At 32.1% G+C, this 72089-nt stretch overlaps 3 protein-coding genes and 1 non-coding gene across 4 annotated transcripts; 1 reads left to right on the top strand and 3 right to left on the bottom strand.

Annotated features, from left to right (window-relative positions):
* Window positions 1–26458: 26458 nt before the first annotated feature.
* LOC140177844 (uncharacterized) lies at window positions 26459–29883 on the bottom strand. The gene is made up of 2 exons (XM_072211175.1): window positions 29351–29883; window positions 26459–28444 (listed from the first exon to the last, which is right to left on the bottom strand). The coding sequence occupies exon 2, from the start codon at window positions 28193–28195 to the stop codon at window positions 26957–26959; it is 1239 nt and encodes a 412-aa protein (XP_072067276.1). The 5' UTR covers window positions 28196–28444; window positions 29351–29883; the 3' UTR covers window positions 26459–26956.
* Window positions 29884–47394: 17511 nt separating this feature from the next.
* LOC112740831 (cellulose synthase A catalytic subunit 4 [UDP-forming]) lies at window positions 47395–52733 on the top strand. Its single transcript, XM_025789480.3, has 10 exons — window positions 47395–47501; window positions 48144–48210; window positions 48320–48434; window positions 48713–49325; window positions 49417–49554; window positions 49885–50010; window positions 50187–50399; window positions 50663–51067; window positions 51210–51560; window positions 51824–52733. The coding sequence occupies exons 1-10, from the start codon at window positions 47409–47411 to the stop codon at window positions 52403–52405; spliced, it is 2703 nt and encodes a 900-aa protein (XP_025645265.3). The 5' UTR covers window positions 47395–47408; the 3' UTR covers window positions 52406–52733.
* Window positions 52734–53382: 649 nt separating this feature from the next.
* On the bottom strand, window positions 53383–55883 carry LOC112740823 (uncharacterized). The gene is made up of 4 exons (XM_025789469.3): window positions 55578–55883; window positions 54944–55032; window positions 53725–54847; window positions 53383–53633 (listed from the first exon to the last, which is right to left on the bottom strand). Exons 1-4 carry the CDS (start codon window positions 55644–55646, stop codon window positions 53547–53549), a joined length of 1368 nt encoding a protein of 455 aa, XP_025645254.1. The 5' UTR covers window positions 55647–55883; the 3' UTR covers window positions 53383–53546.
* A 91-nt stretch (window positions 55884–55974) lies between these two features.
* Window positions 55975–56059, bottom strand: TRNAM-CAU (transfer RNA methionine (anticodon CAU)). Its single transcript is given in 2 exon segments — window positions 55975–56010; window positions 56022–56059. It is a non-coding gene; the product is annotated as a tRNA-Met (tRNA).
* Window positions 56060–72089: the final 16030 nt, after the last annotated feature.

Genomic DNA, 72089 nt, shown 5'->3' with positions numbered 1-72089 from the left:
GATTCCTTTTATTCTTAAATAAAAGTCATGTATTTTCATGCTACAAAACCTCTTGTAGAACCAAAATTTAGAGGGTCATCGAATTTAAAATTTCATTACTAAGATTATAGAACAACTATAAAATTATTACTTGTAGTGTAACCAAATTAAAAGTTTCAAATAAAATAAAACCATAACTATCGAAATTAAAATAGGTCAAATGAAATTCACATGCAATATTTCTTCTTATCTTTGATTTTTAGTTTTCTTGAATCCAAAGGTATGGTCCCCAAGGTAACAAGTCCTTTTATCTTTAATTCTGAGTTATTTTGGCCTCAACCAAGATTAGGAAATTATTCACTTTTTCTCAACTTGTTAACATTGTTAGATTTCAAGCAAAAAATCATTATAATAAATACATACTCATCATAGCCATTGTTACTGTTTCATGATTTTATGCTAAAATCAAAGTCAAGAAAGCATTAGATGTGTGTTTGTAATAAAAACTTTTGTTTGAAGGGAGTTCTATTTAATTGTGCAGTTTAAGTGGCAATGATTCTGAAAAGTTAAGGATATCACCTCCAAGAAATTGATTCATCTGCAAGCATAAATTTAAATTACACATGATATTTTTAAATTTAATAGAATAACAAATAATTAAATACTTTTTTATCTGATAGAAAAATATCAGACTCACTTTTAAATTCTATAATACTGATTAAAAGAACCAATGCACCAACATAAAAGAAGTCAGAGAAATACTCAAGAAGTTGCTAGGTATTATAAATAAAATTCGTTACAACTGGCAGGTCATGGAGCTGCTGCTTATCAGTTTTGGCAAGAAAACTAAGTGGAACTATCTTGAATCAGAAAGATAGAAAGCAATAAGCTATAGAGAAAATTATTGATCATAAAAGAAGAAATCCGAATCATAGCTTTCTCTCTGAGTTAAACCCCATTTTGGTCCCTGAGATTCACAGTTTGCACCAATTTAGTCCCTGACTTACCAATTGCACCATTTATGTCCCTGACTTTGTGAAAATTGCACCAAGGTCGTCCCTAGCCTCATCTCCGGCCAAATTAAGTGGCTCCGGCAGTGACATGGCACTGAGAAGCCAGGCTGGGTGCCACGCTGGAGTGCAATGTTGGCGCTAAAACTCTGGATGGATGGAACGGCATCGTTTCATGTTTGTTTAGAAACAAAACCCAAATAACCCAAGTTCTATGATCACTTCATCTTCCTCTTCGTCTTCTGAAAACCGAAACAATGCACCATGAAATCCTGAGTGCTGGCCATTGTATAGGGTTTGAAGGTTGAAAACGTTTGACTCCGTGGAGTTCCTTGCCACTGTGACAGTGTTGTGCGGACGTTGTTGGTGAAGGAAGGAGAAGCAGTTCATTGCGATCACAGGAAGGTACGTTTGAATTCAAAAAAAATAATGCTTTTCAACAAAAAGAATAGCATCAATGTCTGTGTTTGTTGAAAATTTGATTTTGGTTGATGAAAGTTGAAAGTTTTTTATTATTTGTTAGGGTTTTTGTGTGTAGTGGTGAAATTTTTTCCATGCTCTGTTTTGAATGCAATCTTAGTTGGGTTGGTTGATGGGTGTTTCTGGTGTTTTATAAGTGGTTGAATGTCAATGTTTGTTTTTGCATGTGTGAATCTGATTGTTTAGTTCCTCAATTTGGTTTTTTGCATAATGCAGATGGAGACTTTGATGGATATCATGTTCCATCATGGGGGAACATTTAAAAAAAATGAAGATGAAATAGTAGTGTACTCACCAGATAACAGAACTTGCTTAGGAGATTTAGACGAGGACACGTTGGATGTGTTCTTCGTAAGGAACTATTACAAGGAGCTTGGGTATGACAACATACTTCAGTGTTGGTGGCTGCCTCCTGGGAGGAGCTTAGATGGTGGACTGAGGGCTCTTACATCTGATGGTGAATTAAGAGAGATGTGTTTTGCTGTGTGTTTTGCTGCACAGAATAATGATGTAGTTGTTGATGTGTACTTTGAGCATGGGGTGTCCACACCAGAGGTGATTGCAGGGAAGGAGGTTGTGGTATGGGTTGATGGTACTTGTGAGGGAGACTTGGTGAGCAAGAAGAACACAAGTGAGGGTCCCAAAGCTGATGGTAACACCTCGAACACAACTACAGAACCGAATCCTATCCCAAATGCAAACCCAAGCCCCATAAACAATCCTATTCCAATCCCCCCTGAAACCAACCCTGTCACTATTCCAAACCCCATTGATGATAACACAACCCCAAATCTAATGCCTGCTAAGGCTCATGAGACAGCCAATCTGAAAGCCAATTCTAATCCAAAGCCTAAGCCTAAGTCAAAGCCCAACCCAACATCCATCTTCAGGCCCAATGTGAATAAAAAGCCCAATCAGAAGCCCAATCAAAAGCCCAACCCAAGGCTGAAAACCAAGCTGAGAGAGACTACCAAGGCATGCTCCACAGCCAAAGATAAAGGCAAAGAAAAAATGAAGTCCAAACCTCAGTTTTTACCTAGGAGAATTACAAGATCTCAGGCTGTTGGAACATATAGAAGGTCTGCTAATAAAGGCAAGGGAGCTCTTCATGTTGACTTAACTATAAATGGTGATTCTAGTGATGATGATAGTTCAGAGGATAGTTCCTTTAAGCCAATACAAGAACATAGCTCTAGCAGTGAAGATAATACAAGTATGTCCAAACCAAGAAATAAGAAAGTAAAGGACATGAAGAGAGCTACATATGCTGCTGCTAAGACAAGAGAGAACATAATGCAACCAGATGATGCCTTTGTTGAAGATGTGTCAGATGGAGAGGTGGACTTAGGTTTTGTGGGAACTCCAGGGATTGTTGAAGGGTTTGAAGCACTTGACCCAGGTGCAGAATCTGATGGTGCTAATTCTTGGCACTCAGAGGAGATGAAGACTCCTCCTAATTCAGAAGATGAGCTAGAATCTGATGAGGAGTCAGATGAATTTCCAATATTTAGAAATGGGACAAGATTCGGTGAGCTACATCTACAAGTAGGTATGAAATTCAACACCAAGTATGAGTTCAGATAAGCTGTAAGAGAGTATACTATCCAAGAGGGGAGGAGAATTAAGTTCAAAAAAAATGACAATATTAGATGCAGGGCTGTGTGCAAGGTGAAAGACTGTTCCTGGGTTGTGTATGCCTCAAGGGACTGTGATGACTCATGTTGGCAAATAAAGACTTTCAACGACGACCATACTTGTGCGAGGGAGAACACCAACAGGGCTGCTAATAGGGCTTGGGTTGCTAGTAAATTAGTGAAAAAGGTAAGAAAATACCCCAATTTCAAGCAATGCGAGGCTGCTGTGTACTTTAGGACAAAGTGTGACCTTATTCTGAATAAAAATTCCATTGCAAGGGCACTAGCAGATGCAAGAAACGTAGTATATGGGGATGAGAAGGCATAATATGCAAAACTAAGGGACTATGCTGAAACTTTATTAAAGACGAATCCTGGATCTACGGTGCAGATATGTGTTGAACCTCCACCAAATGGAGACGTCATATTTGATAAGATGTACGTTTGTTTGCATGGTTGCAAAATGGGATTCAAGGCAGGATGTCGCCCCTTGATTGGGCTTGATAGGGCATTTCTGAAGACACAATTTGGAGGTCAGATCTTAGCTGCTGTGGCACAGGATACCAATCATCACATATACGTGATTGCATGGGCTGTAGTTGAAATAGAGAATACAGTCACTTGGAAATGGTTCCTGGAGCTGCTTCATGCTGATCTTGGAGACTACAAAACTAACGGATGGTGCTTTATTTCTGATATGCAGAAGGTAATGTTAACTTTCATGTGATTTTTACAATCTTTGATTCTCTGGATGTAAGTGAATTGGATGGAAATAATGGATGTAAAATTTGTATGTTTTAAATGTCCTCTGAATTCTGTATACATGATGTTGGTTGTTGATATGCACTGTTAGTTAGATCCGAATAGCACAAGGGACCAATCGTGCATTTTACACGTAAGTGAAGGGACTAAATTGTATTAAAACTCGAAAGTCAGGGACTATATTAGGTTCATTAATGTAAACTCAGGGACTGCTTTATGGCACGATAAAAGTTTTTAAGGTCATTATTTGTTTCTGAAATATAGAAGGCACAATTACCTGCAGGGTTTAATTCAAGCTGTCCAGGAGGTAATGCCAGGAGTTCACCACCGTTTTTGTGTTTGGCACCTCTGGAGGAACTTCAACAAACAATGGAAGGAGCTTGAGTTGAGGGGATTGCTTTGGGAATGTGCCAGGTCTACAACATTCCAGGATTTCATCGATAATATGAATAAGATTAAGAGGGTGAACGAGGATGCTTGGGCATATCTCAACAAATGGCCTAGAGAGTCATGGACAAAGTCCCAGTTCAGCCATAGGCCAAAACTGGACAACATTTGTAACAACGCCTGTGAGGTTTTCAACGCAAGAATCAAAGAGGCCAGAAGCAAACCCATCATCACATTACTTGAGGAGGTGAGAATATTTGTGATGAGAAATATTGCGAAGAATAAGGTAAAACTGGCAAATCATGTTGGTATACTACCTCCTGTAATTCAAAGTCGCCTAGATAAAATTAGAAAAGAATCAAAGAACTGGATGCCTATCTGGACCGGTGATGAAGACTATGAGAAATTTGAGGTTCATGGCCAGCCAACAAATATGGTGGTGGATCTTGGAAAAAGACTATGCACTTGCCAATTCTGGATGCTAACCGGTGAGCTTTATCAAACTCTCTAACTTAATCATTAACATTTGTGTACTTTGAAAACTGTGATTATATTACTATGCATTTGTGTTACTAATTGCAGGCATTCCATGTGTTCATGCATGTGCTGCCCTTGCAAGGGTAAACAAGAGGCCGGAAGACTTTTGTCACCAACTATGTACTATGGAGGCATACAACAAGACTTATGCTCATCACATTAACCCTCTTCCTGGCCAATCATTGTGGGAGAAATCCTTGTACACTCAACCACAGGCCCCTAACATTAGGAGGAGGCCTGGAGCTTTGACAAAGAAAAGGAGAAAAGATGTTGATGAGGGCAACAATGGTAATAAGAAAGCCAAACCAAGTGGAGGTTTGAAAAGGCATTTGAAGCCATTCACATGTAGGTATTGTGGGGTAAAAGGGCATACCAAGAGAGGGTGCTCAAAGAAGAGACTGGATGAAATAGCTGCTGCTATTGCAGCTGCAAAAGCTGCTGCAGATAAAGCCAAATCAAATGTTGCTGCTTCTGCTTCTAAGGCTGCCCCTCCCCCTCAAACTGATATTGCTGCTTCTGCTTCTGAGGCTGGCCCTCCCCCTCAAACTGATGCTACACCAGCTGATAACCCTCCTGCTGTGGAGATTGACATATCACAACTAAACTACGAAGGATCACAGGTAATACACTTCTCCACGTTACAACAGCACACAAGTATAATTTTTTGTTGTCTGGGCTGATGTGTTGAACTCTTTATCTGCTGTAGGACATAGCAGGACCTGCTGCACCTGCACCACTAAGGCGACAGAAGTTGCCCACCAAAAGGAGGAGCTCACCACCACCTCAATCCATCGGTGTGGATCCAATGCAAGGAGCCAGTGTGGCTACATCTTCCAGATTGCACAACTTTATGAAGTTTGTTCCAACTCCCGGTTTTAAAGTACCAAGGAAAAAGAACAATTCATGACTTTGACATCAGGATGTTTAGGACAGTTCTTTGTTGTTTTGTTAAAGGCAGTTAGTAGATAGTTACTTTGTTTAGGACAACTGTCATAACTTTTGTATTGCCAGCTTTGATAACTATGCTGTGGCCCTTCTTTTGTTTCTTTAATGTTTGCAACTCAAACAGGCTACTGTTTGCTACTCAAATATATTTATCTTTGCTACTTTTGTAATTATGCATTATGCAATTATGATGTTAGATGATCTGTAATTATTTCTCTTTATGATAACCAGTCAATCAAAAACAGGGCATATATCTCAAGATAAAAAACCACCTCTTACTTTCATTCATCCATGAATACATTACATACAACATTGTCAGAACTTCAAAGTCATAATCAATACAGCAGCTACAGTAAAAAACACCACTATGCCTAAGAATTGTATCATAGATTTTTGTGTCCTCATATCAGCTTCCAATTTTCTAATCCTCCATGCTAAATTCACTCTCACTTGCTCATTGTCAATTGCAGTTGCATCCACTCTTCCTTCATGTTCCTCTTCTTCTTCTACATTATCAGCCCAGAGAAAAAATCCACACCATGTTTTGCCCCTAGTCTGAATATGAGATATCATAAGAAGGAAAGAACAGAAAACAACTGATCAATTTTTTTTACCAAAAACTCACATTGTAATTTGGACAACCGAAGAAGGGCTTATCTGGGTTGGTAGTTGTTCCGGACCAACGAAGCACCGGCCGGCAGCCGCACCCACACCGCTCTGGTACCCGCGATGGTCTGTTCCTACTCCGCGTTCTCGTCGTTGATCGTGTAGAGCTTCCTTGACCTTGGCTCGCACACCCAATCATGGTTTTCTTTGCAGTTCAACCAGTAGGATCAACGAAGACAATGAAGAACGTTGCTGGGCAGAGAGAAGAAGATGAAGAGGGGTGACAATGCCATGGTATAAATTGGGATTAAAATTAGGTATAGGGACCACATTGGGTCAAACAGTTTCAATTGCCACCTCAGCTTGCCTTTATCTACGCCAGCCTGGTTTCTCAGTGCCATGTCACTGCCGGAGCCACTTAATTTGGCCGGAGATGAGGCTAGGGACGACCTTGGTGCAATTTTCACAAAGTCAGGGACATAAATGGTGCAATTGGTAAGTCAGGGACTAAATTGGTGCAAACCGTGAATCTCAGGGACCAAAATGGGGTTTAACTCCTTTCTCTCTACAATGAGTTACATTATATACATCAAGTGGCCTCTCTTTATTATATATATACTCTTCACAAAAATCTATGGTTCTATTATACAATGTTAAAACTCACAATATAGGCTCGGATAAAAAGAAAGAAAGAAAGCACATATAGAAACAGAGAATGATACTTAAATAATTAAGTCTAAGTCAGTTAACATCAAACGAAAAATTTTCAAGCACATGGACCCTAGTTTGTTCAAAGGAATTAGATAGGCTCAGTTTAGATAAACAGTTTAATTAAGTTTTTTTAAAAAATAGTTTAAACAATAAATGATTATATTAAAAGTAGTTTGTAAATAAGTTATTTTGTATTTGAATTTTTAATTTTAAAAATACTTATTTTATAAAAATATGATAAAAAAAAAGTAGTAGTATTATGGGTTCTTTTCTAATAAAAATTATGAAAAAGTCAATTTCTAAACTTTATTTATCGAAATGCATTTTGTTTTTTGGTATTGAGCAAGTTCGCCGCACACCCGGGCGAATTTTCGGCAAACTCTATAAATCGTCTTACTCTGCAGCGTACTTCACTTCAAATATATTAAATTGAGTTTAAAAAGTTAACAATACTAAACATTATCATCGTCTCCAGAATACACAAAAATAAATTTGTAATTTTTTGGAAAAATAGTTATTTTTTTAAATGTAATACTATTTATAATTTTTAATTATTTTTAATTATTAATTTTTAATTATTTTTAAATTATTTTTAATTAATAATTATAATTTTATTCTTCTAGCACGATTTATGCTCTATTCCAAAATGTTATCCATACATAAATTGTGATAGAATGTGATATATAATACAATATTTAATAAATATTATCCTAACACGATTTATATATAAATTAATTTAGGGGATTTGCGTTTTTGATTTTTATTGAAGGAATCAAGTAAATTTAATCCTTTTTTATTTTATTTAAATAAAAAAACCTTTATTCTTAATTAAAAAAAGAAAATTTTTGTGACAATGAAATGATTAATTGAGAGGAACAAATTATTGCATTTTCTCCTTTCTTAATAATCCCTAATTATTACATCCCACCTCAAATATATTTTATTTGAAAAATTATTTTAAAGTATGCTAGTTTTCTTTACTTTAATTTATTTATTACATCAACTTTAATCTGTACTAGCATCTAAATGGAAAAAGATCCTCTCCAATTTTTTTAACAATTGATAGAATCCAGTGTGATCTATCACCTTTGATTTTATGAGTGGGACTAGAAATAAATAAGAGAGAGAGCGCAATGAATGGTTAGATTGAACACTAGATACCATCCAGTTTTTTTGTCACTGGAGAAGATCCACTCCCGCATCTAAATAGGTCATTTTTTTTATCTTTTATATAAAACAATTAATACACAAATAATTAATTTAATAGTTTAATTTTTTTTAATATATAAGCTAAAGGTACTAAATTCAAATATTTATAATAACTATTGTTGAATTATTTATACGCAGAAAAAAGGATTAACAACAATGACGAATATTTATAAGTGGAGCAGTTATTTAATTTCCTCACGATTGCAACAGTTATTTACTTCTTTTGTGGGTTAATGACTTTTTTTAATTAAAAACAAAAATATATTATTATTATTTTATCCATAAATTTGATTTGTAAAATGAATTATTTGAAGGCAAATAATGTCTATAAAAATTGGACACAAACTCTGATATTAGCTTTATATATTGGTATAGATTTAGCCACTGAATTCTAAGATTAGTTAGTTCAAAATCATCTCCTTCAAACAAAACTCTGAATCCAAATGAATTTAAATTTAATCATCAAAGTCAACATCATTTGACCTCCCATAGAATACCATAGAAAAAGAAAATTATAATTTAACCACAATTTTGGACCTTTAGTTTTTTATATTCAATTCTGATAAAATTAGAACAAAATACTTGTCAGATATAGTTATCAATTTAAATATCATTATATGTTAATATATCTAATTTAAATAGTTATTCAAATATTTTGATAAAATTTTAGATCATATGCGTATAAATAATTTATTAGATACAAAATTTAGAGTTATTTTTGTCAACATTTTTAAAAAATAGAGTAAATTTTAATAGTTTACTCTTTTGAAAAAATATCTGGTCGTTAAAACTTAAGTTCTTAACACCATTGCTAAACATAGATAAGAGGAAATAAATTCTTTGAGGTGTAGTAATGTGTCACACATGTATCTTTATTTACGTGAAGCAAATCAGTCAAAGCAATATCTGTTTGTTTATGGATAAATGTTTTTGTCATTTACACCATATACTTTTTCTAATTTATTATTTTTGAAATTTATTTAAAATGATCAAATTTAAGTCTGAATTACAATCAATCATCTTCAGTTGTGCTGTTTTACATATAGATAAGTGTTAAGTATCAATAAGTTTTGTGATTTATAATTATTAATTAATCATTATTAATATTTTTAATGGTATGAGATTTCATCCAATGATATGAGATTGTTCACTTTTCTTTTACTGATTAAGTGTTGCCTAATTTTAATAAAAGTGATAAGGAAAAGTATGAGGAGCCAATGAAATATTTATACAATATGTACAATGGAGGTTTATGGAGTATTAGAGATATAATTATTAGTGTTACATCTTTCCATCAGCTGAATTTTTTGGGATGAGTGGTATCATGACATGGTATTAAAGCGCTAGATCTGAAAGGTCAAAATTCGATCCTTGGTAAACCCAAAAATTATTCGAGAAGATGTTAGATGGTTATTCATACAAATAGTATGAGACTTATAATTTTTATGTTAGACATGCTGTGAAACTTTAACCATTTTAATTGTTGGTGATAAAGTATTAGAAAATCTTAATAGAAGATTGCAATATGGCCGTCAAGGTCAAAGCAAAGAATCTAATAAATTTTGTCACAAAATAAAAGATAAATAAATTAATCAAACGATTATGTGTGAAGAAAAAATTCAAAAAATAATACTCTTATTATTTAATTTAGTTAGACTTAACTTACAAAAATAGTTGAATGTGTATAAAATAATTAGAGATTACAAAAGAATAAAACTAAAAACAAACTAATAAACTGAGACAACAGAATTAGACTACTTTAAATTGATTGAAATAATTAAATTTGTTACTTTTTAAATCTTTTTCTTCTTCATACTCAGTTCGTATACAAGTTTCTTGTTTCTTTCTCTTCTGAAGAACATATCTTCCATCTCCTCATCAATCATCAGTTTCTTATTTTTTAAAACATTATTCTTCTTATTGCTTCGCCAATTCTTTTTGAAAACCGAACACCAACTCATGTTTGTTTGTTTCATTATTCTTATTATTAACTTAAAACTTCTCTTTCTTGCATCATCGCTCTCCTTTAATTTTTTTCTTTTTTTTTCTACTCGTTCGATTGATGATATACTCCATTATTCATGGTTTTGAGATTGTAAATCTAAAAAATAAGTTTTTATTGACATATATACCAACAAAATTGATGCTACAATAATGGGCATCCCCTAAGAATTAATGTTAGGAAAGATTAAAAGAAAAGAAAAGAAAACAGTGGAAAATATAATAACTAACTGGGAAAATTATTTCAAGAAACAGTTGATATCCCATGCATCAGCGTCTTTACTGTTCTTCTCTAGTTCTCCCCAGAAGATTCAGAATCTTGATCCATGTCATCTTCATCAGTATTGAGTATGGTGATATAAAGGTTGACACCAATCTGCCACTCACGCAAGTTATCCATATCAAATTCAGACTCATCAATGATCTCCCTTGCGAAGTCGCATATGCCAGGAAGAATTCGATCTAATATCTCAGGTGGAATTGGAGCCGCCGAAAACATGTCTCGCAAGCTCTGTCTGTCATTCATGCTGAGCTCCATAAAACGATACAACTTATGCCAAGGAACCAAGAAGGAGGTGACGTCATCAGTGATGGATGATAAACAAGAAAAGTCGTCATCAACAAGGTGTGGCTCAGAGGTTGAGTTTCTGTAAGGTTTTGTAGGTTGCAGAAACTGATTGATAGATCGAAATTTGATGAGGAAGTTATCATCAAGAAGTGTTTGTTCATACTTCATTATAGGCGTTTTGGATGGTTCTCCAGAGTAGGTGAGTTCCGTCGAATAGGTGGCAGTCCTCATAGCGATGGAAAGAGATGAAGAAACTGAATCGATATGTTATTAAGAACTGCTTCAGGTTCTTTGCCTCATTGCCTCATTGCCTATATATATGTGATGATGACCAAGATTGATATAGGAACATTATTCTGTGTTTTAATTACATTTAATAATGTAACAGAATAATAAATTAGGAAATTAGTTTGTTAAAGATATGATTTCGTTTTGATAATTTTCTTGAAATGTATCTCTCAACTCTTAAGAGTATTATTATTCTAATTAAAAATTAAATAATTAATTTAGGGCAAATTAAATAAAGCTAATCACACTAAATCCCATAGCACTAGTAAATAATGTTTCAAAACCATATAATCACATGAAAAATAATCAAGAAATCATATCTTCAACCAGGCACACAACTTTTTTTTAAATTTAAGATTTGATTTATAAATAAATCATATTGTATTTAATTTTCAAAAATATTCACCGTGTCTGTACAAAAGATAACATATTATGCGACTAGCGAGTGAAGATGGCTTATGACTCATCACCATCATTATACTGCAAAGGGAGAGTTAATTTCTTCAAGGAATTTTAATTTTTCAATTCTTGTTAATTTGTTTTCTCCAGCATCTTGTAGCTTTTTTTTCCCCTTTATAACGTTAGTTCTTTATGGAAGTACTTGTAGCATTATTTGTGGATTTGCTTTTTAAATAAATAAAATAAGTATTTTACTTACCGAAATAAATAATTTATAACATTGTTACCAAAATATATCATATCTCTTATTTCGTTTACAGTATAAATAAAATAATAGTACACGTATCTCGTTAATATAAATGAGATAAGGCACGAAATAGATTAAGTGTATATTTTGTTTATAGTGTAAATGAAATACATGTAGTATTATTTCGTTTACACTACGTGAATAATTATGACATTTACAGTGTTATAGAAAGATAATTGATTCGGAATTTTTGTAAATATGATGTGAATGTTAATTTTGGATAAGTAAATGTCGTGTTTTTTTAAAGATTCATAAGACTAACGGAGATCACTATTTTTAAAAACCAATTCTTTTATTTATACGTATCCTTTTATGACAATTCTTAAACCTTCAACTGAGAATCTGCGAGGACAATATTCTCACCCCCTATAGACTTCTCTTTTCAGGACGGATGAAGAAGTTTACGGAATATTGTAAGTTCTTAACTATACTATTTTCGTTTGTATACATATGTTATAGATTTCCCTCATCTTTATTATTATATTCTTGTAAGAGGGATATGAGTCATGATTGTAATGATATGTATATATATAATATTTGTAAGTTACTTGTGTAAGAAGTGTTTGTATATCTGTATATGCATGTTTATTTTCAAGTAAAAAGAACTTTCAGTTTTTTCAAAGAAAACAGCGATACGGTTCTGAGTTAAATGCTCCTATTTTATTATTAACTATATAAAAGTCGTTATAATATCCTCGCTATTAGAGTGGCGCAACCGGAAGCGTGACATTCCAATAGTAAGGATGTTATATAAATTTCTCATCACCATCATCTTCAGAAGAACTGCTCTCGTTGCTATCCGCAACATACTTCTCGTCAGAGTCCTCACCGCCACGTCCATGTCTTCCATTGGACTAGTAACGTGTACGGTCTCGGTGCAAGAGGTGGGTCATCCTGCATAAAGTTTGACTGGACAGATTCACTACCACCAACATCACCAATCTTTGCAGAAAGCTCCATCAATTGTTTCGCCATGATTCTCTTATGAATGTCAAATATCAGGCGCACATACTCGTCAAATTGAAAAATTCTGTTTCTCATCATCGGTGCTAGCAACTTATACTCCACCCTTCCGATCTCTTTTTTCTTGCTACCACTAACACCACTCAATATCAGACTTTTCAGCTCAAACAAAGAACTTAATCGTTGGATACGCAACAGAATAGGATTCTCACACTCAAATATCATCACATTATCATTATTTTTCATATAGTAATTTTGATACATACTTACAACCAAATATCCACTATTATTAGACATTCTAACTTATTTTCATAAAAAAAGATAGAGAATAAGTAGTGAAATGTATGTGGAGAATGCAAAGAGTTACACATTCTTTTATAGCTGCTGAAAATTTGTTGTTACGTATCTCGTTTATACTATAAATGTCATAATTATTCACATATCTCGTTTACAGTGTAAACGAAATATACACATCATTCATTTCGTATCTTATCTCTTTTATACTGTAAACGAGATACGTGTAATATTATTTCGTTTATAGTATAAACGAAATAAGAGTTACAATAGATTTCAATAAAAATGCTACAAATTATTTATTTCGATAAATAAAATATTTATTTTATTTATTTAAAAAAATCCACAAATAATGCTACAGATACCTCCGTAAAGAACTATTGTTATAAAGGAAACAAAAAAAAGCTACATAATGCTGGAAAAAACAAATTAACAAGAATTGAAAAATTAAAATTCCTTGAAGAAATTAATAGTAAGAGCAATTCATCTCCCTTTGCAGAATAATGATGGTAATGAGTCATCAGCCATCTTCACTCGCTAGTCGCATAATATTTTTGGTGATTTAAAAAAAAAATAAACAACAACTAAAAAAATAAATAAATAAATAATTGTTTAAGAACAGTCCTACTGAATATTATTCTTAAATTTTTTTTAAAGCAACAGAAATTTCACTTGGGGAGAAAGGGTCTTCATTGCAATATTTACCATGATATCTGCTACTGTATTTGTATTTCTCAAGATTAATCGAAGATTAGCACATTATTTCCAAGACAATGATATCTCGAATTTTTAACAGGATCAACAAACCCAGAGTAATCCAATATGATTTATTTATAAATCAAATCTTAAATTTAAAAAAAAGTTGTGTGCGTGGTTGAAGATATGATTTCTTGATTATTTTCATGTGATTATATGGTTTTGAAACATTATTTACTAGTGCGATGGGATTTAGTGTGATCAGCTATATTTAATTTGCCCTAAATTAATTATTTAATTTTTAATTAGAATAATAATACTCTTAAGAGTTGAGAGATACATTTCAAGAAAATGATCAAAACGAAATCATATCTTTAACAAATCAATTTCCTAATTTAAGATTTGATTTATGAATCAAATCTTATTCTGTTACATTAACTAAATGTAATTAAAACACACAATAATGTTCCTAGGCAACGGATTCCTTGCTCCATATTTTATGTGGGAGTATCATTAACCCACTTCAAAATAATTATAAATTGAACCTTGTTTTTTTTTTGAAAAAACTAAAAATTAGAAATTGACCTCTGTATTTATTAAGTTTTACACTCTTCCCTTTTTAATTTTGATCACAAATTCAACGTTGTAAACCATTTGCTCTGATAGGGTTTTGCCCTCTTTCAATAGTAATTGACATGGTCTCTTCCTCTTCCACTGCCGTCTCTCTCATCCGCTCATCTTTGCCATGTAACCCGCTTCTGCAGCTGCCTCGCAACTTGCTTCCGCTTCTACTGCGCCGCGCAACCCACTTCCCCGCCGTCGCGCAACCCGCTTCCCCGCCGCCGCGCAACCCGCTTCCCCAGCTTTCTATCAGGTAACATTTTCACCCTATCTCTTGTATATATATATTTTCTTACTTCTTTCCAAAGTCAGATTCTATTTAGTTTATTTTGTTTTATTGCTTTTTCTATGGTAAGTTTTTGGTAAATTTGAATGAAGTTTAATTTCAATTTGTGTTTGATATATGTTAAAGGAAACTTTGTTTCAATTGTTTATCAGTGATTCTATTTTTCTGGTTCATATGTGTTGTTTCTTCTTATTTATTGGTAACAACCTTAATTTGATTTATTCTGTATGTGCATATTAAATTTGATTACTTACTAGCTAGCTAGCTTGCTATAGTGATATGACATTATTATTATGCACAGCTTCGTATTTAGGGCTTAAAGAGTTTTTACCACCATATTTGGATCCAAATCTCACAAATCAAGAACTCATCACAGGAGTCAACTTTGCCTCTGATGGTTCTGGTTATGACACACTTACACCAACTCTCAGTGTATCTATAACACTACTCTCTTTCTTTATCTACATCTTATTTATCACATGCCTGAAATGGTTATAATTTCTTTTTTTTTTCCCTCAAATATATGTTTCATGCCTAGCTTTAATTTGTCAATTTGGTTAAAAATATTTTTGTACAAAATTACTTACCTAAATCCTTTTTATGTATAGATATAGATGGATAGAAGTATTAAGTATACATAGATTGGTTAATTTTTCTGAATTTGCATTGGTCTCTCTATTAATTGCAGAATGTAATTTCAATTCGAAAACAGTTGGAACATTTAAAAGAATACAAAAATAGGTTGGAGAGGATTCTTGGTAAACAGAAGATCATATGAAGAACGCTATATTTTTCAGAAGTGCAGGGACAAATGACTTTGTTATTAATTATTTTACATTGCCAATACGAAGAAAGAAAGAGGATAAGTTATTGTTTGGAACGGTGTAGAATTGAAGGAAGTAATTGGTATCCAGAGGAAGAGAAAGAAGAGGACAGAGTGTAAGTTATTGTTTTGCAGCATGAAGCAGCAGCTACCTGGCGTTGATGCTAAATTACAGAAGATTGCAGATTCTACAAAGTTAGTTATTGTCATCAGATGATTGATGGTTATCTGATATGCAATGTAACAGTCATACGAGGTGAATTCAAGGGGCATTGAAATATTCTGTAAGAGTTGGCTTCCTGAGGCATCCAAGCCAAAAGCAATAGTGTTTTTCTGTGATGGATATGGAGACATCTGCACTTTTTTCTTTGAAGGCATGTTCCTGGTATTAGTAACATGTATCTGCAATTAACTAGAGCAGTAATGTTGTGAATTAGCAACTCAAACGTCTCATGGGATTATTTTCAGGCATAGCTAGGAAGATAGCATTAGCTGGATACGAGGTCTTTGCTATGGATTATCCTAGATTTGGCCTTTCACAAGGCCTCCATGGCTATATCCCTAGTTTTGATGGTCTTGTTGATGATGTCATTGAACATTACTCAAAAATCAAAGGTAATTAAATTCTCACCATCTGCTCTGTCTCGAAATTCAGTCTGTGTTAATTTTGCTGTCATAATAAATCTGTTGAGATGGCATTAGTTTCTTCTCAGAAAGTAGATCAAATATGATATCATTGTCTCCTGGTTGGTGGTTTTTGTACTTTAGATAGAGTAAAGTGATTAGAATGGCATAATGCTTACTTCTGTTCTATTATTATAAATTAGTCTGTATGAAGTAATGCTTAATAGTAGAAAGTTCAAAGATGATATCAAAAGGAATGAGTGTCAACTAATGGTTCATTTCATACAGCTGTCTTAGGCAATTGCATAACTAGAATTAAAGCATCAAACGTATGATGTGCATTAGGAAACTATGATGTGCAGCAACCCCAAGGGTAACATTAACATTGCAGAGTTGAGAAAGGCCGCAGAAACTCACAAGGACAACTTATCAGCACTTATGATAAAATTTGCTTCCTATATATTGATACTTGTATATTCCAGTTATATAAGCAAATTGACATTATTGTCAAACTTTGAGCCTTTTTTATACTAAGTTTGGTTATGATTTGATTGTAGGTAACGTATCCCTCAACCTATGAATGTACCTACGGGCTTAGATTATTCCTGCGAGGCTGCAACCACTTTGAGCCTTTTCTTACTTTTCATGAGATATACTTTTCTTTGAGTCTTTTCTATTATTCTTACTTTTCTTACTTTTCATGAGATATACTTCAGTTCTATGAATGTACCTACGAGCTAGATTATACTTCAGTTCTATTTTCTTTTAAAGGAAAATGGATGATTGTAGGCTCAATGTCAACAATGATGAATTCTGTCTTAAATATTACAACCAGAGTGCATATAAGCTGTTATCCAAAGACTTTGCGAATCCTTGCAGCATAGACCAATATGCTATGATATGTGCACGACAGTGATGCAATATTAGAATATTTCTAAAAAAGTCTTGCCTCTTCCTCCTTCCTCAAGTGAATAATAATTGTGTTACTTTATTTTATGATTGATGTTGTATTCTGTAGTTTTATATGATTATTTGTATGAAGTATATTGTATTATATAACTTAAGATAGATCAATTATTTGTATGATTATTTTTTATCTCTCTCATTGTGTATCACTTTTACATTATCCTATTAAAAACTTACTTATAATTCTGGATAAAACTAAAAATCATCAGTTTTATTTACCTTATTTTTTAAAATTTTTTTTATGATGAACTCATCTTTTTTAAAGTAAAAAAATAAACTGTATAATATATATTTTACAACTATAAGTACAAAATTATTTGAAATTTAAATAATAATGATCTATTCACTAATTACACTATGTCCCGTAAATGGTTAAAGATCGAAGTAAAATTTTACTCTTAAAATTTTAAATTTATCTTCTTCATTTTTAAATAAAATTTTAAATTTTAATATTTTTAAAACTAATATATTTACATTTTTGCAATCGAGAAACAATCTTTCTTGATAGGAACCGAATCAAAGAGAGAAGCAAAAATTATTGAAAACCAAAAAAGAGAGATGAGCTCGTGTTTAGCTCTTATCACGCAGTAAAATGGCTCTTGCTATACATATTTGGATTAGAAAAAGTTAAAAGAAAAGAAGCAAAAGAAAGAATATAAAAAATGCTTCCATGTCACTTCCACGTCGGATCCTCCTCCCTCCATACAAAAATGGGATATTATAAAGGAAAAATAATTAAATGATAGACAGAAGAGTGCGATTCACGGGAGCATTATCAACCTTTATAAGAAACAAAAGTGTGATTCAAACTAACACTATAAAATAAAACCAATATTTTTTATAGTTTGCTCTTAAACAGAATCCTTGTGCGGTGTCCCTCAATAGAACCAGCACTTTCTGTCCTATGCGGTGCCCCTGCTTGGTTGGAAGACTTGACTGCACTACTATGAACATTGTACCTTTTGTATACCTTATCCCGGTTCTCTGACCATCAAGTCTCTGCTTGACACAGTCCAAATCTTTCCTTGCTGAAAGTCAATTTAATTCACCACCACATCGATTACATATAGAATATGATGAATTAAAACAGCACTGATAATAATCAGGGAGATGCAAACACCACTCAATACTAGAAACTGATAAGCACTCCATGTCTAGGATCTGTATTATATTTATTTTAGTGTTCTAAAAGTAACAATAGTACTCACCTAAAAAATATTTTTTAGAAATTCCATACAAAAAAAAGTTAGGAAAGAGACGTTGAAAATGTGAGTGTAGATGGTTTCAGAAGGAATGCCGGTTTCCTTTTTTAATGGTAAAAAATAAAAACCAACTCCAAATGACATGAACATAAAAGATGAATGTTAGTAAGGGCAACTGGGAGAATTAAAAATGTTGGTAAAAGTAGTTTTCTTGACCAAATACTTCATATAGGACCAAAGATATTAGCCTAGTTTAAGATAAATCCAACAAGACACACCAAAGGATATAGCATTAAAAGCAATTGCCCTAAAGATCATGGTTCAATCCATTCTGCGTTATTGCTGTTAGTAGACAGTCCTGCATTCCTTGATCTTAAAGCCATCTGAAAACTTAGAATCTGAAAACTCAGAATCCAATTTTACAACACAAACTCATCTTAGATTCATAAAAATTAACCAGAAAGAAAGATGAAAGTGAAAAGGCAGTGGCTTATACATATTTGGAATGTAGTGATATCCTGTTGTTGCAAGGCTATTGCTAATTTCAGATCAGAATTGTCACACAATTACAGGTAAGATCAAAATTAACCATATCATATTGAATAATTTTAATTGAAATTACAACAGGATTTAAAAAGGAAAGGAGGAAGGGAGAAAATGTTTACAATGAATTCTATGGGAGTCAATTTTTGGAACCTAATGTATGGTCTAATGCTCAAGTTAAATCTCGCATTTCACATGGCCTTTGTAAATAAATCTACATGAAATATTCCTAACTAGCATCTTAAACCAGAAATAAAGGATTCCACAACCTTAAACCAAAATACTATACCATATTACACCACTTCATTGCTACTGTACGAAGCATTCTCATCATATACCTACAATATAAGCAATATAATATCAATAGTACTAGCTAATAGGCAGCAATTAAGACTTTGTCTTAACTCATTGGTAAAAATACTTACTAGTGAGTCATCTTTAATGTTCATGTGATCATCCAAGTCATTATCAAATGACATTCATATCATATCATATGGTTATGGACTTGCAATAAAGGCAAGAAAAAAGGAATAGCAAAGTGCAAAAAGCCAAGAAGGGGGTTAAAATGGACATGAGGCCATAATTATACAAAGAAAAATTATTATTTTGTATGGAATCACATTCACACATCTGCACAAGAATTTAATTATAACTTTACTGGAAACAAATTTATATAGACATGAAATCATTATTGTTATAAAGGTAAAATTCTTTGATTCAGTCATCTACTTTGCTAGTTGAGGTTTTGACGTTGAAAAGGGAATGGTTCAACAAGGATTTGATCCCCTTATGCTCAAAGTTCAGATTTGATTGGCCTTTACACTCAATTTTGTTTCATTTTCATGGCAATAACATTCCTCCTAACTACTGAGTAGCACAGCAATATCATCACTATTATCACCCAAAAAAGAAAAAAAACATACGAAATGATGAATTGAAAAGGCATAATGATTAACTAACCTCCAAGCGTTGAGGCAGCGACTTGCGCGGCGGCGGTGGAAGCAGGTTGCAGCGTCGTCTGAAGCGTGATGTGGCGGCGAGGATTGGCGAACAAGAGATACAGTAGAGGAAGAGGATGAGAGAATGGCGCTGAATGAAATTGAATGAAAAACCTTAGCAGAAATGCTTCTCTTCTCTTCTCTTCTCTTATCTTCTCTGTAATCTTCTGCAATTTAGCATCAACGCCAGGTAGCTGCTGCTTCATGCTGCAAAACAATAACTTATCCTCTGTCCTCTTCTTTCTCTTCCTCTGGATACCAATTACTTCCTTCAATTCTACACCGTTCCAAACAATAACTTATCCTCTGTCTTTCTTCGTATTGGTAATGTAAAATAATTAATAACAAAGTCATTTGTCCCTGCACTTCTGAAAAATATAGCGTTCTTCATATGATCTTCTATTTACCAAGAATCCTCTCCAACCTATTTTTGTATTCTTTTAAATGTTCCAACTGTTTTCGAATTGAAATTACATTCTGCAATTAATAGAGAGACCAATGCAAATTCAGAAAAATTAACCAATCTATGTATACTTAATACTTCTATCCATCTATATCTATACATAAAGAGGATTTAGGTAAGTAATTTTGTACAAAAATATTTTTAACCAAATTGACAAATTAAAGCTATGCATGAAACATATATTTGAGGAAAAAAAAAGAAATTATAACCATTTCATGCATGTGATAAATAAGATGTAGATAAAGAAAGAGAGTAGTGTTATAGATACACTGAGGAGTTGGTGTAAGTGTGTCATAACCAGAACCATCAAAGACAAAGTTGACTCCTATGATGAGTTCTTGATTTGTGAGATTTGGATCCAAATATGGTGGTAAAAACTCTTTAAGCCCTAAATACGAAGCTGTGCATAATAATAATGTCATATCACTATAGCAAGCCAGCTAGCTAGTAAGAAATCAAATTTAATATGCACATACAGAATCAATCAAATTAAGGTTGTTACCAATAAATAAGAAGAAACAACACATATGAACCAGAAAAATAGAATCACTGATAAACAATTGAAACAAAGTTTCCTTTAACATATATCAAACACAAATTGAAATTAAACTTCATTCAAATTTACCAAAAACTTACCATAGAAAAAGCAATAAAACAAAATAAACTAAATAGAATCTGAGTTTGGAAAGAAGTAAGAAAATATATATATACAAGAGATAGGGTGAAAATGTTACCTGATAGAAAGCTGGGGAAGCGGGTTGTGCGGCGGCAGGGAAGCGGGTTGCGCGACGGCGGGGAAGTAGATTGCGCGGCGCAGTAGAAGCGGAAGCAAGTTGCGAGGCAGCTGCAGAAGCGGGTTACATGGCGAAGATGAGCGGATGAGAGAGACGGCAGAAGAAGAGGAAGAGACCATGTCAATCACTATTGAAAGAGGGCAAAACCCTATCAGAGTAAATAGTTTACAATGTTGAATTTGTGATCAAAATTAAAAAGGGAAGAGTGTAAAACTTAATAAATACAGAGGTCAATTTCTAATTTTTAGTTTTTTCAAAAAAAACGGGGTTCAATTTATAATTATTTTGAAGTGGGTTAATGATACTCCCACATAAAATATGGAGCAAGGAATCCATTGCCATGTTCCTATATCAATCTTGGTCATCATCACATATATATAGGCAATGAGGCAAAGAACCTGAAGCAGTTCTTAATAACATATCGATTCAGTTTCTTCATCTCTTTCCATCACTATGAGGACTGCCACCTATTCGACGGAACTCAGCTACTCTGGAGAACCATCCAAAACGCTTATAATGAAGTATGAACAAACACTTCTTGATGATAACTTCCTCATCAAATTTTGATGTATCAATCAGTTTCTGCAACCTACAAAACCTTACAGAAACTCAACCTCTGAGCCACAGCTTGCTGATGACGACTTTTCTTGTTTATCATCCACCACTGATGACGTTACCTCCTTCTTGATTCCTTGGCATAAGTATGTATCGTTTTATGGAACTCAGCATGAATGACAGACAGACCTTGAGAGACATGTTTTCGGGGCTCCAATTGTTGGAATAAATTAATTTACATCATCCATATTGAATCACTAAAAATATTATATTGCGAAAGTATACCTAAATTCATAAATATGAATTATGATTGGAAGAATTTGAATCATGTGGTTCTTTCGATCTTCTTCAACCAAAGCCTTCTGTATTTCTAGGCGGCTGAACGATAACTCTTTTGATGGGAAAGAGCAACAAAGGCGATTTTGGTATATTGGGGACCGAACCCTGAAGGTCTATTTATATTTGAGCATGGCACCTATTAAACCCATAAAATAGTATCTAAAACCCAAAAGATAATATATCTAAAATTCAAAAAGATAATTATCTAAAGAACAAAAGATAATATCCAATTTTATTCTCATTTAATTCCAAATCAAAAGTAATAATGACTTATTCAATTAGTATTTATAACAATAAATGAGATCATTATATAAGTCATTTAATTTAAAATAGCATCATTTGTGATTATAATTAATATATGTATTGCCCACAAATAAGTTAGGAAATTAAATAATTTCCTAACAATCTCCCACTTGGGCTATACATATATTCTTTCTTGACATAATCACATCTTATAAACTTTATGCGCGCATCTTAATGCTATTTCTCTCATTACTTTAACAATCTGGTCTGTCTCATACATTACATATGGAACTACCGCAGCTTTTATTACATTAAATGTCGTGACTAAACCACGCCAATCACCATCCTAATATACTTAACGACATAGATCAAATTTGGATGAGTAATATGGAAATTACATGCCAAGTGATCTCATGCATATCTATTTCCATCTGGTCCAACTTTATTGAGATCAAACACAATACAAATATTGCAAAATGAACATTTCATATAACATGAAATAAACCATCAACTTAATTCTGCAGAAAAATAACTCAATATCTGTCATAGGACATATAGCATAAAATAAACTCCCACTAAACCAAGGCATCACAAATGTTGACACCCATCCGAGCAGTGTACTCATGAAAGACTTTAGGGGTCAATCCCTTGGTTATTGAGTCTGCTAGCATATACTCTGTTCCTATATGTCCTATGGAAATCTTGTTTTTCTTAAACTTTCTCCTTGACAACTAAGAACTTGATGTCTGTATGCTTTGATTTTGTCAAGCTCTTATTGTTATTGGAGCATAATACTGCTGACTTATTGTCACAAAATATCTTTAATGGCCTTTCAATGTCATCTACTATATGAAACTCAATGACAAAGTTTTGCAACCATATTCCATGAAATCGGAATCAGAGTACCTAATGATCTCCAAAATTTTTTTATCTCCGATAAGCAAGCATGTAATCCTTTGTTCTTTTTAGATAACGCATTACACGTTTAATAGCTATCCAATGATCCATGCTGGGATTGCTCAAGTATTTACCCAACACTCCCACTATAAATGATATATCAGAACTTGTGCAGACTTGAGCATACATTAAGCTCCCTAGTGCTGATGCATAAGGTTTATCATGCATTGCTATCCTCTCAAGATCATTTTTAGGGCATTGTTTGAGATTGAACTTGTCTCCTTTAGTTACGGGTGTGTCCATTGGTCTACATCTTTTCATGCCATGTCTACTTAAACTCTTTTCGATATAGTTCTTTTGTGATCATCCAAGAATACCTTGAGAGCGATCTCTTAGTATCTCGATTCCTAATACAAAAGAGACATCACCAAAATCTTTCATTTCGAATTTGTTTGATAGAAATTTTTTAGTTTCATGTAACAAGCCTATATCGTTACTGGCAAGTAGAACGTCATCAACATGTAAGACCGAAAAGATGTATTTACTCCCACTGAACTTGCGGTATGCACATTTATCTATAATATTTACCTCAAAACCATATGAGGTAATAACTTGATGAAACTCGTGAGATACCATTAACGGGAAGCTTGTTTGAGATCATAGATGGATTTTCTCTTTTCTTTATTGGATCTCCTTACTGACACTTCTTGAGGTTGTTGAGCTTGCTGTATGGATTGGGATTGAGGAGGATTCTCATTATTTTACTGTGCTGTAGCAGTATCTTGAGCAACAACGATATTCTCATTGTTCTCTTGTACTGTAACTGAATCTACAGTAGGATTCTCATTGTGCTCTTGTACTATAACTGTGTCTTAAACAATAATAGGTATAAAGACCTGATCATTGTCAGTTACAGAATCCTCATCAAAAGCAACATTCCTAACATTTCCTTCCCCCTAAACTCAACATCCCCAAGAAATCTCGCATTTCCCGTTTCAAAAATAGACCTTAATGCATGATTGTAAAACTTGTACCCCCGTGAACGCTCAGCGTAACCAACAAAGTAGCAACTAATTGTCCTTGAGTCCAATTTTCTTTCATGCGGCCTATAAGGCTGCGTCTCAGTTGGACATCCCCAAATATGCAAATGCTTTATACTGGGTCTTTTCCCAGTCCAAATTTCATATATGATTTTCTTAACTCTTTTGCTTGGCACCCTAATAAGGATATACACTGCAGTCTTTAAGGCTTCTCTCCAGAGTGATTCAGGCAAGGAAGAATGACTAATCATACTTCTCACCATGTCCTTAAGAGTTCGGTTCCTTCGCTCTACAACACCATTCATGCTAGGTTTGCCTGGCATGGTGTATTGCGGAATAATACCACACTCCTCTAGGAAAAAAGCAAAAGGCCCAGGACTTTGCTCACCTGAACCGTCATATCTTCCGTAATATTCACCACCACGATCAAATTTGACAGCTTTAATTTTCTTTCCAAGTTGAAGTTCAACTTCAGTTTTGAAAGACTTGAAAACATCCAAGGCTTGGGACTTTTCATGAATTAAATATAGATACCCATAACAAGAGTAATCATCTATGAACGTAATAAAGTATCGTTGTCCATTCCAAGAGACAGTAGGAAATGAGCCACATATATCGGTATGTATCAGTTCTAAGACATCTTTAGCTCTCTCGGCACCTAATTTTCTTTTGTTTGTTGTTTTTCCCCTTTATGCACTCAATACAGACTTCAAAGTCCGCCAAATTTAGGGATCCCAGAATTCCATCCGACACAAGCCTCTGAATTCTCTATTTAGAGATGTGACCTAGGCGTTTGTGCCATAATGATGCCGAATTCTCATTTAGTTTTCGTTTAGTACCCGTTTGCAGTATTTCATTATTATAGGAATTTAAGTCAAGCCTATATAGATTATCCACCAAATGACCAGAGCAAATATTATTCGAATTATAAAAGAGACTGACTTTATTGTCTCCGAACGAACAAAAATAACCTGATTTGTCCAACCGAAAAACAGAAACCAAATTCCGTCTTAAATGACGGTACATAAAATGTCTCTAATAAATCCAAGTAAAATCCACTCGTGGAATATAATCTAAAGGTTCCTATAGCTTCGACTGCAACTATATTGCCGTCTGCCACATAGATGTATCTTTCAACATCACTTGGCGGTCGGCTTCACAGGCAACCCTGCATAGTGATACTTACATGAGTAGTAGCAGCAGAATCTACCCACCAAGTATCAACAGGTGCATAACTTAAACTAGCCTCAGAATAAACGAAAGTGAGAATTATACCCTTCTTCACACGCCAAGTGGCATATTTGGTATAATCCTTCTTCATGTGTCCCACCTTCTTACAGAAGAAACAGGTTGAAACTTGATCCTGTTTTTTAGCCTTTTTCTGCTGAGAAGGCACATCTGCAGTAGTCAAGGTAGCAAAAATCGAGATTTTACATAGAATCGAAAAATTAATTAAAAATCGTAGAACGTAAAATCGTAAAATGAAACGTAAGATTCTACTAATTATATAAATTTATCAATATCAATTATAAGAGTAATATAATATGATAAAATTAAATAATTTAAATAAAAATGAGAATTTAAATTTGACAAACGTATCATAAATAATAACATAATGATAAAATAAAGATAAAGTAGCATAAATATATAATAAAATGTAACATTTGTAAAGTTCAAAGATAAAAATATAAACTAACCACAAGTCTGAAATTCAAAATAACAATATATAACGTCACAAATATAAAATAAGATAACATAACATCATACTAAAAAATATAAAGACTAAAGCAATTTATTAAATTCATGATCATCATGTTCTCCAACATTTTGATTTTCATTAGGAGAAAAGTTGAGAAGCTCATTGAAAGCATCATCATCAAGAAGAGGAATCTCCAAATCAATCAAAGGACCCCCATCTTTACCTCTATCTTCTTGAGGGGCTAAGTTTACATCATTTTGTGTGTCAAATTCTTCCATATTTTCCATCATATTTTCATCTTCCACAATCCATTCTTCATCTGAATCCAAATCTTCAAAGCTATAATCAGCAGTATTTCTTGATGGCTTCTTTCTTGCCAATCTTGAATTGGTCATCACAAAAACAACATCATTCATTGTGCTTGTCTTCAAACGATTTCTTCTTTTCGTGTGAACCTAATAATATCAAAATTTACAAGTATTTATTTAATATATTAACATATGCTAATTAAAAAATAGAATTGAATAACTAACTAATTCTATAGTTTAGAAAAATAAATTCCTAAGTTAATATCAAATTAAAAGTTTACCATCTCAAAAGCACTCCAATTGCGCTCACATCCTGATGAACTACAAGTCAAACTCAAGACACGGATAGCAAACTTTTGAAGTTCAGGATGTTCATCCCCATAAGAATCCCACCATTGTGAGGGTGTTTTGGTTTTGAGAGCATTCTTGGCTATATTTCTACCAAAAAATTTAGCCTTACTCTTGAAATCTTCAAGTTGACTATCAATAATTGTAATGAGTGCAGGATCTCCCACAAGTATATCCAAACAATCATAAAGTCCTTTTTTTAACATCATACTCAACCTTAAAATTAGGACTATAATGAATTTGTGGATTCAAATAATAGCCTGCAGCATGCAAAGGCCTAAAGAGTTGCTTGTCCCATCTTGCATCAATAATATCCCACAAAGGTTTATAACTAAAGAAAAACATACAAATAGTGAATTAGACAATTAGTTAATTAGTAAATAATTAAATGATAAAACTGAGAGAAAAATGTTTACTTATTACTAGTTTTATTACCTTAGTTCAACACTTTGAAAAGCATCTTTAATCTTTTCTTTAGCACGATCAATTTCAGAATACATATATCCCATAGCTGCCTTACCCTCTGAATCCACTATACGAAGCACATGAAGAAGAGGATAAGCACCTCTCAAGCAATGGATAATGTTTCCCCAAAATGTTTTATCCAAAACAATATTTTCAATGTTTTTCCCATCTCTTGTCTTTGAGCACTTGCTTTCCTTCCATTCATCCGAGATGAACATTCTAATTATTGGATTCTTCTTCTCATTAAGACTACCCAAAGTAAGGTAGGACGTAGCAAATCGCGTCATACCTGGTCTCACCAAATCTCTTCCTTTGGTGTGCTGTTGTAAAAGAGAAATTAGAGAAGTCCTAGAATATATGTAAGTAGTTAGCTTTCTTCCTTTGGCAATGGTGTCTTTGTGAAGATCTAGCTTCTTCTCAAAATCTTCAAGCATCAAATCAATGCAATGAGCGGCACAAGGAGTCCAATAAAGATTCTTTCTCTTTTCCATCAACATTTGTCCTGCCTTTTTGTAGTTAGCTGCATTATCAGTTACAACTTGAACCACATTCTCTTCTCCCACTTCCTCTACAACTTCATCAATCATCTTGAATATCTTTTCAGCTGTTTTGCATATATCAGAAGCATTAATGGATTTCAAGAAAACAGTTCCCTTAGGACTATTCACAAGAAAGTTGAGAATAGTTCTCCTTCTTTTATCCGTCCAACCATCTGTCATAATAGTGCAACCAGTTTTCTTCCATTCAGCTTTATGTTCTTCTAATGTTAGTTTGGTTAACTCTACCTTCTTCTTCAATAATTTTCCTCTTAACTCATCATAAGAAGGTGGCTTAAATCCTAATCCATGGCGGGCAACCTTTTCAAACATGTTATAGTATTCTTCAGACCTTGCAACATTAAAAGGAATAGCATTATTGTAGATGAACGAAGCAATTTCATCACACGCCTCTTCCCTTAAGCCCTTCTTAAAAATTGAGTTGATTGTTGTTTGAGTGCTCACACCCCTTTTCTTAAAGAGACTTGCTGGTGTCTGTATTTCTTTTCCCTTTCTCTTCTCACCAACTAAGGCATCCCCTTCTTCTTCTACTCCTTCATCTTTACTTTGTATCTTTTCTTCAAATTCTCTTGTCTTCTTAACTAAATTTTTTTGCAAACCAACAACAATATCAAACATATCCTTTTTAACCTCATCAGGAACACCCATGCAAGGTCAACATCTTTTTTTGTTCCTGCCAAATGATGTTTCAACCTATACACTCCTCCTGTCACCACTTTATCACAATACTTGCATTTTATTTTTTTGGCATCTCCATCAACTGAAATTCCATATTTCCAAGCTTTGTCACTCCTATTTCCTGCAGTATTTTTAGCGATCTTCTTGGATGCACAACCACGATCAGTTTCAACTCCAGTATTATTTTCGCCATTATCCGCATTTGAAGCCATATTAAACCTAAACAAATAGAAGTACATAATTTATAATGTATGGAATCTAAAATGAGAACACAGTAGCAATAAATTCACATTATTTTTTAAAAAAAATTCTGTAGTCCATATCAAATTCACTACACTAAAATAAATAAACTTATAAACAAATATATAATTAAACTACGTAAGCATTTAGGTTGTAGGTAGCAATTAAAAAACTTAACTATCAAAGCTTTAAGAACCAAAAAATTAAATAAAAAACAAGGTTCCTAAATTCCAATCCAATTATGTTTCGTTGACATTTTCTACTTTTCTTATATTTGAGCACAGTACTATATATGTATTATATTGGTACTCCTTATTTATATTGGAAGCTTTGAGATACAAAATTAAGAATGAAAGAGATTTTGGTAAGATATAGCACTACTCACATTCATTAATCACTGTCATGTTTTTATTTTATCCTTAAACTATTAACAAAACAAAAGGCATAACAAAAATAGAGAGCAAGCTGAAATTGATCCATGCCAAAAGAAAATTTTCCTAAACTTTCTTAGTAACAATATCTGAATCACTATCAAAGATAATATCATGTACATCATCAAGACACTCCTGAATACTCTCCATGTACTTTTCAAGCAAGTCTTTATAGTTTATATAGATAAACGAAAATCAATACCTTCAAATAAAGCATCAATACCTTTATATAGATATTTTAATTCTTGAAAGTTATAAGCTAATATTTTACCTTAAACTGTCTTAATATTAATAATCCAAATCATAAGTTTCTTCATCACTCTATCCATGGACCTCATTGATCACTATTGGTTGTTAATGATGGTAAAGAAACTAAAACTAATTATATTTTTTAATTGTAAATTTGTAATAATGATAAATCACTAAATATGTTATTAATTTATTATGTACTTACCGGATGAGATTGCACAAGGTACCACAGGTCCGTAGCGCACAAGCACAGAACAGAGATGAATCATGCAAAGGCCACCACACTCATGGAGTCAGTCTCATAAAGCTGTGTTGACAAGAACTGAGAAGACAACAAGCTAACAATAGTAGAAGAAAAGTGTAAAACCTTTGAATAAAAACCTCAAAAAAATGCAGAATACCATGGGTCAATGAGAGATTGAGAGTAGTGGAAGAGTGGGAGAGAGTCGGAATTCAAAAAGAAGGGCAGAGATAAGTAACCGCTTAGTAAGTGCAACAGAAATCGAAGAGTTTTTAGTGGGATTTGGGTTGGGTCAGCCGGGTCGTCTCAAACCCGCAAATCCTCTTCTTCTGGATTTTCTTTCCTTTGACGTGGTGGAGACGGCACGATTGCACGATTTCACGATCTTCCACGGCGATTCCATGAATTCCAGCTTCACCAGGCGCGGAAGTAGAAACGGGAACGGGGATGACCTGCGAACTCGTAACATCCGTTTATACGAGTAAAGATGCGATTTTTGCTACCTTGGCAGTAGTATCACGCTTTCTTTTATACTAAGCCATGTGAGCACTTTCAATCTTATCTTGCTGTAACCTCTCTTCTTCTTGAACACAGTGAGATATAAGCTCATTTAAGGACCAAGTGTCTTTCAAAGTGTTATAACTCACTTCGAATTGCCCAAAGTGTGTAGGAAGGGAAATCAAAATGAAATGCACGAGTAAATCTTCAGACAACTCTAACTTTAGTGCTTTCAATTTTGAAGCAAGATGAGACATTTCCATAATGTACTTCCTTATGTTCCCTTTACCTTTATACCTCATGGAGACAAGTTTGCTCAAAAGACTACTTGCCTCCGCCTTTTCATTCTTAGTAAAGAATTTTTCAATATCTTTTAGGAATTGTTTGACATCTTTATCCTCAATAATTGAGCGTTTCATGATCATAATGCTCATTCGATTGGATCTTTTCCACTTGTCTATTTTAACCTCATTGAGGTTTTCTGGAGTGGAAGTGGGTTTTTCCTTTCGAAGAGCTATATCTAAATCCATACAACCGAGGACAATCTCCACGATATTCTTTCAAACTTTAAAGTTTGAACCATTCAGCATGGAATACTGCTAATTTGTGCAAAAACATTGGTAGCTAAAGCCATAGTTTCTGGATTAGAACAAAAAGAACATGTAGTAAACCTTAGTTAAATAATGGGAAAAATCCATATTGAGATATCTAGAACAACATTAATTTTCAATCTTTGGATAGAAAAATTAACTGTAAGTGATACTCTCATCGCAGTAATCAAATATTGTCAAAATTTCTATCACACATTAAGCCTTTCTTTGGACTGACTTAATGCGCACATGAAAACTTAAACTTTGCAACCTATTTATTACCGCATATATTTTCTATTAATTGGCCAAACAATAACCTTTTTTTTGGACCGATTATTGACCGCATAATTAATAAAAAATAAACAAAAGTGTGCAATGCTTATTATTTGGCCAAACAATAAACTTCTTTTGGGCCGATTATTGTTTGCATAAATAATAAACATTACTTTATTCTTAATTAGTTACCCAAATATTTATTTACCATCAATATGTGTATTTAATTCGGCCAAATATAGACCTTCCTTTGGGCTGACCAATATTCGCATGAATTATATAACACCATATTTCTAATGTTTTGAATAAATCAATTTTCACAAAAAAGCCATATTTCTAATGTTTTGGCAGCATAATGTTCAATCAATTTATTCTAAAACCAAATATTTATAATAAATGGGTATAATAATTTAAATTGTTACCAATTTTCTTATGTAACAAAAAAAAATACTTAAATCTCAAAAGGAATTAAATCTTAATGATGTCTTTTGAGATCTTAAAAAAAATATAATTATAATTCATATGCCAAAAAATTCTTGATCCATTAAAATTAGAATCCATCTTTATAAAATTAGTAGGTATAATAATCCTTTATATCTTAAAAGAATAATTCATTAAAATTAAAATTAATCATTATATAAAGAAAAAGTATAGAGAACCAATGACCTAAGCGTACAATGTGTACAATGAAGGTTTAGAAAGTATTAGAGATATGATTATTAGTGTTACATTGTCCTATCAGATTATGCTTTTTGAATAAGTGGTTTCAGGACATGGTATTAGAGTTCTAGATCCGAAAGGTCAAGAATTAGGTGATGTTCATTTATTCATAAACCAAAGATTTAGTCCATTATACACATTGTACGTTTAGACCATTGACTTCCTAGCATTACTCTTACATAAATTAAATGCCAAATCAGTCTCGTATAAAATATATATATGTATATAAGTATACCTTAAGGTATAACCAAATAATGATAATATATATACAAATATCCATACATATGATACACATATATATGCATATAAAGAATTGCAATCAACGCCATTGGCATTAAAAAAAATTAATCTCCTGTTCGTCCAACAGTAGCAGCTATATATATACGACATACACACAAAATAAAACATATATGTGTGATAATAATAAAGAGTCACAGAAGACTATTCATAATTTACAGTTCTGCTGCACAACAATATTAAACGTAGATAGCGCATATATACGTATATGTCGATCTAAAATAACAACGAAATATTTTTTATGACTAAATTATAGATAGCTTTCATATCACTTGTCGAAATAAATTAATTTACATAACTCAGATCATCCATATTAAATCACTAAAAATATTATAGTGCGAAAGCGTATCTAAATTCATAAACATGAATTATGATTGGAAAAATTTGGATCATGTGATTCTTTCGATCTTCTTCAACCAAAGCCTTTTATATTTCTAGCCGGCTGAACGGTAACTCTTTTGATGGGGAAAGAGCAACAAAGGCAACTTTGGTATATTGGGACCGAAACCTTGAAAGTCTAATTATATTTGAGCATGGCACCCATTAAATCCTAAAGTCCAAATAAAATAGTATCTAAAGCCCAAAAGATAATATATCTAAAATTTAAAAAGATAATTATCTAAAGAACAAAAGATAATATCCGGTTTTATTCTCATTTAATTCCAAATCAAAAGTACTAATGACTTATTCAATTAGCATTTATAACAATAAATGAGATCATTATTATATAAGTCATTTAATTTGAAATAGCATCTGATTATAATTGATAGGTGGAATTGGTGTTAGGAAATTAAATAATTTCCTAACACCAATTCCACCTGAGATATTAGATCGAATTCTTCCTGGCATATGCGACTTCGCAACGGAGATCATTGATGTGTCTGAATTTGATATGGATAACTTGCGTGAGTGGCAGATTGGTGTCAACTCTTTATGGGTGTGTTTGGGAAACCCGTTGGAAGGAAAGAAGTACGTTTAAATTTCTTGAAAGTTTCAACTTTTGGTTTGGCAAATTTTTTTCTCATGAACGCAGAAGTGATTCTGCTGCCAAAACCAGCGTTTACAAGAAGCAACTATTTTTAACTTCTGCGTTTTCTTAATGGGCTTTTACCATAGATACTAACCTTTTATTTACTTTTTACCAACTTTATCCTTTGTATATGTTATTGTATTATTTATAAAATTTTTGTTATTTCTATTTATATGAGCTCTAATTTTCTATTATTTATTATTTTTATTTTTTTAACTATTTGTTTGACATTATACACTTTTATAATCGTGATTTTTATGTATTATGTTTGTTATTATCTTTTTATAATATGATTTATTAATTCTATTAGGTAAAGTAAATTAAATAAAAAAATTAGCTGTAAATAATAATAATAGTAAAAAATTATAACATACTAAAAAAAGAGTACTAAAAATACTAAAAATATATTATATAAAAAGATCATTAAGAACTTTTAGATTTGTTTCAATCACTTAATTTTTTTTTATTATTTTCAGTACTATCTCTTATAATTATAATTCTCTTATACTATATTTTAGTGTAATTTTTTATAATATAGATTATGATTCCATTAAAAAAGATAAATTAAATAAAAAATTAATCATATATAATAATAAAATCATAAACGTTGGATTTCAAATTAATATTAAGAATAAAATTATTGAGAGTACTAAAATAAGAGTACGATGTAAAAAAATACTAAAGTAACATTTAATACTTAAAAAATGTAACATATTTGATTAAATATTCTTATATATATATATATATATATATATATATATATATATATTTAAAATATATAATTTTTATTTTTATTTAAAAAAATATTTTGTCTATTTTTATATGTTATTTTTATTTTAGTAAGTAAATATTAATTTTATTATAAAATTAACTAATAAAATCTATTTAAATATCTAAATTAAAACAATAGGATAATATAAAAAAAAAATCTAAGTTGATGTCCATTTTAGTAATTTTTTATCTAAAAGTGAGTTTAAATGGTATAAGCCAAACAACATTTATTTTACTATAATTCATTTTGATACAAAAATTACCAAACATAAATCACTTTAACACAAACCTACTTTTGACCAAAATCAAGTTTACAAAATTAATTTTATGCAAACTCCCATTTGCAAACTGTAATCCAAACACACACTATATCACCGTACTCAATACTGATGAAGATGACATGGATCAAGATTCTGAATCTTTTGGGGAGAACTAGAAAACGCTGATGCATGGGATATCAACTGTTTCTTGAAATAATTTTCTGAGTTAGTTATTATATTTTCCATTGTTTTCACTCTTTCTTCTAACCTTTCCTAACATTAATTCTTAGGGGATGCCCATTATTGTAGCATCAATTTTGTTGGTATATATGTCAATAAAAACTTATTTTTTAGATTTACAATCTCAAAACCATAAATAATGGAGTATATCATCAATCGAATGTTCAGTAGAAAAAAGAAAAGAAAAAAAAAATAAGTTTTATTAGTTTGCTTTGAGTTTTATTCTTGTTTAATTTGATTATTTTCAGTTTGAGTAATGTTATACATTTAAGTATTTTTATAAATTAAGTCTAACCAAATTAAATAATAAGACTTAAAATAATATTAATCATATTTAGTTGGACTTAGTTAGCATAGAATTCGACGGTTCTAAAACGTTTGGACCATTAAATGGTCTAATAATAAAACATTTTTTAAAGTTTTTTATTAATTGTTAAAAAGTCTTTATTTAATTTTAACTACAATTTAACCCTTTATATATTACTTAATGAAAAAGTCTATGAGGCCAATAACTTTTGTATTTTGTGACCAATATTTAACCATTAAAAAAAAGTAAGTGATCTTTCATTATTGAATATAATCTTATACCATAAAAAATACTATTGATGGTCAATTGATAGTTACAAAACACAAAAGTTGTTGGCCTCCTAACACTCTTTTAATTTAGTTATTAAATTTACCATTTATTTTATAAATTATTATTTTATTATTCATTGAATGGTCCAAATATTTTGAATCTTATGCCGATCTAGCTAACAACAAGATTTGGATATGTACTATTATCTTTTGATTTTTTTTTCACACATAATTATTTGATTAATTTATTTATTTTTTATTTTGTTAGAAAATTTTTTAGATTCTTTGCTTTGACCTTGACGGCCATATTATTAAGATTTTCTAATACTTTATCACTAACAATTAAAATGATTAAAGTTTCACAGCATGTCTAACATAGAAATTATGAGTGTGACTTGTTCATAAACCAGTGAAATTCATAGCAGGCAATTTGGACATGATATAAGTATCATAGAAGTGGCATATATATGTAAAGAAAAATATAGGTAACTAATAATATTTTTGAACAATGTGTGAACAATGTGAATTAATAGGATTAAAAGAGTAAATTTAATGAGTAGCATTAAATTAGGGTGTAGTATATTTATATTTGATTGGTGGTTGTTCATATTGTTCAAAATAATCATTGTTCCTTTAGTACTCTCCATATGTAAAATAGCACAAATAAAGATAATTAATTGTAATTTAGACTTAAACTTGATCATTTTAAATGATTTTCAAAAATAAAAAATTAGGAAAAGTCTCTTGTGTAAATGACAAAAACATTTATACATAAACAGACAGATATTGCTTCACATGAATAAAAATACATGTGTGGTGTGAGACATTACTACACCTCAAAAAATTTATTATTTTTAAAACAAAAAGTTCAACACAATAAAGTGGAGCATTTAGAAAGTCTAAAGTTATAATACAAACACTAAAAAAATTGTAGTTATCTTTGACATTGTCATCAACAACTAGATGGAACAAAGTCAACTCATTCTTTGTAGTCTCTAATCGACTTGGTAATAACTTTCGCAACGCCTGTTTCTTGATTCCTGAAAATCCTGGCATTCCTTTCCAAATGATAGCAAAAAAGCCGATCAGCCACCTGTTACGTTTGTCTTTTCTTACAGGAGCTCCTGTCCAACTTTCAAAGTGTTGCTTAATGGTTCCTGAAATAGACCAAAGTTTATTATAGGCGTATAATCAAGCACACCACACCTGCCACGTGAACTCACAGCCAATGAATAAGTGGAAATCATTCTCAATTTTTTTTTTACATAAAACAGAAAGCGTATTCCTGTGATCAATAATGCCCAATCTAATCAATCTTTCCTTAGTATTGACCCTACCAACTAACACAAACCAGATGAATAGCTCAACTCTTGGTGGTACTAGTCCTCTCCATAAGATCTAGTAAAACTATAACTCGTAATGTCCTCCGGGAGAGTCTTAACCTGCAAAACCTTATTCCGGTTTTTAGGCCGGCTCCTTCTTGCTTTTTCCTTTTGCTTTGCATGCCTTCATTTCTGTGCAAGCACTTCATTCTGAGACTGAAGAGCTGTCATAATGTCGTCTTCCTCGTCATATGAGACAACCCCTGATTCCACTGTCAAGATCCAAGCAACTCTGTTTTCAACCACGTCTTCATTCCAACTTTTTATTTGCTTCACAATATTCTGATCACTAATTACATCCTTTTCAGAATTCTCAACATCCTCCAAGTTCCTGACTGTCCCATCCTCTTCAAAGCATGTTCCCTCCCTCAGAGTATCCTCCTCCTTGAATCTGCTTCCTCTACTCCATCATTCCTTACCAATCTTGTAACGGTATTCTTCTTTACACTCCCATTGAGACTTTCGTGAATTGTATGCGATATGGCATTAGTTTCATTCAAGCTCCCTATTATTCTTCTCCCTTTCTCCCCGTCCAATAGATTGTCGCTATCTATCATAGAGTTGTTGACCACATGAAGCATCCTCACCCAAGAGAAATCATTCATCCCTAAGCCATTTATCTTCATTACCATAGAGGTTTCCACCATTGGCACTGACTTGTGCTCTCCAACACCGTCATGATCCTTCACGGCACAGAGCGGACCAGCGGCGGCACTGCCAACATCAAACTCATCACTCTCCATGACAGCGATCGCTTTCTAAACATCTCCGCAGGCACCACCGCTGAGCTTCTGCCAGCCATCTTCCGTCCCTACCACTCCTTCACCATATCCTACGTCGTTATTGTGATTCACGTTATTCACCACAGCTGCGTGATACCTAAGATCCTCCTCCCTCATCACTGTCCAATGTATCGGTTCCCCTGCACCACCATCCACAGCAGCTACCAAGAACTCCTTGTGAAAGCACAGTATGATGAAGTCACTGTCGCACCTTACGATAGCAGTAATGGTTTTTTAATGACTAGTTATTTAATTTTTTTAAAAGAGTAAACTATTAAATTTTACACTATCTTTTGAAGATATTGACAAAAATACTCTAAATTTTATATTTAATAAATTATTTATACATATTATCCAAAATTTTATCAAAATATTTGAATAACTATTTAAAAAGTATGTAAAAAAATTGGATTAAAATTTGATCCCTAATTTTTTTAAAGTGTTTCAACCCAGTCCAAAAAGGGCCATAGGTCTACTTATGGACTACCGACCCTCCGGGTATTCGACCCACATCCAGAAGAGACTCGCATGCCACCTCATATCCTGCTGAGAAGATCTGGAGCGCCAGCGGAAGCTTTCAGACAAATGAGTTCAAGAAAAAAGGCCCACCTGAGCACAGAGTATAAATGAGGAGGGACCTACCATTTTCCAGAGGTACATCACCTTTTACCCTAATTAGTCACTAAACCACCTAATTCTATGGATACTGACTTTAGCATTGGAGTGTCCTTACAGGTAGCTCCACCTGCCGACCCACCGGCGACTCAAGCAACATACCTCCTCAAGGAACTAGCGTTCAGGTTCAGATTTTCCCACACAATCCGTTGCTCCATACCCAATACCATCCAAACTATGCATCATTCGAGCAACTGAACAAAAAGTTTTTGATTGCTGAGAAAAAAATTGCAACAAAAATTTACTTAACGTAAAATTATTAAATTTTAAAGATAAAAGTTTTTTTCTTTTAACAAAAAAATATCAAAATTCAATCTCTAAAATACATTTTGAAAATATATATTGAACATCATAAAAAAATAAAAAAATATTTTTGTCAAATTGGATGCTATTTGAATTTTTTTTTTTTTTGGTTGGTAAATTGAACAACCTCCAATCTTAGGTACCCCAATAGATTAGACAACCCCCAATCCTAGGTACACAATACACACTCACACATTCTTTACCTACTTACCAATTTTTTCTTTTCGGTTGCAGCTGATAAAACTTGAACGGTGAAAAAGCGGAATGTCGTGTGAGTTATGACTCATTCGTCTATTTTAAATTTTTAATAGTTTATTCTTCCCAAAATGTTGGGCTTTTTATAGCTTCAGTTATAAGCTTGGTGAGTATTTTTTTTACCAGGCTTGGTGAGTATTTTTTTTGTTTTTTTTTTTAATTAAGAATGAGACTTGAATTTATAATTTTTATATAAATAAAAATTATGTCATTTAATTTGAGTTATAATTCATTAGTTATATTTTTTTATTAAATAAATATATCTATTGTAAAAAAAAATACAATTAATCGTTATATTTTCCTAATTAACTTGCTAAGAGAAGAATAACATAACACATCAAATTGAAACCTTCAACGATAATAATAAAAAACCCTAAACAACGAGAATAAGGCTGCGTAGTAACCATAATAAAATTAACAATAATCATAAAAATATAATTTTTTTTTTTTTTTGGTGTAGGAGGAAACAAAAGGTCCGAAAAAAAATTACAAATTTATTACTCGAAGAAGAAATGTCCCTTTTTTATCATTTATAAAAGATAGTACTTTTCCTTTCGGAGGAGTATCCCAAAAATATAATCCTATATAGAGACCATAGTGCACATAGTAATTAAATTAAATGATACATTCATGAACTTTCTAGCAGCTTTGTTTTTTTGTTTTTATATGTTTTTATGTAATTGAACTACGCAACAAATTTATGTTTTATAGTTTATAATTTTTTTTGGTTGTTGGCCGGGTGTGTCGTTGGGCCACTATTTTTTTTTAATTAATAGCAATATTTTCAAACAAACTAACTTTCAGAACAAATAAAAATAAAAACTAATCAATTTAGATTAATAGAATAATCACCTCACTCATTCATTTAAACTTAGTATTTATATTAATTTAATTAAATATATGTTTGAGTAAAATGAATATATCCATAAAAGTATAGATGAAAAAAAGTGAAATAGTGTGCTCAAAATTTAAATAGTTGATAAACAGATCTAAAATACTTTAGTAATTAGATAAAAATAATACATAAAAATAATAAAGAAAAGACTAAGATGGATATATTTAGATATCTACAATTTAAATTATATTAATCAAGTTTTTAATAATGTAATTAACACATAAGAAGCATATCAACTTAAAATATTTCCTTTTTATTTCAATGTTTTGGCAATATTCCTCAACAAAGGTCGAGCCTCATATAAAGTAAGGGAGACAAGGGTCTCCCCAACTACTAAGTTTTTCTTATAAATTATATATAAAATTTAATTTAACCTCTTTAAATATTTTATTTTATTCTTTTTTAATTGTAAAATTATTTTTTTGTCCCTCTCTCACATTAAGCCTAACTCGGTCCCTGTGATCTACAATATATTTATTATTAATATTAGAATCTTTTCAAACATTTTATAACTGTCAAATCATATTTTTATTAATTATCATGTATATAATACAAAAATATTATAGCTCAATAGTTAAAGAGATAAAATAATTTAATATAGATAATTTTAGGATTAAAAAATTTAAAATTTTAATATATTCACCAATCATTTAAATTTTAAGCACACCACTTCACTTTTTTTTATCTATACTTTATTAATATATTCTTTTTACCCAAATTATCATTTAATTAAATTAATATAAAAAACTAAAATTTAAAATATTGTTATTAGTTTTATAAAAAAATTAAATTATTTTTTATGATCGATTCTCACAACATATCCGACAACAACAAAGAATATGAGTCATCAAGAACTAATTTGTTAGGTGATCCAATGACATATAGCAAAGTAAAAATAATTGATTTTTTTAATGAATTTTTTTAATAAATAAAATAAATATAATTTTTACTAGAATAAATAATTTAAAAAATATTTATCAATTTAAATTTTTTCATTTATCTCGTTTATAGTGTAAACGAGATGATATTTCATGTATCTCGTTTACACTGTAAACGAGATAAGACCCATCAGCATGACACATATAATAAACGAGATATATACGAGCTTATCTCGTTTACAGTGTAAACGAGATAAGGCCTGTACGCACCTATAAGTAGAAGTCGTTTACAGCTTCATTCTGAGTCCCAATTTGACGTAGTCAATTTCTTCCTTCCCTCTTTTAAGCCTTTCCTACCCTATTTTAGACTGATACAGTGATGGCGCGCTAGGCAGAGAACGACGGAGACATCAACAAATTGAACGAGACATCGCATTACGCCGGGGCGGCCGACCTCGAGGTTAGTTGCGTTCTGTTTGTTTAATCTAAGTATGTGGCTATTGCTAGGGTAGTCCTTAAGTGACAAGAACGTAGTTAAATGGTTTAGGGATAGGTCTCTAGGAGAAATTTAGAACTGTATTTTCTTGTGCAAGGTTGTTATGACATAATTATTGGTTTGAAATTCAGTTTTTCTTGTGCTATGTTGTTAGTATTTATAACGTTCTAATTAGGATTTCGAATATGTAATTAGAGACATGTGTAGGCTAGAAACATGAAAGTAAGGACTTAAGTAGAAGTAGTTTAAGTTAGATAGAAATATTTGCTTAATGTCTAATTTGCTGTGTATCATGTTAAGCTGATCTAATTACTAAACAAAAAAAAAAGAGTAAGAATTCAGTAAAAAAAAATTTATGATCATCTCTTTATAAGGATGAATTTTTTTTATTCTTCAGAGGCCTGATGTGGGAAAAATCGTCGGTAAAGGCTTTCACAAAAATAATCGCGTTGCAAGTATAGTTCTAAATCGACAATTAAACCTCAATCAAGTTTAAATTGTTTGTCACTTAAGCAAACCCAATAAAATTAACCAAAGTATTTAAACCTCGGGTCGTCTCTCAAGAAATTGCAGGAAAGTGTACTTATAACTGGTTATGAGAAAATATTTTTGGGGTTTTTGTGATAAGAGGCAAGTAATGTAAATAATAAGGAAATAAATTAACAACTAAGAAAAGTCCTAGCAAGGATTGAGAATTGGAATTCCTATCCTCATTATCATCATCAATTGTGATGGTAATTGCAAATTGACCTCACTTAGTTAACCTCTAACAATTGAAGGTAAGTCAAGTGAGCAATTCAACTTGAGTTCACAAGTTCTAATCAAAGACTAGAGTTAGTGAAGCTCAAGCCAACTAGCAACTTTCAATCGCCAACCAACAAGAGACTTTGACAATTCAAGAGTCTCCAAATTACTCAATCTAAGCTAAGAATAGCAAAAATCTAATTTAAAATCCCACCAATTATTTTATCAAACACTTGGTAGGCACAAAATAAAAGCATAGAAAAGTAATAAGAGAATATTAAATCTAAACAACCGATTGCAAGAAATCAATAACAACAAATGAAGAAAGAAGCAATAAACATAAAATACCTCAAATTGCATTAAAAGAAAATTGAATCTAACATGAATAATTCATAAACTAAAGTAGCAAAATAAGGAAATCACAAAGAGAAATAGATAACTAAAGTGCTAGAATAATAGAATGTAGAAGAGAAACTAAATTAAAGCAACATGAAAATCTGAATTGGAGAAGAAATAAAACAAAAAACCTAAAACTTAGAGAGAGGAGAGAGCCCCTCTCTATAGAAAACTACATCTAAAATTTAACTAATGTGTAAATGTGTGAATGATTCATTCCCTCCCACTCTACAGCCTCTAATATGAGCTTTCGGACTTGAAACTAGGTCCAAAACAGCCTAGAAATCGCTCCCAGCATTTTCTGTAAATTACAGCACGTTGGTCACGCGTACGCGTTGCTTGCATGATGCATTGGTTACGCGTACGCGTCGTCTACGCGTGCGCGTCGCTGCCAGCTTCTCAAAACTCCTTTTTTTGTGTTCCTTCCACTTTTTTCCATGCTTCCTTTCTATTCTCTAAGTCATTCCTACCCTATAAACCCTGAAAACACTCAGCAAAACATATCACGATATCGAATGGTAATAAGAGAGGATTAAAATTAGCAAATTTAAGGTCAAAGAAGCATGTTTTCAATCATAGTACAAAATTAGGAAGAAAAATGTAAAACATGTGAATTATATGAATAAGTGTGAGAATAATGGGTAAAATCCACTAAATTAAGCACAAGATAAACCGTAAAATAGCGGTTTATCAAGGCCTCGCCTTCTACTGCCTCGGCGAGTAATTCATACCCTTCGTCCACCAGACGCCATCGTCCCGTATTTTGTTGAGGCCGGATTCAGCGACACGGTGCCCCTCAGGGACTTCAACTTTGACAATTCTTTGATTTCAGCACTCGTGGAGCGATGGCGTCTGGAGATGCACACGTTTCATCTCCCTTGGGGTGAGGTCACTATCACCCTGCAAGACGTGGCGTACGACCTAGGCCTACGCACACACGGTAACCCCGTTGGGGGTGCCTCTGTGACTTCGATAGGTGGTACCACACGGAGATATGGGAGTTGGTGGAGCAGCTGCTTGGTGCTAGGCCTCCGGTGGCAGCACAGCAGCCTGTGCAGAGGAAGGAGTCCTTCACGCTCAAGCTTATGTGGCTGCGGGATCATGTCCGCCAGATGCCCCCGCAGACAACCCGGAGACCCTCAAACAATACGGCAGTTGCTATATTATGTTACTGATCGGAGGGTATCTGATGACTGACAAGTCCAACAACCTAGTTCACATACGTTGGCTACCTCTTCTTCGAGACTTCAGGGAGTGTAGGGCGTTTTCGTAGGGCTCAGCTAAAATGGTTTGGACGTACCAGTCATTTTGTTTGGCGGCACAGCGGGGCGTCACGAACATTGCCGGTTGCACTCTGCTGTTGATGAGCTGGATCTATAAGAGATTCCTCAGTGGTGTCCAGCGAATAGAGGGATCTATCAGTATCCGCTGGTTGCGAGGTAACAAATGTTTATTTATGTATTTGCATTAAATATTGTTGTCAATTCATATGAGATGTTACTTAACGAACTGTATATTTCCTCTTGGGATGTGCAGCAGGGCAGAGATCAGCATGAGATCAGGGTCCTGCATTGGAGGGTTTCGATCGACCGGTTACGGTTCGATGAGGTTAGTCATGAAATAAAATATATTATAATTTTGTGAGTGCATGTGTTGTTTTATATATTATAATTATGTCTGTAACATTTTTTTCAGTTTGCATGGAGAGTCTACGATGACCCTGCTCTGTAGACTTTAATTTGTGCCCGCCCTGGTTTCGTGAGGAGAAAAAGTGGGAGACCTGGTTGTCAGCCGTCCCATTGATATGCTTCAATATTGTCCGGTTTCACCACGTAGATCGGGTGAAACGGCAGTTCAATGGAGAGCAACAGGTGCCAGGAGCTCCTGTGAATCTTGATAGATGTGAATGGTGTATTACTTTTCGATACTTATATGAGTTTAGATGTTTGTCATTCTGATAGTGATAGTACTTTATACACTTCCTATGTTTAATGATAGGTACCTGACCACCATGATCCTCCCATAAATGTCGATCGAACATCAGTCGCACATGCTTGTTCCCTTGAAGTCGGAATAGTCGATACCGGAAGACTCTGTTACCCATGGGTGCCAGCAACCTATACGCCACCCTTCCAATCTCCCTCACTTCTGTACCACCGAGCTTGTTCAATATCAAATTCTTCAAATATGACAACGTATTCACACACTAAGTGCGAAACAATATCGGATCCTCACACTTAAATGTCACCCCGTTGTCGCCATTTTTCATAAGACAATTGGGATAAACAAGCACAACTATGTGTGGACTGTTACTAGCCATTGATGCCTTGTTTTTGTAAGAAAAACGAAACAAAAAAAAGATAGAAAATATTTGTAGAGAATACCAAGAGTTAAACATCCTTTTATAGCTACTGCCAATTTGTCTTTTCCTATCTCGTTTGCAGTGTAAACGAGATAATATTTTATGTATCTCATTTACAATGTAAACGATATATATGTATCTCGTTTACACTATAAATGAGATAAGACCCATCAGTATGACACGTGTATATCTTATTTACAGTGTAAACAAAATACATGAAATATCGTCTCGTTTACACTGTAAACGAGATAAGAAGGAGAAATTTAAATCGATAAATATTTTTTAAATTGTTTATTTTATTTATTAAAAAACTCCCTAAAAACATCTTTATATAGAAATATTATCATAAACAGTTAGATGATTTAATATATTTAACTACATTATCTAATGATTTATAATATTTTTACATAAAGATATCATCATTAAAATAACAAAATAAAATTCAGTTATTAATAACAAATTATAACAATTAATGCCATTGAAAAGAGCTAAATTATTTCACTTTTTAAATTGACCTGCTTTCACCTGAATTGTCCAGACGTATAACAAACTGTTAGATCACTTGGTGTCATTAAGTTAAACTAGACATATAAAATCTACACCTATAAATACATTTTTAGATCTACATAAGAGATCTTTAATTTCCTAAATTTTAAGGTTAATAAAAATAATTATTTTTAAAAAACATTAGTTCAAGAGATATATTTTAAATATTTAATTTAGTTCTTTCTCAAATTAAATGAATATCAATAGATTATTATATTTGTATCTTCATAAATTTATTTTTTAAATAACATTACTGCATAATCAACAAATAATCGTTTTGGGTCAATATTTAATCAACAAAGTATTTTTATGCTTAGTACTTAATATTCAAAGAATACGGTGTTAGTTAAATTTTAAATTTTAAATTATAAAATTTTAAACTATAAATCTTAATAGTATAAAGTAAAATACTAGTTCAAAGTATTAGTTAATATTAATAAAAAATACTAATCTCCTAATATTTCTATTTTTAAAAGGATAAATTAGTCTTTTGACATTTAAAAAAATTAATTCTAACAAATAATCCATAAAAAATAGAATGACAGGCATAACTTTTTTTTTTAACAGGACAAATTTTACTAATCTTTCATGTACACATCGTCTTTCTCTATTTTAAGGGTCATTTTATTTAAAATAATTTTTTCAAATGTCAAAATGATAATTTATCCAATTAAAAAATAAATAAGATAAAGATACAAATATAATCCACTAATATATATTAATTTAATTTGAAAAGGATAAAAAAATAAATACTTAAAATATATCTCTTGAACTAATATTTTTCAAAAATGAAAGATTCCACGTGAAAAGAAGAGCAAAATTACAAATAACGTGAATGGATTCTCATATGAAAAGTAAGGGAAGTTATGAAAAGAAACACAAAAGTGACACAAGTAGATTTGTTCATTTTTACTTAGTTGTCTTAATAAACCATAGAGAAAGATGTTAACAATAAAAAGATGCCAAAACTATAATGTACCAACAAAAAATTGACATTTATAAGGCAGCCATTTCACACAAAAAGGTCCAATACATAGAATTGTTAGAAAAACATTCTTTTCTTTTACATTTCAAATCTTTTGCATAAGATATATAGTGGACATGCAATAATGTTTCCATCAATAAAAATAACTCAAATAAGCCAATACTAAAATTTACCAATAAATATATCAATATATGGACATATATCGGTGTGTATGATTTACATTTATACTTGTTATTTTTAATATTTTCAATTTTCAAAATTTTGTAATAGGAGAAAAAATAAAAGGTGAAAATGGGAAATTAAACAAAATTTTATTTTTTTCCATAAAATTCTAAAAATAAAAATTATTTAAAATTACAACCAAAGATATACTAAACTTTCTATATTTAATTTTACATAAAATCAAGTTAAAAGTACTATCACATCAACATAAAGCGTACGTCACTGGCTGGTGGCTGCATATAGAAAACCAATTTTAGAGTAGCAACTAGCCTAAACTAAAATGTATATCCCCAAAACCAAAATTTTGTTAACAATAATTAAGATATTCGGTTTGGGTTCTTTTTCATATTATAAACTAATAATTTTCTCGAACCATGAAACTCCAAACTTCTTGTGTGTTTTCATTATGTATTTATAACTAGATGAAAATTTTCACAAAATGGGGAATATCCTATTTTTGTAAGCGTTTACACTCTGTTAATAATTTTTCTAAAGAGACCTGGTATAGTTAATAATAAGTAAAAAGAAAATATAGAACCAGCATTTTTTGCTTTAAAATTACTATAAAAAATGAAAATATTAGTAATAAAAAGAATTAGTTAAAAACAATCAAAATTTATAAAAAATAAATAAGATAAATTTAAACTATTTTTTTATTTTTTGCTTTTTTAATATTACTGATAATTAAAAAAATGTGTCTAAATTAATGATGACCACCATTTTAAATTCAATGAACCACTATCATCTATTCTTGAGAAAAAATCTAGAAAAATGTAGCATTATTGCTCTAAGAAAAATATCTTCATATTTAATCACTCAACTTACAGGTTTCAACTTTTTTGGGCAGTAATAATGTTTATTTCTTTTAAGCTGTATAAATTAAATCTATCAACAATCAAGCATGATTACATTATATTACATATATCCTATGGCCAATTTTCCTTTTCTCGGAAAAAGAGTTTTATAGTTAAAAAAAGGTGGGCACAAGAAATCAATACAATAATTTAATATGAAATTATGATGTTATGATATATCAATCATTGATTTATTAAGATTTAATTACTCTTTTTTATCCTTATAATTTGACCAATTTATTTTTAATAATTACATTCTTATATAGTTCAAAAATTTATTACACCTTTTTTATTAGATAAAAAAATTTAACTGATTCCACATATATAATAGTCAATCTTTTAAAAAACTATAATAATCTTATAATGTTTTCTTTTAGAATATATATATATATATATATATATATATATATATATATATATATATATACTACATTAAACAGAAAAACTATTAGTAAATATATTTAACTAAAATTTTTTAACTAATACAAAGATTCAATATATATATATATATATATATATATATATATACACTACATTAAACAGAAAAACTATTAGTAAATATATTTAACTAAAATTTTTTAACTAATACAAAGATTCAATTAAAAAATTTTTAAACAATAAAAATCTAATTGAAGATTTGGTGAATTTATAAATAGAGTAATTAAATCCATTAATTAATTTATCTAACAGCTTGTTTAGTCTGCATTAGCAATTGTTATTTAACTATATACACAACATGCACATGAACATGAACATGCAGAAAGTAGTTGATCATTGAGGAAACAAATGAAGTACTTCTCCCAACTCAAATCCATGACTTGCTAACTCTTAGTGTTGGATTTGATGGCTACTTTATCATCACATTCAAGTGCTTATTGATAGATTACCCTTCCTTTTCTCATCATCACACTCTCAAACCCCATTCATTCTCATTTCTTATATATTAACACCTTCTCTCCTCTTTCTCTCTTCACAACTCTCATTTCTTATATATGAACTCATCAACCTCCATGGCTGCAGGTTCCACTGCTGGTTCTCACTCCCGGAAAGGGCTCGGATTCATGCACTATGATGACTCAGATGAGGTAGAGTCATCTTATAATTCTTATAGAGTTCAACTTCTATACACTATACACTGTAAAATACTTTTGTATATACTTATTAATATATTTAAGCAAGGGCTGTTATATAAATAAAAAAAATATCATAGATTCTTGGTGTGTATCCGAGAATTTGAATTTAGAGTGAGATTGCATAGAAATTCAACTCTTTGTTATGAAATTATTTCTAAGCTTTGGGGACAAATAGTATCATGACATGCTATCAAAATTTTTATGACCAAAAAGTCTAAAGTTTGATCCATGTTGATCTGTGTTGATCCAAAAAAAAAAAGAAAAATTTCAAACATAAGACAAATAAAAAGAGAAAGAAGGTGTAAAGTTCAGACAAACCATTTATGTGTCTCCTTCTACCAGTTTAAAAGTTTGAAAAAAAATAAGTTTTTGATATGATTTCGTGACGTACTAGTTATCAAATAGAATTAATTTTCAAGATTTTAGTCTAATATTGAATGAATATGAATGATTTAGAATTCACTATAAGTCTATAACCATGTCTTGAACCAAAGTTTGATTAAAAGAAAAAATCAAAAGGTTAAGCAGCTTGATTATGAATAGTATTTATATTTAGCATTCAAAATGAGGCCAAGGCTTTTTGTGTCTTTGTAGGAAAATGCAGACTACAATCAGCAACAGTGGCAGCACAATGTTGAAGCTTTCTCTTTAGCTGGAAGTGGTAAGCAATAAGCATGTTCTTCTATTGGTTTTACCCCCTTTCCCTTCTGGGATGCTTTCTGATCTTCAATTTTTTGCAAAATTTTCTGAGTTATTTTATTGTTCTGCAGTTGCTAGTAAGGATTCTGAAGTAGAAATTGGATTCTTAAGAAATACAGAGAAACACATAGAAAGAAAAGAAAAGAAAGGACTAATAAGCAATGATCAAGAAGATGAAGATTACATGTAAGTATTCTCTCAAATTCTCCATCAATGAATTGAATCACTCATAAACATATATGAGAATGCTTTTTCCTTCTTTAGATTCCAAACATTATAGCAAAAGAAACTAAAGAGCCATCTAATTGGTTTCAGCTTTTAGGATTTCGCGCTTTTTACTTCATAAAATCATATGACAATAGATAACAGGAATAACTAGAATAAGAACAAGAAATGAAAAGAGAAATCAATTAAGACTTAAACATCTCACCACAATTTAAACTTGCCATTTTGGTACCCTGCAGTTTGGCTGAAGCAAGGCAACCATTGTGGCGAAAAGTACCGGTACCTTCAAGCCTAATCAATCCATACCGGATAGTCATTGTCATGCGCCTCGTCGTGCTGGCATTCTTTTTTCGCTTCCGGATCCTGAATCCAGTCCATGATGCATTTCCACTCTGGTTGGTCTCAGTAATTTGTGAAATATGGCTAGCATTGTCCTGGCTAGTTGATCAGCTACCAAAATGGTTCCCCATCACACGCGAAACCAGCCTCGAGCGCTTGTCCTTGCGCTTCGAGCAAGAAGGCAGGCAAAACAAACTAGCCCCTGTTGATGTTTTTGTGACAACTGCGGACCCTTTTAAAGAACCACCAATCATAACAGCAAACACTGTCTTATCAGTACTTTCTGTTGATTATCCAGTAGAAAAGGTTAACTGCTATGTCTCGGACGACAGTGCTTCAATGCTTCTCTATGATACTTTGTATGAAACTTCAGAGTTTGCAAGAATTTGGATCCCTTTTGTGAATAAGTACAGCATTGAGCCAAGAGCACCTGAATTCTATTTCTCTCAGAAGGTTGATTACTTGAAAGACAAGGTTCATCCTACATTTGTAAGGGACCGCAGGGCGATGAAGGTGAAAGAACAATATAGAAAGCCATGAATGTTTCTTTTTGTTCTAATGTGGTTTAGAATTCATGTTGGACTAATGGATTCTTTGATTGCAGAGAGAGTATGAAGAGTTTAAGGTGAGAATCAATGTGTTGATTTCAAAGGCTCAGAAGAAACCAGAAGAGGGTTGGGTGATGAAAGATGGAACACCTTGGCCTGGGAACAACACTGAAGATCATCCAGGGATGATTCAGGTTTGGAAGAAAATCTCATTCTCTTTGTTGTTTCTTGTTTGATATTTATTCATTTCCAGTTTTCTTCATTGGTGAGTGTAAAAATCTATCAATATTTAAGTGTGTTTGGTTCTGTTTTTGTAAAATTAATTCTACATAGAACTAAACTTTAGAATTGGTTTTGAAGTAAAGTGGTTTGTGTTTGATGATTCCTCTAAAAGTGTTCCTCGTAGAAAATAAAATTTTTTCACTTCTCTTGCAATAAATAGTCTTAAATTATAAACTTTATTTGAAACTCAAAATAATTTCAACAAATCAAGAACTAGAAGTTACATGGACTTGCCTTTGCAGGTGTGTTTGGGAAGTGCTGGTACACTGGACATGGATGGCAAACAACTGCCACGGCTTGTGTATGTTTCGAGGGAGAAGCGCCCCGGCTATCGACACCACGAGAAAGCTGGTGCTATGAATGCTTTGGTAATTAAGTAGCTACAACTTTATGAATACAGTGCGAGTAAACCACCAATTTTGGGCTTAATTGGCAGCATTTTAATCTTTCAAGGACTAAATTGATAGTTTATTCAGAATTCCTGTTTATACTATCATATTGAAAACTTGTTTGTAACTGTTGCATTGTTGTGTTTCCTCTTAAGGTTCGAGTTTCTGCTGTTCTTAGCAATGCTCCTTTCGTGTTGAACTTGGATTGTGACCAGTATATCAATAATAGCAAGACTATAAGGGAGGCTATGTGCTTCTTAATGGATCCTCAGCTTGGAAAGAGGATTTGTTTTGTCCAATTTCCAAAAAGGTTCGATGGCATCGATAACAACGATCGATATGCTAATCGCAATACCGTGTTCTATGATGTAAGGAAATTCTTCTAAAGTCCTCCCTCTTTCAGTTTCAAAGTAACAACCAAAAAACAAAAGAACACATTAATATATCTTTGCAGAGTAAACTAAGGGTGCTATTAGGGAAAAAAGAACTAATGGATTTTATCTTGATATTAGAAAGTTATTAAAAAATTTCACTCTTATTTATGCTTGACAGATATAATATAGTACTATAACAGATTAGAACAAATTGCAACTACAATAACATTTTTCCTTGAATATTGTATTGATCATAGATCGTGATGAAAGGACTTGATGGGATTCAAGGCCCAGTGTATGTTGGCACTGGTTGTGTTTTCAATAGGCAGGCAATATATGGCAATAAACCGCCATCTGATAAAAAGCCGAAGACAAGCCAGTCTTCATGCTGCTGCTGCTGCTGTTCTGGTGATGATTCTGGGTCCACATTTGATCTTGAAGAGATTGATGAAGGACTTGAAGGGTTTGAAGAGAAAGAGGAAACATCCTTCATTTCAATGAAAAACTTTGAGAAGCAATATGGAATGTCACCAGTTTTGATTGCTTCTGTTTTGATGGAAGATGGTGGACTTCCAAAAGTGACCAATACACAGTTGCTGATTAAGGAAGCAATTCATGTTATTAGCTGTGGTTATGAAGAGAAAACTGAATGGGGCAAAGAGGTAATAATATAAGTTAATTAGAAAGAACTACTTAGTATTTATTTCTTGGGTTGAGCAGATGAAAATACTTAAAATAGAAATTCTCCCTATGATTGATAAGGAATGAAGTAATCTTTTCACTTTTTCATTTATTGCATCGCAGATTGGGTGGCTTTATGGCTCAGTGACAGAAGATATCTTAACAGGATTTAACATGCATTGTAGAGGGTGGAAATCAGTGTACTGCACGCCAAAGAGAGATGCTTTTAAGGGATCTGCTCCTATAAATCTATCTGATAGATTACACCAAGTTCTGAAATGGGCTCTTGGTTCAACTGAGATTTTCTTTAGTGGCTATTGCCCATTGTGGTATGGTTATACTGGTAAACTAAAATTGCTACAGAGGTTGGCTTACACTAATACTATAGTTTATCCTTTCACTTCCATCCCTCTCTTGGTGTACTGCACGATTCCGGCCGTCTGTCTTCTGACTGGAAAATTCATCGTCCCCGCGGTTAGTTCATTGTTATTAGCTTACTACATTTAAATAACTTGCATAGTGTTCTTTGTTATATATATTAGAATGTGGCAACTCTTTTAGGCTCTAATTCTCTATTACTTTCAAAGGATGTAAAATAGAGAAACCAATGCTAGGTGAATGTTGATAAATGATAACTAATAGTGCAAAAGAGTTTTATTAATTACATACAAACCAATTAAATTCAGCTATATTGCTATAAGAATCCTGTCTTCTAACCTAAGCTTTGTTTAATGCAGTTAACAAATGTTGCTAGCATTTGGCTAATGGCTCTGTTCACCTCCATGATCTTAACGTGCGTGCTAGAGCTCCGGTGGAGTGGGGTAAACATTCAGGACTGGTGGCGCAACGAGCAATTCTGGGTGATCGGCAGCGTCTCCTCGCACCTCTTTGCCGTGTTCCAAGGTCTCCTCAAAGTTGGTGGAGTACACTCTAACTTCACAATCAGAGCAAAATCCACAGATAACAACAGTGTATCCAATCAACTCTATCTCTTCAAATGGACAACTCTTATGATACCACCAACAAGTCTTGTGATCTTGAACATGGTTGGGATTGTGGCCGGAATATCTGATGCCATTAACAATGGATATAACTCATGGGGACCTTTGTTTGGGAAGCTTTTCTTTTCTTTTTGGGTCATTATTCATCTATATCCTTTCCTTAAAGGTCTAATGGGAAGGCAGAACAGAACACCTACCATTGTTGTCCTCTGGTCAATACTTTTTGCATTGGTTTTCTCAATGATTTGGGTGAGAATTGATGTGTTCTTGCCCAAGAAAACAGGTCCAGTTCTAGTACAGTGTGGGTTAGAATGCTAAGGTAATGGTGGAGATAAAATCAGGGTTATGTTCTATTTCTTCCCATTTCCTTATTCTTTTTTTGCTGGAGAATACTGCTTTCAGGAGTCTTTGTGAGTTCTGGTTTTGAAGGAAACGGAAGGGAATGGAAAGGCTTGAAGAGTTTCACTTTACTGAACAATTCATTCACTTCCTATCCTTTCTCTTCAAAATCTCAACTCATAAACACACTTACACACCCTTCTTAAGAGAACACCTATAGTTATGTGGTCTCAAAAGATAAAAAGAATATTAGTTCTGTACTTGTGGTATCTGTGCAATATATTATGCTGTATATGATTATCACTTATCTTCTATTATTATTTTATCTTTTTAATTTTATTTTGTTACCATCTATTTAATTTTACACATTGATTACATACTTGAACCTTAATACCTTAATGATATCTTGAGTTAAAAAACTTCACAAAAGATTTCTTGTTATCACTGAAAATAACCACAGAAAATATCTTCAATATGACATTTATTTCAACAATATCAAGCTATCTTTCTATGCAACTTGATCCAATAAGCAAGATCATGCTGACGAGAAGATATCATAGATTGAAAATAGAAAGAAGATTTGCTATCACTTATCAGCTACACTTGTAATATCCTTTGGGTAAAATTATTCAATGGATGCATAATAGTTCTAAGGAACCATTGGCTCAAGAAATGTTGTGCCCCCATGAGTCAATTATAAGTTTGTAATTAATTAAAATGTGTAATTTCCACGTAAATTTTTTTCTCTCAATTGGTTTTCTACACCACCACTTTGTCTTGAATAATGTTAGGATATGTGAGGTGTAATGACAAAATTAAGTGTTACCATGGAGATTGAAGGAGAGAGAAACTTTTATCTGATTTCTAATTCAGTAATAATTAGATTCTTTCTATAATAAAGTATTTAGCATTAAATAATTCCCATGAAGGGATGAAAAATAACTGAAGACACAATGTAGATATAAGATATATGATTGTATTAATTATTTACCCAAACTGCAAATTGAAGAAGTAAACATCACACACTGAATCATTCATAAGAATAAAAAAATTGAATTCCTACACAATTCACACCCCCAAAAACGACACAAACCAGTGCATGCATGTCTCTTAGAACACCCTAGGCTTCACCAGCAGCAGCACCTCTGTTCAAAGCTTTCTCTAACCTTGTCTCAAATGGAGTTGAGTGCCAATTCACTTTCTTATCCTGAACACAGCCAGTGAAATCCAACATCAGAATTCAAGCTCACAAAGTTCCTACTTCGTTGCGAAAAATTCACATTTCAATTCATCGTTACCTCTCTATACTTGCTTGTTGTGTTGGGAATCCCTTTGAAGGATGATGCTGTGCTGGCTTCTTCGGCAAAATTCCAGTAGGTCCCAACAGTGCCTATGATAGGCATCTCATCAGGACTCCTACTAGGTGACTTCCTTGGTGACGAAGTAGCTGAAAATTGCTTGATCTCTTCCAACGTCAATGCACCTAAAATAGGCCTATCATCATGGCTAATTACAGAATTTGAACCTTGCGAGACTGTGCTTCTTTCAGGAGTTGTAACTGAATTCAAGGCCACTGAGCTACCCTTGTTCATAGGTGTACTCGTTTCTGACGAAGTAGCCAACCAATTTGAGAGGCTAGCATCAACTGAAATTTCCTGGCTCAGCTTCTTTGGTGAGTCAGTTTTCGAATTCAAGTGGAAAGAAACTTCCTTAACATTTTCATCAACTGAAATTTCCTGGCTCAGCTGCTTTCGTGAGTCAGTTTTCGAATCCAAGTGGAAAGAAATTTCCTTAACACTTTGTTCCGCAGCTGCAATAGCAATCCTTGGAGATTCATGATTGGGAGAAACATAATTCTCTTTCTGAGGCTTCAATGGTGATGATACTGTTCTCTTGGCCTTGACTGATTTCCACTGAGTGAGATTCTCCACAGGGTTTAACACAGGATGAACATAAGCACTTCTATCTCTAGCATTGGGATTAACCCCAAATGGCTTCAAATCACTTTCACAATTTTGGATTGTACTCTCTATAACCCCTTCAGTAACCACATGATCAACATCGATTTTCACCCTATCTTCTTCAAACTCTTCAACCATTTCATCACATTCTTCATCTTCATCACTGAGATCACTAACTCCATAATCCATTTCTTCTTCGTCTTCATCATCGCTTTCCCTACAATTCTGGTACCTGTGATTTGGAGGGAAAGACCCTTTTGAGGTAACTGAATAGTCTCTAGAGGAAGAGAGCTTCGATTGGCCTGGTTTCTCCAATGCTTCCTCCTTTCCAGCATGCTCTTCTTCACCACTCTTGAAATCACTAACTTCATCAGGAGAAACAGGATCATAGGTTCTAATATTGGAATCAAAAGTTACTTTCTTTCTTGAACTAACACTTAGTTGCTCCTCATTTTTACCCCTACACGAACAGAAAGATTCATTCAGATAAGTATTCAAAAGCAAATGATAGAAAACAATGAACTTGAAAAAGCTTTGAATGGAGACTATTGCTTACTGAAGTTCTGATTCAGTGTTAAGAGAGGCTTCGGAATGATCCTGAACCAGAGAGACACTGGGTTGCTCAGGCTTGCTAGTAGCATTTCGCTGCAACGAGATCGGAAACTCAAATTAAGTCACACAAAGAAAAGAAAAGAAAATCACTTAACAATGTTTCTGCCAGGAAAAAATAAAGATCAAGTTTTTATCAGAGAAAGAAAATTTAAAAAAAGGGAAAGAAACGAAGAAACACTGTTGCCGATTTTGGGGGGGTTTTTTTCCGGATCCAATTTTGAATTTATGAACCGAATGGGTATAATCAATTATGGGGAAGAAGGATGCAGGGCTTAAGCTCTGTTTTGCTGAAAAATAAAATTTTCTATCTGAAAATATAAAGAAAAGGAAACAAAAGAAACTCTGCATTGTTTTTTGTAACGTGATTCAATTATTCAAAAGGGTATCCTCAACAATGGAGAACAAAATATGACTACACTTTAGCTATTTTCGGCTGCTAAATTAAAATAAAATATTTTACATTCAAAAAAGAAAGAAAAGAAACTGTCTTAGCAAGCAAAACAATAATGGAATTCAAAGTGGCATTTCGTCAAAAACGTAGAAAACGAAAAGCTGAATGAGTTCAGGGCTAGGCTTACTTGAACACTGTGCGTGTGTTTTCTGCGTTTGGATTTGGAGGAACCAAAACAAGCAAGGAAGCAACCCATTAATTAATTAAGGGCGTGTTTGGCAGCACCAAGAATGGCTTAACTTGAGAGGAATAGGAAGGTTGTTTTGAAAAAGGGGTTCTTCATGGTGAAATATACGAAGCCAGAGAGAAAGAGAACGAAGAAGAAGAAGAGCGTTTAAGGTTTGGTGTGTAGGGACAAAAACGGTCAAGAAGCATCAAAGTTCCTTTTTTTCTTTTTTATTTTTTGTTTCTTTGAAATTGTGTATAGTAGTTTATTGATTATTGATAATTAATGGATTATTTTAATTGAGAAAGGAGGGCAAGTGACCGTTATCTGAGCATGATTGTTGATAAAATTAAAACAATGGGATGAGAGAGGCTCGAACTCTCGACCTCAGGATAACTTAGAAGCTATGAGACCTACACGCTAGCCAACTGCGCCACCACCCCATTTTATAATACAATTTTCACCATTCTTCACTTACCTATACGCAAAGAATTACGCATAAATTTGAGTAGCCTCGTCCGGAGTAGGGGTGACAACACTACTTGAACCTGCGGATACCCATCTTGTCTCTACACCGGGTGGATTTTAACGGGACGGGTTCTTGGACGAGATGGAGTCGAGTTTAAGTTGAACCCACCTCTAATATATATAATATATGTAATATATATAAAATAATTAGTAAAGTGATTAATAATATTGTATTATATTTAAATTTTTACGTTAATTTATATTATGTATATAAATAATAATTATATAATTTTAAAATTTAATTTTATTTGTTGGATTTAATAATTATAGAAGCGGCTAGAAACAGAATGAATTAGAGTTTAACATTTTGTTATCTACAGGTAAAGACGAAATAAATTTGATGCAAATTTTTATAAGATAGAACAAAATCGAGTAAAACAAAAATTCGCTCCTCCCCATTTTATTGCCACCCTAGTCCGGAACCTCATCTTCAATTGTACTTGTATAAATTATAAAAGAGAGCATGCTCAATGGAATTTCACGCCGTCTAAACTCTCAATGACGACGATGTGTGCTCCTCTTAATTATGCCATCAATCATACAATATAAATCATGATTCTAATTGGTCGTTCAAGTATGTTATTCTTTCATGTGATGTATTAGGTTATTTATAAGAATATAATGACAATAAAAATAAAAAAGAGAATGTAATCACAATAAAAAAAGAAAACATAAGGGTAAAGTTAGGCTTAATCCAATACCGGATTTTAGAACATTGCAAAAAATTTCCCATTTGCTACATATCAGATTTTATTGTTTAATAACATTAATTATTTGTTATATTTTTAGTTCTTATCAATCTAAATTCACACTCATATTCTTCTTGCGTCATTTGTTTCATCAATTTACGTGTTCACAGCTCGAGGATTTATGTCGTCTTCTTTGATTTGATTTGCTTTTTCTTGAATAATCGTTTCATATTCAGAAACATCATCATCATAACAGATTTTATTTTTTCTTATACCAATAACACGCATGGATTGAATTTTTTTATTAAGATATTTTAAATTATTTTTCTTTATATACGAAACCACTTGATTTCCACGCTATATAAACACACTTTCGTTCCTGTTTTGTATGTCTATACTCTATACAGAATTATTTAATAACTATTTATAAATGTAAAATTGAGTTTGTCTGATAAATAATGATATGTGTGGATAATATTTAAGTTGATCAATTATCTTAGTTTTAAAGAATATGCGTTGTAATTTCGATTTTTATTTATGTGTTTATTTTTCAATTAAAATTATTTTTCTATGGTCATTCTTTTAATGATGTAGACTCATCCATATTATTCCTTATTTTCTACTATATTCAAAAATAAAAAACCTGTATTCAATAGATACTACTAGCTAACCAAATCACATGATTGGACCTTTATAGCCATTTTCGTGTGATCATAGGTAAATCTTTATAATAGTTTTGAGATTTGCGTGATTATTTAATGTAGTTTTCAAGATCCTAACTTTTTTATTATAGTCGTTCAGATAGAGTTCTGAGTACTCATAATAGTTTCTGGGCATATTTCTGGTGATGAGTCATCACCGGAGTTTTGTCACGTTGGATGACTCCAACAGCTAGCTGAGCTGACTCATTTTCAATTTATATCCACATTGGTTCCTCTCACTATATTTAACCCTGAATCCCCAAATTTTGATAAACAGCTACAAACAGCTCAGTTATATTTAAAATTCTGCAGTTACCTAAAGAATCAATCATAATCCATTAATTAAGCTAAAGGAAGGAGGCACAATGTAATGAAAAAATAAGCAACCTTGGCACCTTTTCACATTGGCACCCGAACCGGGTCTCGGGTGCTTAAAGTCGACGGTATTGTAGCCTGAAAAAGAAGAAAAGCTCATATTTTCATTAACTAAAGAGAGAAAAATCATAAGTTTGATTAGATAAATTTTATGGCAAGGTATTATTAGTATCTGAATCTCTAGTGCCAAGTTGTGGCCTCTGAAAAAAATGCTACGATTCCAAGAGCATTCAAGGCAAGAAACAAAGATGTAGAAGATGATGGCGATGACAAAAGTTCATAAGTGATGGAGGGTGGCCTTTGTTGGCTCACAGATAGAATCCAAACCATGGTGGAGTAAGTAATTGCTATCACAACACCTATGAATGAGAGCCCTGCAATTGAATTGAGGTTTGGAAGCTGAGACAGGACAATGGATAGAGAAGTAAAAACCAGGTACCACTCCACTGTGGTTAAAGAATTTGAGGTACACGTTAGACCGTAAACTATTTGGAAGAAGACTTTCATGGTTCCCCTCCTATAAGGATCAATGCAGTTGCAATTCCTACTGATAAATAAACAGCTGGAAAGAGAGCAAGCCACACCCCTAATCTTTCACCCTGAAAAAGCAAGGTTGAAATCTTTTCAAATCATGCAATGATAGTTTTAGGACTCTTATATGTGTATGAATCTTCAATTAACTTGGTTTGAGTACCCAACATAGTTTTTGAGGATCAATTATATGTAAAGCATTCTTGCATTGTTAATTATGCAACTTTACATAACAATGTGATATAATAAATAAAATATATCAAATAAACTCATTAAATGCTGATTGAGTAAGCTCCACATATCCGTTGTACCTTTTCCCAGAAACAGCTTCATGCAGCTGAACCCAAAGCCATAAAGTGTATAGCTGCCAACAATATGCTATGGTTAAAGAAAGGATTTTCCAAACTATCCACGAAAATCTCAGCTAAAGGCTTAATCCAAATCAAAGCAGTAAATATAACAAACAGTTGGTTTGCATAAAGGATGGTGCGACCAAACTATCCACAAGTGATCATGGACAAATTGCAACGAACCTGTTAAGTTCCAAGCCAAAAGGAGCATGCAATTCTAGCAGCAGGAATAAACAACACCAATGAAAGGAATCCCATGAATGCAGCAAGGAGAACCTTCCAAAACCCATCAAGACCAGCAAAATGAAAGTGAGCATGGTCGAGCCTGAGCCTGAAAATCTAGGCATTCTTCTCGTCGAAATTGAGTTTGTCCTTACTCTTGGAGCACTTTCTGAAGTCGGGAGCAAGACCTTTGGGAGTGCTAGGACGGCAAATGGCAGCACAAAGGCCGTTGGAGGTGGAGGGTTGGGTATCAGGGTGGATGTAGGTTTGGAGAGCGTAGAGGAAGAGAATTGAAAGCCTGAAGAATACGATGAAGAACGCAAGGAAGAAGGAGAGTGAAGCGTGCAGGAGTGGGCTTTGTACAATAACACCAACTGCGAGGGACCAATGTTAGTATAATGGGAAATTAGCCAGCTCAGCTACAGCGTGGCAAAACAACGCCACGTAAGCGTTCTGGTGATGACTCATCACCAAAAATATGTCCAGGAACCATTATGAGTACTCGAAGTTCTATTTGGAGGACTATAGTAAAAAAATCGGGATCATGAGAACTACATTAAATAATCACGCAAATCTCAAAGACTATTATAGGAAGTTATTCTGTGATCATGTTATTCATCGATCTCTTTTTACCATTTGTTATAGTTTTATATTTCATGAAAATTGGCCAATCATGTTTCATGCATGATATATGACTACCTATAGTTCACATATTTTATACTCTGATGATATAAGTGCGCTTTTTAGCAATTCATATATGAAAGATTGAAAGTTATGGTGGCAATATTATGTATTTTCACACCCTTGTTTTGGCCACTTTACATTCTATCTTTTTCTATAAATTGGTTTAGATGGTCTCACACCTCACTCAAATAATTTAACTACTCTTAATACTATTTGCACTGTTCCAAATCTTTTTTATAGTTGAACATCCATTTTCTATCACTTATTCAATGGCTTTTTCTTATCATTTGCTCAAAGATTTTGATATTGCAGCAGAACACCAATCATAGCAGATCAAGATCAGAGTCATTAAATCTTGGTCCATTTCCATTACTAAAGATAGATTTAGAAAGCCAATGTTTGAAATGATTGTCATGGATCAACAGGTAACAACCAATAGTTTATATTTATATTTTGGATTCCTAATGCCTGTTTTATTTTGAATCCAATGCTCTATTAAAAATTTTCATAGGAGAATTTTTGAAGATGAAATCATTGACGGAGAGTTATATAGCATTTTGAACTTTTTCTAGCTAAAAATGATATAAAAAAAAATTATAAGCCTACTTTTTTTGGTGACTTAAGCCTACTATACATGAACTTCACATTTATTTTAAGCGAAAACTCAACTAAGATGGCTCAGGATTCGGTGGTCCCAAAATCTTTGGACCACTTAATGGTCTCATTAAAAAATATGTTTTTAGAGTTTTTTTAACAATTGCTACATAGTCCTTGAACTAATTTTAATTGTAAATTAACCCCATATATTTTATTTAATTATAAAAAATATTTTTTATTTTATAAATTATTATTTTATTAATTATCTATTATATTTATTAACAATCAAATACAAAAACAACAACCAATTATATCCTCCATTGATCCTAATAAAGTTTTTGGCCATTCCAATCGATTAAAATATTAAATTTGATCTCGTGACGTTCGTCCATGGCTTCTAAATCGTGTTTCCTTGAAATTCAATCGATTGGTTTGTCAAAACAATCGATTGAATTGTAACTCAATCGATTGAATTACAGTGTATCACAAAACAATCGATTGAAAGTTGTAAGGTATAATGGTTTTCGCTTAAACCAATCGATTGTTTATACTTTCCAATCGAATGAATGCCCAAAAACAATCAATTGTTTTTATTACTCAATCGATTGAATTCACGAAAACAACATGGATTTGCCAAATACAATCGATTGGAAAGTGATGACATTGAAGTTTTAGCCAAATTCAATCGATTAGTAATGTAATCCAATCGATTGGAAGGTGATGAAGTTGAATTTTTTGCCAACTTCAATCTATTGATAATGCTACCCAATCGATTGAAATGTGCCCTGCGCCTATTTCAATCTTGTTATCCTTTTAGAAATTATCTTATTATTCATCTATCTTATCTTTAAAATTCTATCTTCAATTTTTGCTGTTTTATTTTGATGTAGATAAACTAATCTTATCTTTTCCTTAATATTAATGTAAATTTTAAAAAATTGAATAAATTTATATTTATTTTGATTACATTCAAAAGTGAATTATATGTATTCTTATAATCACGAAATATACTTAACTTCTTTTATAATAAGTAAGTTTTTCAATAATTTAATTTATTAAAAAAAATCTCATCTTTTTATTTATCCTACAAAATAAAAATTCATATTAATAGTTTTGAATAAGACAATTAAAATAAAATATAAAAATAAAGCTTGAATAAAAAAATACAAAGTTTTCAATCTAAAAATATAAAATAGTTAAAAAATAAAAAAATTATTTAAATATGATTTTTCAAGACACTCTATAACTTAGATGAATAAATATTATTTTTAAAATAAATCATGATATATTGATACAAAACTTATTGTATGTAAATTTTTTTAGAAATTAATAAACCTCTCTCGTTAATAACAATATTGGAACTTAAATTTGAACGCTAATTAATATTATATATTGTGTAAGTACTTAGAGTATATTAGAAAAGTACGTTAATAATTTGAAGAGAAAAATTATTAGTGTAAATTTATTTTTTTAAAAATTAATCCTTATTGAACTATTCTACTTTTATTCCTTCAAAACATATCTTAATAAAAATATTTGTAACAATAATTTACATCCAATAAGAATATCTTAACGAGCAGTTACATCATTCTGTCATGAGTTAATGCAAAATTTACAGAACGTGAGTACGTGATTGAGTATGTTGTTTTAGATTATAAACATAGGGGTAAAATAGGAAAAAAATAATCGACATCAAACCCTCTGTATTCCTAATATAAATTGTTATAGATAAGTATAGTTTCTTAAAATTTTGGGTGTCCAGGCCACTATTCGCCCCTCTAGGTCCGTCCCTGATTACTAGCTAATTAATTAATAATAAAAAATAATAACATCTATTTACTTTTTAGTATTTCTCAATTTTTGTGAATTAATAAAAGATAAAAAAATATTTTTTCCTTACACAATCAATTTCACAAATAAAGTATCGAAACGAATAATTGCAAAATTAGAGATTCTATTCACTGACCTCGATTTTGTAATCAAAACGATGGTTTATTTTTTGAACACTATAATGAAAAACTTGATTGGACCTTTGCTGATTATTGCAACGGTGATTAACGATGAAGAAATAGTGGATATTAAATAGACGGATAAAAAATTAAAAAAAATTGGATATTGAATAGATGGATGTTCCAAAGAAAAACAATTAAATTTTTTATAATAAAAGAAAATGATACACGATTTCAATGGTGGGATTGAATAATTAGTGATGGATTATTCACCAATTTATAATGTTAATATTAAGGAAAAGATAAGATTAGTTTATCTACATCAAAATAAAACAGCAAAAATTGAAGATAAAATTTTAAAGATAAGATAGATGAATAATAAGATAATTTCTAAAAAGATAACAAGATTAAAATAGGCACAGGACACATTTCAATCGATTGGGTAGCATTACCAATCGATTGAAGTTGGCAAAAAATTCAACTTCATTACCTTCCAATCGATTGGATTACATTACCAATCGATTGAATTTGGCTAAAACTTCAATGTCATCACTTTCCAATCGATTGTATTTGGTAAATACATGTTGTTTTCGTGAATTCAATCGATTGAGTAACAAAAACAATCGATTATTTTTGGGCATTCATTCGATTGAAAAGTATAAACAATCGATTGGTTTAAGCGAAAACCATTCTACCTTACAAATTTTAATAGATTGTTTTGTGATACACTGTAATTCAATCGATTGAGTTACAATTCAATCGATTGTTTTGATAAACCAATCGATTGAATTTCAAGGAAATACGATTTAGAAGCCATGGACGAACGTCACAAGATCAAATTTAATATTTTAATCGATTGGAATGGCCAAAAGTTTTATTAGGATCAATGGAGAATATAATTGGTTGTTGTTTTTGTATTTGATTGTTAATAAATATAATAGATAATTGATAAAATAATAATTTATAAAATAAAAATAATTTTTATAATTAAATAAAATATATGGAGTTAATTTGTAATTAAAATTAGTTCAAGGACTATGTAGTAATTGTTAAAAACACTCTAAAAACATGTTTTCTAATGGAACTATTAAGTGGTTCAAAGGTTCTGAGACCACCGAATCCTGAGCCAACTAGGATTAGTCGATGATATTAATTTTCCTTCGAATGTTTTTCATTATGTCAATTCTCAATCACACCTTATTGGTATTTTTTGAATTTTTTTATCTTAAAATATAATTTCTTGACAGTTTGCTAACAACTTTCTACTGATTAGAGTAGATTTAATTAATATGTTTTGATTTTGTATTTTTAAATTATAATTATTTGGCATTATTTATATTAATTATTTAATTATTTGGAGTAAATTTTTGTGATTTACTAATTGGAGATAAAGAACAAGTTATTAGATCACCAAGCAGTAAAGGATTCGATGATCCTAGAACGTTTAGACCATTAAATGATCTCATAACAAAACATGTTTTTTAAATCTTTTAATAAACGTTAAATAGTTCTTATTTAATTTTAATTATAAATTAGTCCTTTATATATTATTTAATTATAAAATCTATTTTTTATTTTATAAATTATTTTTTTATTATTCATCTATCATGTTTATTGAGAATCAAAAACTAAAAAAATTCAATCGATTGGATGCACAAACCAATCAATTGAAATTGAGACTTCTCGAACTTCAATCGATTGAAATTGATACACAATCGATTGAATTTTACAAGGCATGTGGGGTTTTTTTTATTTAATCGATTGAAATCATTAAAGAATCTGGGTTTAATTAATTCAATCGATTGGTTCTGTTACCCTGTTACCCACAGGTACCCACAGTAAATTATTATTTTCGAAAACCCCATTTTTCAACTTTAATTCCCCAAATACAAGTTTTTTTATGCAAAACAAGTTCGCCGCATTATAATTTTTATAGAGTTCGCCTAATTTCGACAAACTTCACTTCAAATTCTAAAAAAAATAACTAACTCAAATTCTTAAACATAATAGTTTTTTTAATTGATAATAAAAAAAGATTCCTGTTAAATATGCCTTATTCCCGTGTATCTGTGTATATTTCTGGTGGAGACCATGATAATGGTTGCCATTAATGTTGAAAAAGTCATGTCTGTATATTTTGTATACTCTTATGTACTTTTATAGACGATGATAATGGCTTAAAAATAAATTTGAGTTTCGTTGGTTTTGAAAAAAATTCGAGTGAAGTTCGCTTGGGTTAGGCGAACTATCAAAATTATAGAGTTCGGGGGTCAGGCGAACTCTATAAAAAAAATATAGAGTGCAGAAAATGATATTTTTTAAATGACATTTTTTTTAAAAGATCTTTTACAAAAGTAAAAATGATTTTAGTGTTATAGAACGTAGGGTACTAAAAAAATTTTCAATGATAAATTTTTAAGATATCAGGTATATTTACGTACACTGAGATGGATGAGCAATGCCACGATGACATTAACCAACAAGAAGAGCTAGTATGTGACCAAGATATGATGGGTGAACAATATAAATCCGAACAAAATTTTGGAGATGAATTTATTGAGGGAATAACAGAACCAATGAATTGAATTAACTAAATCCCGATTGTTTTGATGATTTCAATCGAAACCAATCGATTGAATAAGAAAAACCCTACATGCCTTGCAAAATTCAATTAATTGTGTATTAATTCCAATTGATTGAAGTTTGAAAAGCCTCAACTTCAATCGATTAGTTTGTGCATCCAATCAATTGAATTTCTAACCAATATGATTTTTTCAACCCAATACGTATGTAACTCGATCAATGATAAAATTATGATCGATTAAGATTATAAAATATTTATTATGATTAATAAAAGATCTAATTTATTATTATTTTAGGTTTTGATTCTCAATAAACATGATAGATGAATAATAAAAGAATAATTTATAAAATAAAAAATAGATTTTATAATTAAATAATATATAAATGATTAATTTATAATTAAAATTAAATAAAGACTATTTAACAGTTATTAAAAAACTTAAAAAAATCCAAATATTCTGAGACCAACAAGCAAGTGGTGGTTATTATGCAATATAAAAGTTACGAAATACATGGAGCAGTTGAACTTATTGCAAGTTGTATGATTGTTCTTATGTCATCATAGCACCGTATGACCTCTCTTTGGATCTTTTAAATAAATATTTTAAATATTTTATTTATTGATATAAATAATATGGACACAATTTATATTTTTGTATTTATTATTTATTTTATTTATTGTATAAACAAATTAATTATGAGTATATTTTGTTGATATTGTTAATGAGATAAAACACAAATTTCAAGTAAATAAAATGAATACACTTGTAATACATAAAAATTGACATACTTAACATATATCAGTATAAATGAGATACGTATATACTGCACTATTAATGATATATGAGTATTTATAAGTAATTTTTATAGATTGAAAATATGATTTTTTAAAATAATAAAAAATGTGTTGATAATTTAATTTGATCGATTTAAAAAGTAACATTCGATATATTTTGTTACTATTTAGATTTAATTTGATTAATTTATATCTCATATAAAATTTAAATTTTAAATTAATAACTTTTGCACTATTATTAATGTTTGTTTGTGTAAATTCTGAATAATTAATAAATAATTAACTAATAAATTAATTATTGTTTAAATAAATTAAAAAATTAAATTTTATAATTTCATGAAGTAGAAATAATTAAAATATTAATTTTAACACAAATTTTAAAGATTTTAGTTCAAAATCATACCAATGGATTAAATTGATTGAATCGAATACAAACCGAGTCCAATAATCCAAACCCAATTATATAAAACCCTTCTCCATTGTTTACAATTCAGAATTTCATAGATAAGAAGAGGGAGAACGTTGATTTGGAGAAACGGAAACGCCATTTCTCGTTGAACTTCTGTCGTCCATAACTTTTAATTCGGAATTCCGATTGACGAGCCGTCAGCGATCACACGTTTGTTTCGAAATTCTCTATAAAACTCACTAAACATTTTGGTAAGAAAATCTTTGTGCACACTCAGTATCTCCCCTCTTCAGTTTCGAATGTATATGGGGTTTGGAATTGAGGATTTTGTGATTTTGATGTTTTAGGATTAAATTAGCTAGCAGAAATTATTTGGCCTTGTTCATTTGAGCCGTGGGTAAAGTAAGAAACTCCTATTTTTTGGTGAATTTCTAATTTAGTAAACTTTATATTGATTATAGTGATATTGTATGAATTACATTGTGTTCTTGTTGATTTGGAGTTCAATTGGGCGGTTTAGAATGAAATCCAGGTGATTAAGCTCGAGGAATTGACGTTTGGAAGCTTGGAGCTAGTGAAAAAAGAGGTTTTTGAGGAGTTTCGAACTTAGGGAGGAATTAGTCAAGGTATGGTTTTGGTTTATCATAGATAAAATATAATTTAACGTGAAAACTTAGGCTACAAAAACATAAGATAAGAATGAATTGAATGAATTATTGATGGATTAAGTATATGGTATATGATGTGTGTATAAAGAATAAATGAATTTGTATGTGTTAGATTGTGATTCTGATGAGTATAAAATAAACATGATTGTTGATGTGTTGAGAATTGATGATGAGTTTGTGAAATTGAATTGAATGGATTGGTTGAGAGATGTATGATTCGATCTTATAAACGGTTTGCTATTAGAGTTGGTTGGTTTTTGGAAAAATATTTAATATTAGAATTAGTTTGATTTTGAAATGATTTGATACTGGAAATGATTTGAATGATCGGGAGGTATTTGGTTTGGTGGTTAGGACCCTTGAAGGGTGGTAAAAGTCTGAGTTTTAGAGGAGATGCTACCGAAATATTTATGAAAATTGAAATTTAGTTTGAAGTAGTTATTTAGAAAGATTTGGATTTTTAAGGATTTTATAATTTGATTTTGAGTTATTAAGAAAATGATTATGTTTTGAGTTTGCTTTATTTAGGAAAGAATGAGTTGTGTTTTGAGTTTGAATTATTGATGAATCGAATGGGAGGAATATTGATGATTGAATGAGAATGAAGAATGATGAGATTATGATTTTAAAGTATGATTTTTAAATGAAATTGAATGATATTGAGAAATGGACTTGAAAATGAAATTGAATTTGATTAAGAGTTGAGACTCCGAGTAAGAGGCAGTGACATTGTCTACTTGCTCCGGGAAAGAGATGAGGAAGAAGAATGATGAAAATGGATTTTATTATGAAATTGAATGATTATGATAAATGAGACATGGTTGAGGATAATTGATGACAAGTATGTCTGTGTTTTCTCTCTGGTTGTAAGGGTGACAGGGCTCTTATTCCCTCTAACGGTGACAGGACACATAATCCCTCTAATGGTGACAGGGCACATAATCCCTCTAATGATGACAGAGCACGTATTCTCTCTAATGGTATTATTGCGCAACAGAGAGGCAGTGTTTGGATTAACTACCGAACATGTCAGGTTTGGCTATATAACTGACAAATGAGCTCATTAGCCATAGAACAGACATGCATCATATGCATTTGTAAGACTTGTTTGTGTATATATTTGTTTTGGATTGCCTAAGTGCTTGCTTGTTACTAACCACTATCTGATTTGCTTGCTATAACTGCATTTTATCTGTGTTTTCCTTGTCTGTATCATATATCTATGCAACTGAGAGATCCCTCATACTGGCTGAGGTGACGCTGAGAGTTGTTCCACTGGTGATTCGGGACTGAAGGAGAGTGAGATTGAAGTGTTAAGTTATATTTGGATTAGAACCTGAGTACCTTAGATAGTTTACCTAATTTCTGATTTAAAGTATAACTCTAAGTTTTGAATCTGGGTATTGAAGTTCTAGGATTGCCTTTGGCTTTTCCGGAACCTTATATATTATCTATATGGGCACATTTACCATACTGAGAACCTCTAATTCTCATTCCATACATATGTTGTTGTTTTCAGATGCATGACGCGAGGCACCGCACTAAGCATTCTGGTAACTCTTGGAAGCGAAGAACTATCTTGGAACTTGGTGTTTGTATTTGGTTTATGTTTATATATGTGTATAGATTTTCTATCTTGTATATATTATGTTTTGGCCCTCTTAGAGGTTGACTTAGAGAAACAGGATTTATATTTATCTGTTGGTTTATTTCTGGAGTTATATATATATATATATATATATATATATATATATATATATATATATATATATATATATATATATATATATTCTAGATGACCTTTGCTTCGCAGATCGAGTCTAGATCTTGATTATATAATTATCATTTGGAATTCTACTTTTATTTATCTGTCTTTTGATTTTCTGTATAAGTTTTTTATCTTTCCATTTTTTATGAGCATTATACCTTCAATTTTGTTTTCATCGTACTTCTTTTCTTTCAAGACTCCTAGTTACAACTTCTTTCAATTATATTACATTAGTATTTTTATTTTAGAAGTCGTAACACCTCACCACCTTTGATTTACGTCCTAGGCATAAAACTCTGTGTAATAGGGTATTATAGTTTGTACTGAATTTATTACATTAGACTAATAACTTCTTCACTACTATTAATTTTCTCATTATTAGTGAGTAGTTCTAAATCACTAGTTTCAAATGAGTGGGGGCAAGATACAATTCACGTAAAAAAAAAAAAAACTAATATCCAGAAAAATGATAGCAATTAAATTTTATTTGACATAGGTATCAAATACATGATGACAAAGACATACATCTAATCAGGAGTTGGCACAATCATTTTTCAAATGTTCATCTGTTGGAGTTATTTATATTTTTGGTTAATCTATATAGGGAGATTGTTTCAGAAGTTGGTGATGAAAACTACTCAAGTGGTAGTTAGAACAAATATTAGATTGTTTTGAACATGCCACATAAGGAGATTTAAATAGGGTCGAATCCTCAGGATAATAATGATGGATGCTGGAAGCGAATTTTGAAAGCCATAATAGTTCTGCGATCAGAGACTCAATGATGGATCCTTATAAGCTCAAATTATAATATCTTATAATTTAATTTAGACAAGTAATAAAAAAATTATAAAATTTTCAAAGAAGTTAAAAAGATAAAAATTTCTTTCTCTATGGAAATGTGCATATCAAAGATTACGCCATAGTCGACAAGACTATCACCAAAGTTTCGTTTCTTTATTTAATTTAGATAAAGACGTTTTTTTATATTAATATTTATATTTCACTTTCATTAATCTTTAAATAAGCTTTTTATTTATATGAAATATATTTTTCTAGACTTTTATTTTTATAATTTATTTGTTTATATGGATATAAGTAAAATTTAAAAGTTATCTATTTTTATTTTTGTCATTTACATATTATATTACCTGTGTTAGATAAAATATTGAAGTAACAAAAGTAAATACTAATATGGCAAAAGAAATTACATCAACAATTAACCTATTACTTTAATTTCGACAAGTAATAAAAAAATTATAAAATTTTTAAGGATGTTGTTTGAAAGGACATGAATCTCTTTCTCTATGAGAATGTGCACATCAAAGACTACACCACAGTTGGCAAGGTTATCACCAAAGCTTCATTTCTTCATTTTTTTTATTTAATTTATGGCTATGACCCTATCAACCACAAAGACAGCATATCTGAGAACCACGCATTATTTACAGTGAGTTCATTTCATTCAGGTACCGGGTCGATTTGGGACGAACTTTTGACATTCGCCTCAGGGTAGGATTAGCTACCATCATCGGACTCGGGTAAGCAGGCCATGTTGCTGGATCATATAACGGGACAAACTCCACCCTGGAGGCCTTGCGAATCTCTAACATCTTATGCACGTCATTGATATACACCTGCTAATCGAGGCACAGGTTAGCGTAGCATAGGAAGATCAACTGCTAAAACTTTTTCGCTAGGCATTTCGCGCACCTCAAACACTGCATTTCTTCTATCAAATCGATGCACAACTATAATTCCTACATATTGCATATTTGCTTCTATCCGCTGAGTGGCAAATTCAGAGTAACTAAATTCAACATGCTTGTGCTGGTGAGGCTCAACACTCCTCTGTATAAAAAAGCTCGTTCAACCGAAAATTTTGGGCACCCTTCAACACTGAATTTATGCTGCACTTGAGTAGGTTTGTCGTCATGTGACTCATCGATGCCCCTCATCAAATGCTAATACCCACTGGGGACGTTCGATGTTGTCGCACTACTGGCCATATGTCTCACCTCACTCTTGCAACCTCTTGTAATTGATTATGTACTCCTCCATTGTCCTTGAATAGCCTATGTTGACAACAGGCTTATGCAAGTACGAGACCTTGAGTGCCCTTAAAAAATTGCTACCGATGTGCCTAATGCAGTACATCCACCATGCTCTTGGAGGGTACAAATCATTGTTGCTACGATTTACTGCTGCCCGGATTAACTCATGTCGATAAGAGATTATCTCCATACCGTCTCATCTAACAACATGCCTTCATAAATTACTGAGAAACAAGTATTACGCATTAGCAGTCTCTCCCTCCATGATGGTAAAAGCTATCAGCATAATGTTTTGGTTCTTATCTTGTGCAACTACAACCAAAAGACAACCTTTGTATTTTTTTATAAAGGTGTGTACTATCAACATGAACCAGTGGCTTGCAATGCTAGAAAACTCTAATGCATGGATTGAAACCCCAGAATATCTGGTGAAGTATGTTGACATCGTCCACCTCTTCACTCCCATTATACAAGGATCATGTTTCTATTTGTATCGTTGAACCAGGCATCTTTTGAACCATTATTGAGAACCACAATGAAAAAGCTTGATAAGATTCTTCTCAACCACAAAATATTTTGGCTATCGACTTCTGCTTTGCCAACCAACCTTTCAGTAACTAATAGTGTAGTTGAACTTTGACTATACTTCTGCAATTATAAATTTCACTTTTATGGATGTGTCAGATTCAACCAATGGCCTCATAACCTTAGCAATTGAGTCTGAGTCCAACTTGGAGTGATCTTGTGAAATCATTCCCATAAAGCATCTGTGCCTCCCTTTGTATCTCTGTATCTCCCAACAATTTTTCTTTCGTATCAAGCTGGCTCAGATAAGCCAATCGCATCCACAGCCATACTTCTTGCATTTTGCATATAACGTCTGTGGCTCGGAGTGATAAACAACATAATCGACTCCTTTTAAGATAGTATAACTTCAAATTGCTGCAACGATTGACTTTCTAGAACTGTATTGCAATTCGAACCTGAACTTCATGTCCTCAGGATCAACAACCATTACAGAAAAAACAAATTGTCACTCATCGATCTATCCAAAATATAATATTAAGGAAATTATATTACTCACTTCTCGTGTACCTATGTTCGCATATTCGAATAATTTCGGTGCATGCATGGTGTCAAGATCCAAGCTACGCATAAAATGTGGAATGTCCATAGGTTGATTGACTGCGAGTGGAATCACTACGTTTTTTATGACTGCCTTACCTCCTCCATCACCATCGTTGTCCTCGTCACCGGCATTGTTGTAACACCCTACCACATTAAGCTTTACGCTTAAATCGTAAAACAGAGGTGGTGTGGTATTACGACCTCTAAAATAAATTGTATATATATAGTAACAGAAGAATTATAATATGTTAGGAGCCTTGAAGAATAGAGAAAACAAAAAATCGCGAAATAAAAGCGCAACGCTCAAGGAACGAGTTAACTTGCGTGCTAAGAAAACCATGACTATTAACCATAAGAAAACAAAAGTAGGAATATAGTGTCAAAGATATAAAATAACAAGCTCCTAACTCAGCCCGCAAAGTCAAGACTGGCCGGAGAATA

Source organism: Arachis hypogaea, chromosome 2 (genome assembly GCF_003086295.3).
Source record: "Arachis hypogaea cultivar Tifrunner chromosome 2, arahy.Tifrunner.gnm2.J5K5, whole genome shotgun sequence".
Lineage (NCBI taxonomy): Eukaryota > Viridiplantae > Streptophyta > Magnoliopsida > Fabales > Fabaceae > Arachis > Arachis hypogaea.
This window is presented reverse-complemented; position numbering and strand designations above follow the sequence as displayed.

Excerpts from the sequence above, each read along its gene's own strand:
- LOC112740831 (XM_025789480.3), top strand. The coding sequence starts at position 47,409 with ATGAACTCATCAACCTCCATGGCTGCAGGTTCCACTGCTGGTTCTCAC. Across the intron at positions 50,400-50,662 it reads GCAATACCGTGTTCTATGAT|ATCGTGATGAAAGGACTTGA; the intron begins GTAAGGAAATTC and ends TATTGATCATAG. Across the intron at positions 51,068-51,209 it reads AAACTGAATGGGGCAAAGAG|ATTGGGTGGCTTTATGGCTC; the intron begins GTAATAATATAA and ends ATTGCATCGCAG.
- LOC140177844 (XM_072211175.1), bottom strand. The coding sequence starts at position 28,195 with ATGGGTGTTCCTGATGAGGTTAAAAAGGATATGTTTGATATTGTTGTT.
- LOC112740823 (XM_025789469.3), bottom strand. The coding sequence starts at position 55,646 with ATGGGTTGCTTCCTTGCTTGTTTTGGTTCCTCCAAATCCAAACGCAGA. Across the intron at positions 55,033-55,577 it reads AACACACGCACAGTGTTCAA|CGAAATGCTACTAGCAAGCC; the intron begins GTAAGCCTAGCC and ends ATCTCGTTGCAG. Across the intron at positions 53,634-53,724 it reads CAACAAGCAAGTATAGAGAG|GATAAGAAAGTGAATTGGCA; the intron begins GTAACGATGAAT and ends GGCTGTGTTCAG.